This window comes from Natrix helvetica, assembly GCF_964273705.1.
Source record: "Natrix helvetica genome assembly, chromosome: 2".
NCBI lineage: Eukaryota > Metazoa > Chordata > Lepidosauria > Squamata > Natricidae > Natrix > Natrix helvetica.
In genome coordinates this window covers 4,744,567-4,816,655 of record NC_138552.1, presented here as the reverse complement: position 1 = coordinate 4,816,655, position 72,089 = coordinate 4,744,567, and positions in this window count along the sequence as shown.

Sequence of the window (72,089 nt, the reverse complement as noted above, 5' to 3'; positions counted from 1 at the left end):
CAGTGAGAACAATTAATCAGTGGAACAGCTTGCCTCCAGAAGTTGTGAATGCCCCAACACTGGAAGTCTTTAAGAAGATGTTGGATAGCTATTTGTCTGAAACGGTATAGGGTTTCCTGCCTAGGCAGGGGGTTGGACTAGAAGACCTCCAAGGTCCCTTCCAACTCTACTATTGTATTATTGTATTTTCTTCGAATTTCTAGACCGCCCCCTCTCCCAAAAAGGACTCGGGGCAGAATCATCATGATCTTCCAGTCATGATGATTCTGCCTGACCAGTTTTCCCAATATTCAGGAATACATTTATATTTTACAGTGCCCTGCAGATTCGCTGCTCCCATGCCACCATGGGATCCACTCTGGGGATCATGAGATTCTAGTCCCACTCTGCCACTACGAGATCCAGAAATGAAAACTCCTTAAGCAGTTTCTAAGAAATGCATTCAGTGGTTAGGTAAAGGTAAAATTCCCCTCGCATATCTGTGCTAGTTGTTCCCGACTCTAGGGGGCGTGTGCTCATCTCCGTTTCTAAGCCGAAGAGCCAGCGCTATCCAAAGATGTCTCCATGGTCATATGGCTGGCATGACTAAATGCCGAAGGTGCACGGAACGCTGTTACCTTACCACCAAAGGTGGTTCCTATTTTTCTACTTGCATTTTTACATGCTTTCGAACTACTAAGTTGGCAGAAGCTGGGACAAGTAACAGCAGCTCACTCTATTATGCGACGTTAGGGATTCGAACTGCCGAACTGCCAACCTTTCTGATTGACAAGCTCAGCATATTAGCGACTGAGCCACTGCATTCCCTGGTTAGTTCAGAGGCTAGTTCATCCAAATTCAATTCCAGGTTCTTTTTTTCCCCTTCAAATCAAAGAGGGATAATGTCAAACCACCATATGCCAGACTAAATCATCCAGAATACTGTAATCTCTTCCCCGGAGTAGCCAAACAAACTGAAATAAAAGGAGGGAGGAGTATCAAGTATGTTCACCAACTTGAGGTATTTATATTAAAAATAATAATATTAAAATGGGATTCGAAAAAAAAAAAATCTAAAATACTCAACTTTCTTTTTTCCTCAAAAATTCCTGATCTCACTCAACCGAGTCTAAAAAAATATTGATTATATGCAGCAGTAAAACATAGTGGGGATTGGAAAAAGCATGGAGACACCTCCTGAAATATTCATGTTTTCCAATTCATACCAACCAAAGCTTTAATTCATCTATACATATCATTTATAGATGAAAGAAACCAGACTATCTCATGCTACAGAGGAAACTTATTTTACTTGGTTTTGCACATAGGAGTAACTATAAAATATGTAATAATAATGATAGGTGATAGATAGATAGATAGATAGATAGATAGATAGATAGATAGATAGATAGATAGATAGATAGATAGATAGATAGATAGATAGAGGCAGGCAGGCAGGCAGGCAGGCAGGCAGGCAGGCAGGCAGGCAGGCAGGCAGGCAGGCAGGCAGGCAGGCAGGCAGGCAGGCAGGATAAACATTAGAAATAAAAGAGAAAGATAGACAATGAGTGAGAGACAGACAGACAGACAGACAGACAGACAGAGGTAAACAGAGATAGAGATAAGAGATAAAGACAATGAGAGAAGACAATGAGACACAGAAATATGTAAAATAGAAATAGGTGATAGATAGATAGACAGACAGACAGGCGAAAGAGAGATGATAGAGAGACATAGAGAGAGATGGGGAGAGAGGAATAGATAGTGATATGGAGAAAAAGAGATGGTAGATGATGGATGGATGGATGGATGGATGGATGGATAGATAGATGGTAGGTGGGTGGGTAGGTAGGTAGATAGATAGATAGATAGATAGATAGATAGATAGATAGATAGATAGATAGAGATAGACAGACAAATAGACAGATAAGTAGAGATGATAGATAGATAGCTGGATGATAGATAGATAGATAGATAGATAGATAGATAGATAGATAGATAGATAGATAGATGATAGACAGATTCAGCCTAAATAAGTTTATTGCAGGATGAAGGGCTCCTCACTATATATTATGGACTACAATCAACTACACTGGTCTACAGCAGGGATGCCAAGCTCATGTCATCACAGAGGCATCACGTGAGACGTATCAGGACTTTTTTTGTGGGTGTGTCCAGGTGTTGATGATGCATCCAGCCAGGGGCCGGGAGTTTGACAGCCATAGAGGGAAAGTGGGTGGCTGAAATCACAGCCTAAGAAAGCATCAGAAGATGGGTTTTCACACACACACACACACACACACACACACACAGCAGTGTTTTCCTTTCTGTTCTGCTTTAAGTCTTCCCTTCCTTAACTAAATAATCAAAGACTAGTTAAATACAACAATGCAAATATTAGAAAACCACTCACTAAGCTCCTACAAATAACAAAGTGTGGGAGAAACTAATGGAACACCTGGCCATGAAAAAAAAAACCTAAACACCTGTGTTCTTTTCCATATTTGAAGTCTGCAAGGTCAAAGCAAAGATCCATGGCTTTAAGGTAAAGGATTTCAATTTTACAAAGGGTGGGAAAAAAGACTCGTATTATTATTTTATTTTGTTAAGAGCAGGAGATAATATTATCCAGAAAAGCACCAAAGTCTCTGATGGCCCCAGAAGGCTGAGTTTCAAAATACCTGTTGTGGATCATCTCCGTAAAGATTTATGTCTTAGGATAAACAGATCTATAGGCTATCAAAAAAGACAGAGGCATAACTGGAACCAAATCCTAGAAAGGGTGAGAAATGCCAAAGTCCAGGAGAAACATTATTAAAGAAACAGAGTGATGAAAATCTACAGTATATATATATAAAAGAAAACTGAGCAGAGTGTTGCAGCTAAGAGGATGAAAGTTAATTCCCAGGACAGAATATCTTTGCGATAGTGGAAAATATCTGTAGCTGGAGTGTAGGATGAGAGTGGCGGTTCTTAATTCAAGCTTTTTTAACGTTTCATTACCTAGTTAGCTAACCATTGTTGGTATTCAGCCGGTTCGGATCGGATAAGACGAACTGGTACTGGCGAGTTGCAGGTGAGTCCCCTCACCTTCTTACCCTCCCTGGCTCTATGCAGTCCTATTTAGCCATGTTTTCTAAGCCGCATACATGTGTGCAAGCCATGTGTGTGTGCAAAGCGCATGCGTGGAAGATGGGCATGCTCATGAAGCGAGAATGCACATGTGCACGCTCACAGTTTCGGCTTTTCGGAGAACCGCTCGTAAAATTATGCAAAGCCCACCTCTGTAGGTAATGTCTTCAGCAAAATTTAGGGAAGGTCAGTTTTGGTGTTCTTCCACTTATAAGGGCTTTGTGTGGTCAGTAATGATGAGGAAGTCATGTCAGGTGAGGGTCGCATCAGGTGAGGGTCTTACCAGGGACCTTGAAATCCTAGTAGATGAGAATTTCAATATGAGCCAACAGCCAAAAAAAAACCTAATAAAATGCTTAGTTGTTTAAAGAGAGGCATAGAATCAAAATCACGTGAAGTATTAGTGCTGCGTGATAAAGCCTTAGTAAGAGCACATCTGGAACACTGCATCCCGTTTTGGTCATCACATTACAAAAAAGATATTGAGAGCTTGGGGGGGGGGAGTGCAAAGAAGAGCAACTAAGATGATTAAAGGCCTGGAGACTAAAATATACAAAGAACGGTTGCAGGAACTGGGTATGACTGGTATAGAGAAAAGAAGGACTCAAGGGGGGGGGGAACACAAAAACAATATTTCAATATTTGAGAGATTGCCACAAAGTAGAAGGGGGTCAACCTATTCTTCAAAGTGTCTGAAGGCAGGACAAGAAACAATGGATGGAAACTCACCAAGGAGAGAAGCAACCTGGAATTAAGGAAAAATTACCTAACAGCGAGAACAATCAACCAATAGAATGGCTTGCCTTTAGAAGTGTTGAATCTTCCTCCTCCTCCTCCTCCTCCTCCTCCTCCTCCTCCTCCTCCTCCTCCTCCTCCTCCTCTTCTTCTTTTTCTTCTTTTTCTTCTCCTTCTCCTTCTCCTTCTCCTTCTCCTTCTCCTTCTTCTTCTTCTTCTTCTCCCCCTCCTCTTCCTCTCCTCCTCCTCCTTTGAGAACGGCCAAATGTCAATATTGTGCCGCTCTCATTGCATCCGCAGAGAACCGCCCTGCCGCCCTGTTTCGGGTGTCCCGCTCCCTTCTGTTTCAGAGGCCGCGGGAGGCCCCTTTACAGGGTAGGGCAGAGGAGTTTGGGAAATATCTGCAGGATAAAGTTGCTCAAATCCGGAAGGATTGGGTCCCCTTCAGTGGCCCAGTCGAGACGCCAGTGGCGAGTCTTGAGAAACCTTTTTGGGAGGAGTTTGACTTGGTTGTCATCGAGGATTTGGACAGATTGCGTGGACGACTGCGACCTACCACATGTTTGCTGGACCCGTGTCCCTCCTGGCTTGTACTGGCATCCTGGGAGGTTACACGCGACTGGCTCCTGGGCCTAGTGAACGCTTCGTTGGGGGAGGGGTCTCTCCCGGCTGCCTTGAAAGAGGCGGTGGTGAGACCCTTGCTCAAGAAGCCTTCCCTGGACCCTACGGAGCTGGCCAATTATCGTCCTGTCTCCAACCTTCCCTTTTTGGCGAAGGTTGTAGAGAGTGTGGTGGCTTCTCAGTTTCCACGACATCTGGAGGAGAATGATTATCTAGACCCACGCCAGTCCGGCTTTCGCCCTGGGCACAGCACAGAGACGGCCTTGGTCGCGTTGGTAGATGATCTCTGGAGGGCCAGAGATAGGGGCTGTTCCTCTATCCTGGTCCTATTAGACCTCTCGGCGGCTTTTGATACCATCGACCATGGTATCCTGTTGCACCGACTGGAGGGGTTGGGGGTCCGGGGCACCGTTTTGCGGTGGTTCGGCTCCTACCTCTCCAGCCGAACGCAACGTGTGTTGGCAGGGGAGCAGAGGTCGACCCTAAGCCCCCTTACTTGTGGGGTGCCGTAGGGGTCGGTCCTCTCGCCACTCCTGTTCAACACATACATGAAGCCGCTGGGTGAGATCATCCGTGGTTTCGGGGTGGGATATCATCTGTACGCTGATGATACTCAGCTGTACATTTCCACCCCGAACCACCCCAACGAGGCCGTCGAGGTGATGTCCCGGTGTGTGGAAGCCGTACGGGTCTGGATGGATGACAACCGACTCAGGCTCAACCCTTCCAAGACGGAGTGACTGTGGGTTCCGGCTCCCCAGTTCAACCAGATAATTCCATCTCTGGCCATTGGGGGCATTCAACTCGGCCCCGTGGAGCGGGCGCGCAATTTGGGTGTCCTCCTGGATGCCAGGCTGTCCATGGATGAACATGTGACAGCCGTGGCCAGGGGGGCGTTCCACCAGGTTCGCCTGGTGCGCCAATTGCGCCCCCTATTGGACCGGGACGCCCTACGCACAGTCACCCATGCGCTGGTGATGTCTCGCCTGGACTACTGTAACGCTCTCTACATGGGGCTTCCCTTGAAATGCACTCGGAGACTGCAGTTGGTCCAGAATGCGGCCGCGCGGGTGATTATGGGGAGTACTAAGTACTCCCATGTGACACCTCTCCTGTGCGAGCTGCACTGGCTTCCTGTGGTCTATCGAGTGCGTTTCAAGGTCTTGATTACGATCTTTAAAGTGCTCCATGGCTCAGGACCTAGTTACCTGCGGGATCGTATTCTGCCCCATACATCCCTACGACCCATCCGCTCGCACAGAGAGGGACTTCTCCAGGTGCTGTCCACCAGACAGTGCCATGGGGCGGCGCCTAGGAGCAGAGCCTTCTCTGTGGCGGGCCCAGCCCTGTGGAATGACCTCCCCCCGGATATTAGGACCACTACTGACCTCCACTCCTTCCGTGTCAAGCTCAAGACCCACCTTTTCCAAATAGCTGGCCTGGCTCAACCATAACTTCGTAACACTCCTGATGGGTTTTTTAATTTAGTAATTTTATTTAAGGGGATTTTAAATTGTGTTTTTAATTGTCTTTCACTTATAAGTCAACTCTCCTCCATGCACATATGTATATGTCTCTGTTCTTTTTGTATATATGTTTGTCTTATGTGTATTTTTACCCGTTTTTGATTGTACGCCGCCCCGAGTCCTTCGGGAGAGGGTTGCAGCTAATCAAATAAAATTATTATTATTATTATTATTATTATTATTATTATTATTATTATTATTATTATTATTATCATCCTCCTCCTCCTCCTCCTCTTCTTCTCCTTCTCCTTCTCCTTCTCCTTCTTCTTCTTCTTCTTCTTCTCCCCCTCCTCTCCTCTCCTCCTTCTTCTCCTCCTCCTCCATCTCATTTCCCGTCCTCTTCTTCCTCGTCCCCCCTCCATTCCAGCCCTGAGAATGTTACCTAGTTTGGGTCATGAAACATCTGCAAGAAAACAGCCAAGCTCAGAGAGCACCCAAGACCGCACAGTAAAAGGGAAAAGTGTAGCAGGGATCTATTATATGATCATCCTGAACATGTGGATCACTTCCCACAGTAGAGTGGAGAGGAATCACCCAGCTCTGGTTGGGAGGTTTCTTTGTTTTATCTGATGGGTTGCCAGTCAGAGAAAACAGATCCTTGCTGTGAATATGGTAGCTCTTCCATGTTCTTCTGCTCGTAATCTGATCATTGATTGAAACTGAGGAGAAACTTCCTGACAGTGAGAACAATTAATCAGTGGAACAGAAGTTGTGAATGCCCCAATACTGGAAGTCTTTAAGAAGATGTTGGATAGCCATTTGTCTGAAACGGTATAGGGTTTCCTGCCTTGGACAGGGGTTGGACTAGAAGACCTCCAAGGTCCCTTCCAACTCTGCTATTGTATTGTATTGTATCTTTATCGCTGTCTGCCAACAGTTCTTTTCTCTTCCTTTGGTGTTGAGGTGAAAAACAGAGAAAATAAAACAGCAAGTAGAATGCTAGAATTGTCTCCTTCCACAAAGCAAATGCATTTCAAATGTCGTTTAGAGTTTGGGGCAAGTTTCAACCAACCCATAAATAATACAAATAAAATATGCGAAGGAATTGGGGGGGGGAGTTCCTAAATAAGTTAAACCACATTTCTCACGTTATACAGGGGCCAATTCTTTTTTTTTTTGACATTTTTTAATGTTTTAATTGGTTGAATTTTATAGTTTTAACATGATTTTATATCTCTTTTAATTACTCTAAAAAGGGTCCTTGAAGGTCTTTTAGTTCAAACCCTGCATCAGGCAGGAAACCCCTTACCACTTCAGACAAAGGGTTATCCAACATTTTCTTAAAAGCTTCCACTGTTGGAGCACCCATAACTTCTTGAGGCAAGTCGTTCCCCTGGTTAATTGTTCTCACTGTTAGAAAAAAATATCCTCAGTTCCAGGTTGCTTCTCTTCTTGATGAGTTCCATCCGTTGCTTCTTGTCCTGCCTTCAGGTGGTTGAAAGATGGGTGGCTGTATAAATGTTTTAAATAAAATAAATACCAACAAAAGGATAAAGCTAAGGTAAATTCTCTTTCAAGGCAAACTTGATTCTTGACTGTATTGAGTTTTTATGAGGTTGTGTGTGTGTTCGTGTGGACTTTAGTCTAAAGTTCTAGATTCCTTCCTAGCAACTTCTCCTTCTAGTGCTAACTAGGACCATCTCACTTTAGCTTGCCAACATATAGTCAAATCTGGGGGTTTTCCCAGAAGTAATGTGTCAGAGTTTGCAGCAGCAATCACTTCCAGAAAGCACACACAGATAACTGATTCAAGTAAAGTTCAGCTATAATTAAAAAAGGCTAGGATCTGATTGCAAAAAGATTTTGCCCCAAATAAACGCTCCTAATAAACGACTAATTTTCTTTTGAAGTTTGGACCAAGGCTCATGAATCAATTAGGGCATATTTTTGGGGGGGGAAACCTGACAAACTTCTCACTATGTATATTTATAACACATGAAGTAAATTAAGGTGACCAACTTTTTTACAATGAAAAGGAGGACAAAACACGTTCTATTGTCCAAAATGCTAAGGTGACCAACTTTTTTACAATGAAAAGGAGGACAAATAAATTGGAAAAAATATATCATAAATAAAAGAAATATTGTATTCATTGCAACAATAATACACTAAAATATGATATATGCATAATAAAAAACATTTGTAACATTTTATATTGTAATTATGCTTACATGCCTGTTAATTATTATTTAAATGAGTACTTTTCCATTGAATTAATATTTTTGGTCAATGTATCATCTTCTAACAATATATTGGAAATATCTGAACAAGAAATATCCTTCATATTGAATTTTACGGCAAGTGCTGCAGCTAGAGTATCAACATTCAATCTCGATTTCTCACTTGTCCAAAAATCATTGGCAATTGAAAAAAAAACTCTTTCAACTGTTGCATTAGTTCCAAGGCAGCACAACGTAAATTGAACAAGTATAAATAAATGTTCACATGGAATATGTTCATTTTTGAAATGGCTGAAAATATCCAGCCATCTTTTATCAATTTCAACATGTTGATTTTCCCATTGAATTAATTTTTCAGAATTTAAATATACATTCAGTCTTCTAATTTCTTCAAAGACACTATTGCTGTCTATTTTAATGTCTAGCATTTCTTTAGATAAAAATTCAACACAAGATTCAATATCTGTTCAATATACTTGCGATGAAGTAAAAAAAACACAGTTAAAAACTGTTTAATAAAATATGTCACATAACGCGCAACAGATTAGCCTTCAAATATCAAAAAGGAGGACATGTAGGAGGACACTTTTCAAGGGAAGGACAAAAGAAGGACTGTCCTCCCTAAAGGAGGACGGTTGGTCACCTTAAGTAAATATACAACACCAAAAGCAGGTTTTCCAATGTGGTAGCAAATACAAGCAAAACACAAGCAGAGGAGAGGAGTTTCAGTTTCAGTTCAGAGCAGCAGACTAGTTTAGAGCTCAGCACAGACACAGAGCTTTAGTACAAAACAGCTGAGCTAAGCCACGCCCAGGCTCCTTGCTGTCTCCAGCAAATACTGTTTCAGTTTCCAAACAGCCCTCATTGGCTGGCTTTGTTGTCATGCCTCTTCCAGTCGTGAATATGTCTACACTCATATAATGTATGGCTGTGAGGCCATAAGGAAAGCTGAGTGTCGAAGAATTGATGCTTTCGAACTGTGGTGCTAGAGAAGACTCTTGAAGGAGATGCTTGGACTGCAAGGAGATCAGATCAGTCAATCCTGAAGGACATCAATCCTGACCGTCCTTTGGAAGGACAGTTACTGAAGCTGAAACGCAAATACTTTGAGAAGAAACAGATGAACAGTGTTGGAAGGGACCTTGTACAATGCACATGCAGTCCCTGCACATGGACCCTGCCCCATGCACGTGTGTGTACACCCCACATGCAACCTCACCTTCACCCCTGCACATGCACGGCAGAGACCCAATGACCAGCTGGCTGGCGGGAGGTGCACATGCATGTGGAGCGAAACTGAACTGGGGTGACAGCTCACATGTCCACAGAGCGGGCGCTGCATCCCACCTATGTCATGCTTGCCATATGTTCGCCATCGTGGCCCTACACCATTTCTGACAAATGGCAGCCCAGTCTCTTCTCGAAAGCCTCCAGTGATGAAGCTCCCACCACTTCCGAAGGCAACTTCTGTTCCATTGGTTGATTGTTCTCACTGTCAGGAAATTTCTCCTTATTTCCAGGTTGAATCTCTCCTTGGTCAGCTTCCATTCAAGAGAGGACTGCTTGGAGAAGACCCTGATGTTGGGGAAGATGGCAGGCAAAAGAAGAGCGTCATGGTGCAGCATATAACTTTATATACTGTTGTTGCCTTCTAGATCCATCTAGTGGCTGGAGGAACAAATACAATACAATACAATAGCAGAGTTGGAAGAGACCTTGGAGGTCTTCTAGTCCAACCTCCTGCCTAGGCAGAAAACCTTATACTGTTTCAGACAAATGGCTATCCAACATCTTCTTAAAGACTTCCAGTGTTGGGGCATTCATAACTTCTGGAGGCAAGTTGTTCCACTGATTAATTGTTCTAACCGTCAGGAAATTTCTCCTCAGTTCTAAGTTGCTTCTCTCCTTGATTAGTTTCCACCCATTACTTCTTGTTCTACCCTCAGGTGCCTTGGAGAATAGCTTGACTCCCTCTTCTTTGTGGCAACCCCTGAGATATTGGAAGACTGCTATCATATCTCCCCTAGTCTATATGCCCCAACATACAATCTTTATATACTGTTGTTACCCTCTTGCCCCATCTAGTGGCCAGAGAGACAAATATGCCCCAAGTATATTGTTTGACGCCGATCCAACCCATTTTACCCATCAGCCCACACTCTTAAACCAAGTGCATGTTGGGAAGCCAGACTCAATTTCCTTTAGCATTTGGAGAAGGAAGAAGCACATGGGCATCCAAGGACAAACCCACATCCTACACATCCCACCGCATCGCTGGTGAGATTTAAATCGCTTGCATTTAGTCCCTCTTATGTTCAGCGATAACCTGATGCGGCTTATCTTGTATTTGGTTCTCATTGCGTGCATCCCTATTTTCCCCAGTTTCGCCATATCCTGTTCTTCCAATAAAGCATTCAGAGCACACAGTCTGTTTTATTGGAGGATAGGTGGGTTTAGCTGTAGGTAGAGCTGCACACAGACTAACGTACAGTGGGGACAGAACCAGTGGTCACATAATTTGACCACTGGTTCGCCGCACACCAATACTGTGAGTATACGCTCCTTCAGTGTAGGTGTACCACCTTCTGGCATTCACTTTGCTCGCATGTGTGGCTAGGAAAACATGGCTAAATAGGACATCATAGAGCCAGGGTGGGTAGGCAGGCTCACCCATTGGTTGTCACTACGGGTTCACCTGAACCTGTCCAAACTGGCTGAATACCACCACTGGACAGAACAGAGAGGACAAGATGGTTAGATGAGGTCAATGAACGTGAATTTGAGCAAACTTTGATAGTCAGTGGAGGACAGGAGAGCCTGGTGTGTTGAGGTCCATGACATCATGAAGAGCTGGACACAACTAACAACTGAACAACAACAGTTTAGCCCAGTGATGGCAAACCTCTTAGGCACAGAGTGCCCAAACTGGAAAGTACTTGCATGTGCATGCAAATACACACACCAGAATGCCGGAAAGCTGACGACCAGTTGGCTGGTACACATAAGCACTTGGAAACCTGACCATCAGCTGATCGGCATTCATGCGCGCCTCAGAAACCCAACAACCAGCTAGCCCATGTGTACGCGCTACTTGGAAACCCAACAACCAGCTGGCTGAGCTGGGGCGATGGCGCACGTGCCCACAGAAAGGACTCTGCGTGCCACCTCTGGCACCTGTGCCATAGGTTCGCCATCACAGGTCTATCCTTTGAGACCAGAAGAGGTCATTTTGGTAGCACCCCCCCTGCCTTAACCTCTGTCCTTTGGGGAAGTCCTGCTTAGTGAATGCAACCAGTGAAATCCTGACGTTGCAATTCCAATCCCATCTGAATCTAAATCATCTCCTGCTAAATAAGCAACCCTTTGAAGTTCGGCTCGTCAGCCAGAAAAAAGAAAAAAAAAACCAATGAGAGTGTGGAAGTGATTATAATGCATGTGTGCATTTAAATTATACAAGAGAAAAATACCAAGGGGAGGGTGTAAATGAGGAAGCTGTCCAGAGAGACTAGAGAACTGATTACATGCCTAACAAGTGGAATATTTATAGGGCATTATTCATAGTAATAACTTTGCTTTCCATTGTGGTCCTTCCATGGGGGAAGGCAAAAGGAACCTACGCATTGCCAACCGCTTACTTTTGTAAAAAGTAAAAATGAAAAGGACAGAAAGACATTCTTCATGTCTAAAGGGATGTCCTATTAATCCACGATTCCCAGTTTACGAAAGATAGCGGCCACTCTATGAAGATAAACTAAAGGTGTAAAAATCTCACTGGAGCTTCTTTGGAGAGTTCACTACTATAGATTAGGAGAATTTCAGTGTAGATCACGCGTTTCAAACTCTATTTCATTGAGGGCTGTACAAGGGTTGTGTTTGACCTCAGGTGGCTGGGGGAGAGGGGTATGGCCAGGATGGTCATGGCCAGTTTGATGTCACTCATTCATGGCACCTGGGGTGGCCAGAGCACTCTGCCACCGAAAACGAGCTCCCAAGCTCCATCTTCAGCTGTGATGGCCTTCTGCAACCCTCTACCAGCAGAAATGGAGTGGAGCAGTGCCACCCTTGCCCACGGTGGATTTAACATTTTGTTACCACCGGTTCGCCTTGCACGCAACACTTTGCAGGCACAGGCCCTCCTTCCAAACATACGTCTGGCCTTCCGTGCATGCGCTTGTTCACGCGTGCACCTCCCACACATGCGCACAGCTTCAAAAGTGTCCCTAAATAGGACGGCATAGAGCTGGGACAGGTGGGTGGGCCCGCCGTGGGCCCACCCGCGATTTCTGTTACAGGTTTGGGTGAACCGGTCCGAACCGGCTGAATACCACCTCTGCCTGCAGTCCTCATGAGCTCCGTTTTCGGCTGTGATGGCCTCCTGCAACCCTCTGCCAGAGAAAACAGAGCTTGGGAGAACTGCATGCGGCCCTCATGAGCTCCACTTTTGGCGTTGACTGTCTTCTGCAACCCTCTGCCAGCAAAAATGGAGCTCGGGAAAGCCACATGCTGCCTTCCAGAGCTCTGTTTTTGCTGGCAGGGGAACTGTTAGGGATGTCACCCTAGGCTTGGCTTGGCAATGTAGATAAGCTATGATTATTTTACTGTTACTTTAAATGATTCAGAGATGTAATCAAGCAGCTATAAGAGGGAGCCAGAATGGCTGTTAGCTCTCTGTTTGGTTAGAAGCTGGTTGGTGTATACTGAGGTATTGTGGTTTGCTACTGTTAGCTATATTTTGTGTGCTAGACTGACTATTTTGATTTCTGAATTACTGAACCGTGTATGACTTGGATTGTTAACTGGACTCTGAATACTTCTAAATTTCTACATAGTAAACTACTATATTTTTATACTATTCAGTGTCTCTGTATGCTGGTTTGTGCATGTTATTCCATATCACTCTCATTACGCTTCTCTGCATACTCAGTCTCCTAACGGGGAGCTTAATTACTTAACAGGAGCCATGGGCCAGGCCTTTGCTGTTTCCAGGGTGGCCCCACAGTTCAGATCTAAGCACCGTGCAGGCTGGAACTGCCCCCCCCCCCCGGGACTTGAGTTTGCCACCCTTGTGTAGATGACAGGTGATCACACAGGTGATGCCTGGACCAAAAATTCAACTTAAGAAAGCAACTCAGTGAAAACCATCCCTCATTCTCAAGAAAATACAGAGAGAGTGAATGAGCGAAAAGTGCATTCCGACTTGTAGGATTCTTTGATAATAGCATATGAGAATAGTATGAGCAGGCATGGTTTTGATTCCGTAGTCTGGTCTTCCTTGAAAAACTGACAATATTATGCTAAACTAAAAAATGACAGTTTGACCTAGTGGTTAAAGTAGCAGGAGGGATGTGAGTTCTAGTCCTTCCTTGGGAGAGAAAAAGAAAGCTGGGTGACCTTGGGTCAATCATCAGGAGACAGTGAGTTCTAGTCCTGTAGGAGATGACCAGGCTAAGCCCAAGGAGAGGTCAACCATCTCGAGTTCCCTTCATGCCCACAAGAGATCAAGGCCTAGCCCATCGTGAATTCCATTGGCTCTCAACTACCGCCAATTTGCTCTGACTGTTAGTAGTTCAGATTCTTCTTTAGAGGTATAGCATGGAACGAACTTGCACTCATTTGAATAACTTGGGTTCCTGATTTCTTGCACCTGACAAGTTCTGCCTTAGGGACAAAAGCTGGTTGGGTGACTTTGGGCCAATCACCAGGAGATGGTGAAGTCTAGTCCCACCTCGAATTGAATGAAAGTTGCCATTTAGGATCATCATCATCATCATCATCATCATCATCATCATCATCATCATCATCATCATCGTCATTGTCTTCACCACCACCACCTCCTCGTCCTCCTCATCCTCCTTATTGAGGTCACTTGAGGGTTTATCTGTGACCTGAATGATAAACCTCCAAGTGGCCTCAAACACTCTCAGAGGGAGTACTATATGACCAGATGACTGCAGGAACATTAATCCTTCCACCCTCCATCATTCAGTCAGAACTGAAGAAGCTTCTTAGAGATGAAGTGAAAGTGATGACTTTTGAAAAAGAAATACCTTTGGGACAGGAGAAGGTGATGGAGAATCTCCATAACCATTGTTTTCTATACCTTTGATTTTAGATGGATTGGCATGCATCAAACATAGAACACACGAGTTAAGGATTGATTAAGGAAAAAGAGAGAGAGAGAGAGGAGAAGAAGGAGAAGGAGAAGAAGAGGAAGGAAAAGAGGGAGGAGGAGGGGAATGGGAAGAATAAGAAAGGAGAGAGGGAGGAGGAAGAAGAATAAAGTGGAGAGGGAGGAGGAGGAGGGGAATGGGAAGAAGAAGGAGGAGGAGAAGAAGGAGAAGGGGGAGAAGGAGGAGGAGAAGAAGGAGGAGAAGGAAATGGAGAAGGAGGAGGAGATGAAGAAGATGAAGAAGGAGAAGAGGGAGAAGGAGGAGGAGAAGGAAATGGAGAAGGAGGGGGAGAAGAAGATGAAGAAGATGAAGAAGAAGCAGAAGCAGAAGAAGCAGAAGCAGAAGAAGCAGAAGCAGAAGCAGAAGCAGAAGCAGAAGCAGAAGCAGAAGAAGAAGAAGAAGAAGAAGAAGAAGAAGAAGAAGAAGAAGAAGAAGAAGAAGAAGAAGAAGAAGAAGAAGAAGAAGAAAGTATCACCTTGTTAATTGAATCAGAATGCCTTCTAATCGCTGCTGGTCCTAATTTGATACGAAAGTTACTAATACGATACGACTGCGAGATTGTATTAGGGAACAATATGTCTTGATATGATAAGAATGCTAATATAATATAACAAAGGGATGGTGCTAATGTGTTAACAGGATAAGATATTGCTAATGAGATATGAGAGGCTACACAGTGGGGGGGGGGGGAGAAACACATTAATATCTCTTCCATGAACTTTCTCAGCGTAGCATTAACCTCCCTGGCAAAAGACATGGCCAGATGGCCTTTTGATCCCATTTTGAGAGTTTAGGCTTTATTTATCTGGAGGTTCCACCAACATATAATGTGCTCAGGGCAATAGAGCATGTTGCCGAAGGAACAAAAGAGGCAAGCTAACAGGTTTCAAGGAGCTTAGGAATGGCTAAATGATGGGTTACATGTAGTTCTGCATTAAGGGGTCATCTAACGTTCACCTTCTCTTTGATCATCCCAGATCCAGAGAAACGATGTTGGAAAAGTGCATCCGTCCAAACAGGTTGTCAAAGTTCAACGTTAGGTAGATTGTGTTCTGACCGAGGCTTCCCAAGAGCATGAAACAAACTCCTTGTCCTGACAAAAAGAAAACCTTTTATTAATTGACTGTGAATTCTGCTCATTCCCATCCAGCAAAGTCTTTCCAGGGAGGATTTACAGCCACAGACCTTCTCTGGCTTGGAGAGCTGCCAGGACGATCTCTGCAGAACTTGGCAAGGAGTCTTGGAGAGTCACGAACCAATTAAGTGAACTAATTGTCTCCTGCAAACTCCACTCCCCTTTCGCTCCTCCTTCATTTCCTCTGGGAGGGGCCATTCATCGTCCACCTGTGGCCTTACTCCCAAGTTGATCCCTATTCTTTAGCTGTTTCTTTGTCTGGCAACTCTATGCATGCACACACTGGGAACAGGCTCCAGCTGTTGGTCTGCCTCACTGATGTCTGACTCTGAAGGAAGCTGATAACTGCCATACAGCTCTGGCCCTCTGTCTGCCTCCGACACAGAGCCCTCATCAGAGCCTTCCCCAGACTCCAGCACAGGCCCATCTTCCTCCCCAACTTCTTCAGTGTCTGAATCTACTGCCAGTTCTGCTGGTGGGCCACAACAAATTGGGACCTTGAGAACTCTATGTGGCATGGGTAGGCATCTCCACCCTGTGGCCCCTGGGCAACCTGTAGCCCTGGACAGCTAGCAATGCAGCTCCACGAGATTGTAAAACTTTAACATTATGTGATTTGTGAGAGGTCCTTGATGTTCTCTGGGACGGAAGCTCAGAGAACACCCAAGACCCCCTCATTTCAACCCTGTGGTACAAATATTTCCTCTGTCGGTATGTGGTGGTGGTGGTGGTGATGATGATGATGATGATGATAGTGGTGGTGGTGGTGGTATCTCTTCAGTTGTGTCTGACTTGGTGGTTCTAAGGGACAGATGTTTCCACACCTGCTGATCTTTCACTGCTTCATGTTTGATGTCTGGAGATTCTCAGTCATCCAGGTCAAAGGTACTTTTTCAAGAGGGAACTGGATTTTGTTTCTTCTCTTTCTCTTTCTCCTCCTCTTCCTCCTCCTCCTCCTTGTCTTGTCCTTCCTTCTCTGTGACCCATCCTTCTTCTTCTCCTTCTCCTTCTCCTTTTCCTCCTTCTCCTTCTCCTCCTCCTTCTCGTCCTCCTCCTCCTCCTCCTTGTCTTGTCCTTCCTTCTCTGTGACCCATCCTTCTCCTTCTTCTCCTTCTCCTTTTCCTCTTCTCCTTTTCCTCCTCCTTCTCTTCCTCTTCCTCCTTCTTCTCCTTTTCTTGTCCTTCCTTCTCTGTGACCCATCCTTCTCCTCCTTCTCCTTCTCCTTTTCCTTTTCCTCCTTCTCCTCCTCCTCCTCCTCATCTCCCAAAGCAAAACACAACATAACCTCACATGTTCAATATATGAATTTCTGTTCTTCCTCCTCTCTACAGATAATCACACCTGGTTCACCTTAGCTTATTCCAGAATCTACGGACAGTATGGTTAATAATTGCACAGGATATAGCTCTGGGATACATTGAAAAGTAAAGAAAAATAAATTTAGGAGAAAGTGGTGAAAAACAACTTCCACAGCTTTGCTAAGAAAATTGCAGGAATGCAGATATTAACATTTGAGTTCGAAGTGAGGCAGTAATTCGTATTCACATGTAGATGTCAGGAAAAGGCTTCATTCAAGCTGCAGCTAAACAGAAGAATGCTCATGCATTTTCTCCCAACCTGTCTTTATTCAACGTAATCAACAAGAATTGTCTTATCAAATTATTTCGGGGAATGTGGGTGAATTTCTCCTGATTAGCATTTCCTGTGATGTTACTGCCCTTGTTAATTATGAGGTGACTGGCTTTCATTATAAAGTCATTTTGTTGGGGTCCTTGTTTCTTTCTGAGCTTTGTGGTTTTCATGCAGATGCTTTATGATCCAATAAGGTGGCTCAGGGGCTAAGACGCTGTGCTTGTTGATCAGAAAGATCGGCAGTTTGGCGGTTCGAATTCTTAGCGCCATGTAACAGAGTGAGCTCCCGTGACTTGTCCCAGCTTCTGCCAACCTAACAGTTCAAAAGCACGTAAAAATGCAAGTAGAAAAATAGGAACCACCTTTGGTGGGAAGGGAACAGCGTTCCGTGTGCATTTGGCATTGAGTCATGCCGGCCACATGACCACGAAGACGTCCTCTGACAGTGTTGACTCTTCGGCTTTGAAACGGAGATGAACATCGCCCCCTAGAGTCGGGAATGACTAGCACATATGTGTGAGGGGAACCTTTACCTTTACATAGATAGATAGAAAGATGGATGGATGGATGGAGAGAAAGGGAGAGAGAGATAAAGAGAGAGAGAGAGAGAGAGAGAGATGATAGCTATAGAGAGATATAGAATCAAGATCATATGATGTGTTAATACCACTTCACTATCAATACCAAAGCACTATCCTGCCTTGTCTTGTTGTTTTGTATACTGTTGGCTTGGCTTCTCCATGTTGGTGGCAGTGTTCTTGGTGGTTCCTTAAATACTTTTATTTACTGTTGTATTGTTTGTCTGAGTTAGTATTTCCTTGATTGGGGGTTGTTGACACCTAGGTTGTTGGTCTAGTGTTAATCTTGGTTTTAATTTCTGCTCGTCTAGGTGCTCATGGCTGCCAAGGAATTGTTTTGGTTAGTTGTTCTATGATTATTACCTATGAGTATGAATATCTAACTAGGTGTTTATGTTGTCCAATACCATTATATCTCTAAATCTAGGGGTTATGCCACTTAGAGGACACAAGACCACATCAACATAGAATTGGGAGGTTTTCAATCTTAAGTTGCATTAACAGAGGGATACAATCAAGATCAAGGGAGGTGCTAATGCCACTCTATAAAGCCCCACTAAGATCACACCTGGAGTACTACCTCCAGTTTTGGCCACCACACTATAAAAAAATGTTGAGACTCTAGAAAAAGTGCAGAGAAGAGCAAGCAAGATGATGAGGGGACTGGAGACTAAAACATATGATGAATGGTTGCAGGAACTGGGCATGACTAGTCTAGTGAGGAGAAGGACCAGGGGATATAGGATAGCAGTCTTCCAATATCTGAGGGGCTGCCACAGAGAGGAGGGGGTCAAGCTATTTTCCAAGGCACCCGAAGGCCAGACAAGGAATAATGGATGGAAACTGACCAAGGAGAGATTCAACCTAGAAATAAGGAGAAACTTTCTGACAATGAGAACAATCAACCAGGGGAACAGAAGTTGCCTTCGAAAGTTGTGGGAGCTTCATCACTTGAGACTTTCAAGAAGAGACTGGACTGCCATTGGTAAGAAATGATGTAGGGTCTCCTGCTTGAGCAGGGGGTTTGACTAGGTGACCTATAAGGTGCAATAAATCATCTAACCTTTATGATGTTACCTACTTTTGTAATGAAATTTCAGTGAGAAAACCACCACGCTCAAAGAGATTCAAGGACCCCACAGTCCTCCTCCTTCCCTCTCCTCTTCTCTTCTTCTTCCTCTCCTCTTCCTCTTTGTCTCCTTCCCCCAATTTTATCTCCTCCTCCCTTCCTCTTCTTCTCTCTTCCTCTTTATCTTCTTCTCCCATTTTTTCTTCTTCTTCTCCCATTCTTCTTCTTCTTCTTCTTCTTCTTCTTCTTCTTCTTCTTCTTCTTCTTCTTCTTCTTCTTCTTCTTCTTCTTCTTCTTCTTCCTCCTCCTCCTCCTCCTCCTCCTCCTCCTCTTCCTCCTCCTCCTCCTCCTCTTCCTTCACCACCACCACCGCCTCCTCCTCCTCCACACTCCCTTGTTGCACTAATGATGTTACCTCCTTAGGTAACAAAATATTTCTGAGAAAACCACCAAGTTCAGAGAGCATCACAGACTCCTACAGTTCAGCCCTCACATATTAACTTCTATGGGAATAATATGTTCTTTCAGATCTCTGAATGCTAGCTAGTACATAGTTTTCCCCTCTTGCTTTTACAGCATTATTTTATAATAATAAAAATGGAAGATTTGATAGAAGAAATATTTATCTTAGGCCACCGTGTGCAGCTATTGACTGCCATTTATCTTGTGGTAAGTCATGCATATTTTAGGCCTCTCTGTGGAAAAACAGGAACAAGCAAGCAAACACAGGGTGGGGGAATGGAATAGAAAAACCACTTTTTCTTTGGCAAAATATGGAATGTGGAGTCCTGTAATCTTTTTTCTATCTCAAGCAGCTTTTCTTTGGATCCAGAGGGTCAAAAAATGACGCCTCAGCATTTCCTTCCCTCAGCTGTAGTTTTAGTTAACACTTCTAAATTAGCAACTATAAAGAAACGATGATGGCAGAAAGTTCATGTATTTATGCATTTTTTAAAAAAAAAGCCTACTGAATTTTAACTCATACATTCAGAGCTTGTGTTGTTTCAGTCCATCTTTTAGCCCTTGCACACAATAGTGGGTTACTGCAAAATTGCTAAGGCTGTCCTCCTATTTGCATGACAATTGACAATGATTCCCTAACCCAGGCATTCTGAGGAATTAAAAGACCCTGTATAATTTACAGACGTCAGATTAACAGATTTGGACCTTGTAGGTCATCTAGTCCAATCCCCCACTGCCCAAGCAGGAGATCTTACCCTATTTCTGACAGATGGCAGTCCAGTCTCTTCTTGAAAGCCTCCAGTGATGAAGCTCCCACAACTTCCAAAGGCAACTTCTGTTCCAAAGGCAACTTGATTAACCCTGGCTCACAGGAATAGAAAACTCCAGGTGCAAATTTGCGAGGGAAGTTGTCCAACTTCCAGAGGCGTTCAAAACCTATAGCCATGATGGCGAACCTATGGCACGCGTGCCACAAGTGGCAAGCAGAGCCCTCTCTGTGGGCATGCCAGCTGTTGCCCTAGCCCAGCTCCATCACACGTGTGCGTGCACCTCCTGCCAGCCAGTTGGTTTTCAGGTCTCTACCATGTGTCCTTCGCATGCACCAACCCCCTGTGCATGCAAGGGGGTGGGGAGCATGTGCGGGGAACACTTGTATTGCATTTTGGGGTTCATGCATGCCCCCCCTGCACCTGGGCCTGGAAGGCCTCTTGCAGTAACCTGCAAGCCAAAAATGGGTGAGGTGGCCAGGGCAGATGCTCGGGGGGGGGTGCATGCATGTGTAGGGGCAGGCTCCATGTGTGGGGGGCACTCACATTGCATTTTGGGGTTGTGCGCACACACACACACGCTTTGGGCACTCGACACTAAAAATATCAGCCATCCCTGACCTATAGAAATTCTTATGCAAACGTTGCCAACAATGGAGTTGCCATGCATCTTATGATTAACTTCACATTGGGAGAATTGGTCCCTGCACCAACTGCAAGAAAGTGTTTAGATGAAATTGAAGTTGACCTTTTATGTATTCACTTATTTCCTCACCTGGGTTTCGAGTCTGTCTCGCCAGCTGCATCGAAGGTGTTGTGGATATATGGTTCATAAATGTGATTCAAAGGCAACTGAACCGAGTCCCTGAGCCAAATTGACTTTCGAAATCAAATTGGAAAGTCCGTACGACTCGTCAAATGGGACGTCTCCAAAACCAGGTGGGCAGTTTAGAACCGCGAGGGGGCAAACACAATGCTTCTTTTCTTCTGAATCCCTGAGCGGTTTGCAAAACTTTCATTTGAAGGTTTGAATTGAACCTTACTGATTTTTCTGGATCTGCTTGAATTGTCAGGCAAAGTCCCTTACTCCAATAAGATTTTGTCTACTTGATTTACCAGGCTGATCGACGATGCATCCTCTTGTTTAGATTTTAACTACAGATCAAAAACTTAATACTTCTGCAGCTTCATCTTTGTTGTTGAGTCCTTATGTCATGTCTGACTCTTCGTGACTGTAGACTCCCAGCTCCCTGTGTCCTCCGCTGTCTTCCATAGTTTGCCCAAATTCATGTTCGTTATGTCAGGTTTCCGAAAAATGCCCTAATTAATTCATAAGGCTCAAGCCAAGTTTCAAAAGAAATCCAGTCATTTATTAGGAACACCATTTGGGCAATAGCGAGTCCTGTGTGGAGAGGGAGCGGCTAATAAATTCAATAAATTCAAATTTATTATTATTATTATTAATACCCCATTGCAGTCAGATCTAAACCTCGTTTGAATTGTGGCTAAACTTTACCCCTGTTCCTTCCCTCCCCTCATTCTGTGTCATAAATCACATTCTCCAACAAGGCGTATGCCTCACAAGCCTGCCGTAGTAATCTGAGATCCAACTCTAGCCAAAGGTATGCGTGGATTGCGCTCTCCCTCTTTCCTCACCATGGCAACTTGATAACTGACATGTCAATGCTTTATGAGTTGACACATTACTTCGATGACACCATCTAACCATCTCATCCTCTGCCGTCCCCTTCTCCTTTGGCCTTCCATTTTTTCTTAAGAGTCTTCTCCAAGGAGTCCTTTCTTCTCATTTGGTGACCAAACTAGTTGAGCTTCAGCTTCAGGATGTATCCTTTGAAAGGACAGTCAAGGTTGATTTCCTTGAGGATTGACTGATTGGATCTCCTTGAAGTCCAAAGGACTCTGGAAAGTCTTTCTCCAGCACCACAATTCAAAAGCATCCATTCTTCAGTGCTCAGCCTTCCTTATGGTCCTACCCTCACAGCCATACATCACAACTGGGAAAATCAGAGCTTTAACTGTATGGGTTTTTGTCAACCAGGGAAAGATTGAAGGCAAATGAGGTCCAGGCAGAAGAAGAACATCACAACTTCAAAATCTAAGAGACTGGTTTGGACAAAACTCAGCAGCGCTTTTTCGTGCAGCTTTTGATAAAAATAGAATCGCCAACATGATCGCCAATGTCTGATGACAGATATGGAAGGAGGAGGAAGAGAAGGAGGAGGAGGAGGAAGAAGAAGAGCGAGGCAGAGGAGGAGGAGGAGGAGGAGGAGGAGGAGGAAGAAGAAGAAGAAGAAGAAGAAGAAGAAGAAGAAGAAGAAGAAGAAGAAGAAGAAGAAGAAGAAGAAGAAGAAGAAGAAGAAGAAAAAGAAGAAGAAGAAGAAGCCATACTCTGCGTAAAGCAGTCATTTCTTTGGGGGGGAAGGCAGGGTTCTCTGTTGCCCTTAACTATACTACTACAATTACTAGTAGTAGTAGTACTACTACTACTTTCTTGTTTCTTCTTCTTCTTCTCCTCCTCCACCACCTTCTTCTTCTTTTGCATGTAATGGTGATTGGTTATTAATGTGGTGTGTGACAACAAGGAGATCAGTTGGTGGAACATGGTTATTTCACTCTCAAGTTCCACTCACTTTTATGTTTTGCTACCAACTGATGTAATTTGGGCAGATCTATCTGGCGTTTCAGCTTCACTCTGTTTCCATCCATCACATTATTACAAAATGACTAAACAGTAGGTGGTTATGAAAGATCACTACTGCAACAAGCTTACGGATTGGTTTTATTACCTCACCATTGTGCAAACAAACAGCTTCTCTCTTTGCCATCCATATTTATAGGCCCTCGGTACTTTTATCTTGGGTAATTCTGATGTGACAAGCAGTTTTCAAATAACAACCAGTTTCCGTGCAAGTTCCTCACAGCTAGAGAAGGAGACAGTTGGAAAGATAATGGTAAAATAAAGGAGGTGTTTTACTTTCCCCCCAAAAAATCCCAGTCCCATCTCCATAAAGACTCAGGATGATTTGCATTCCTTGGTTGGACTGAGAAAAATGAGTAATTTTGTGTGGTTTGGGCTGATAAGGAAAACAGTGCCGGAGTTCTTTGGGTACAACAGATAGAGAGACATGGAGAGAGAGAGAGAGAGAGAGAGAGAGAGAGAGAGAGAGAGAGAGATTCAAAGAGAGAGAGAGAAAGAAAGAGAGAAAGAGAGAAAGAGAGAGAGAGACAGACAGAGAGACAGAGAGACAGAGAGACAGAGAGACAGAGGGAAAGAGAGAGAGACAGAAAGAGAGAGAGAGAGAGAAAGAGAGATTCAAAGAGAGTCTCTCTCTCTCTCTCTCACACACACACACACACACACACACACAGAGGGAGAGGGAGGAGGAGGAGGAGGAGGAGGAGGAGGAGGAGGAGGAGGAGGAGGAGGAGGATATGGATGGATGATGAATAGGTATGTAAATGGTTTGAAAAATAGAGGTACTGAGATTTAAAGATCCCCTTTACTTCCCTTTCTTCAACAAAGACCACATTGCAATCAGTACTTGTATTCTTGGACCAGGAAAAGTTCTGATTTTTAAGCTATTGTTTCAGATATTTGATATAAAGGGAGGTATTCTAATGGAAGAGAATATCTGTAACTCAAGATTGACCCGTGGGGTCCTATGTGCTCTCGGAGCTTGGTTGTTTTCTTGCAGACGTTTCATGACCCAACTAGGTGTCTACGTGTCATCCAGCTAAGGAGTTTTCATCCTGTCTTCTGAATATTAGTTGGTGTTCATGGCCAGAATTTGCTACTTCTCTGACTCTCCTTTAAAAATGTGTGTGACCTAACAGTAACACATCTGTAGCAGAGGTGGGTTTCTACAGGGTTGGCCCAGTTCAGCCGAGTAGGTAGTAACTTGGCTGGACATGAGCCCGAACTGGTTCTATCAGTGGCAGTGTAGGCGCCGCCATTGTTTTTTTTTTACTTCTGCGCATGTGCACATAACGCGCGTCAAGCGTGCACAGCGCACATCAAGATTGCATGGGGCGCATCAAGCCTGCATGCGCACGAACCTGAAGTGCGTCCCTGAATGAACCGGCAGTAAAAGAAGCCGGAACCCACACCTGATCTGCAGTGAATCCAGTGAAAGTTAAATATTGTACTTTTCGAAGTATAAGACACACTCCCCCTCTAAAAGAGGGTGGAAATGTTGGTGCATCTTATACACCAAATGCAGCCATTTTTGGCCTCTGGAAATCCCGCCCCACGTGTCCTATTTTCACCCCAAATAGGCTTGTTTTTAGCGAAAATGGGCCATGCAGGGGGTTTGGGAAGCCTGCAGAGTGCTCCCAGGGGCTGGAGAGGGCAAAATGTGATGGGGGGGGGGGAGGCAAAAAACAGGATCGTTTTTGCCTTCCCCAGCCCTCAGGAGCACTCTTCAGCCCTTCCAAACCCTCTGTGTGCCTCATTTTTGTGAAAAACAGGCCCATATTTGGCCTCCCAAACCCCCCAGGAGTGCTGTTTTTCTTCTACCCAGCCTCCAGGAGCACTCTGCAGGCCTCCCAAACCCTCTGTGTGCAACAGTTTTGTGGAAAACGGGACACACAGAGGGTTTGGGAGGCCTGAAGAGTGCTCCTGGGGGCTGGGGAGGGCAAAAACCTTTTTTTTTTCTTTTTACCTCTCCAAAATCTTGGTGTGTCTTATAGTCTGGAAAATACGGTAATGTTCACCGAGGTTACTGACCTAGCTCCAAAATGGGCTTTTGGAGACATTAGCATCTCACCCTTTTTTTCTGGAAAACGTCCTCCTTTGTTAACTTCGGAGTGTCTTCAAAAGATATCATTCAAAGATGAGCTCAGTTCAGTTATGCTGATGTGCAATATTTATTTATCTTATGCCACCTTTGCTTCCTATTCCAGTCAAAAGAAGCAGAATGGTAAAATGCAAAACCACAGGATATAAAATCTGAAACCTTTAACAGGAAGATTTCAAACAAATATCTAAGTTGCAAATATCGAGCATATCTAGTGAAAAGAAGGACTAGGGGAAACACAATAGCATGATAGGGGATGAGACACGAAGAAAAGGAACCTCTTCTCCAACCTCTTCTCCAAAGCACCTGAAGGCAGGGCAAGAAACAATGGGTAGAAACTAACAAAGAAGAGAAGCAACCTAGGACTAAAGAGAAATTTCCTGACAGTGAGAACAATTAACCAGTGGAACAACTTGACCCCAGAAGTTGTGAATGCCCCAAAGCTGGAGGTTTTTAAGAGACTGGACAACCACTTGCCTGGAATTGCATAGTGGCATATAAGCAAGGCTTCGAACACAAAGGTGGTGCAGAGAGTGGTGAGGATGGCAGAAAAAAATCATTGGGTGTTCATTTCCTTCTATGCAGGACATAGCACATAAGTCCATAGGACTGTCTGGGATGCTGCACATCCTCTCCATGATCTGTTTTCTTTGTTACCTTCTGGGAGGGGGCTTATACAACACAATACAATACAATACAATAGCAGAGTTGGAAGGGACTGTCAGGGGAAAAACACCCTGATGAAAAATGAGGTTTATGGACCGGGCTGATTCCCTTCAGCATATCATTGAGATGTTAAGAAAATAAAATAAAAGTCTTTGAGAAGTATATTCTAATTAATAAACAAACTTTAATACTAAAATAATAAAAGTAAATAAAACAGAAAGTTAATTAAATTGTTACATTTTGATAATGAAAGCTCTGTCTGCCAACTTGGCAGCCGGACAAAAGAACAAAGTAATAGTTCTGGAATGTGTGAAGCATGCGCAATAAATCACTTTCAGATAACATTTATGACCTGCGCAATAAAGCTTTCTTAGTTTAACTCTTGAGTGTCAGTTTCCAGTCAGTTCATATCTAGCAAACTTTTTAACATCGTGGCAGGGACCTTGGAGGTCTTCTAGTCCAACCCACTTCCTAGGAAGGAAACCCTATACCATTTCAGACAAATGGCTATCCAGCATCTTCTTAAAGACTTCCAGTGTTGGGGCATTCATAACTTCTCGAGGCAAGCTGTTCCACTGACATTCATGGCCCCCGAAGCAGAACATCTAGATTTGGCTGCACCTTTGCTCCATATAGCATCAACCTTGTGAATTCTCAAGCTTCCTCTTTCCGCTACATATTCAAAATTGACAGTGATTAATACATACATACATTTGTAAATACGTATGTACATATGTATGTATTTATGTATTATGTATGTATGTATCAGGGGTGGGTTCCTGCCAGTTCTAACCTCTTCTATAGAAGAGGTTCCACAAATCTACAGTGCCATTTAGAACCGGTTCCAGCTCTCTCCCCCCGCCCATCCGCACATAATCAAGATGAAGAGCAAGAGGAGGATTTCTGGGAGTTGAAGTCCACAAGTCTTAAAGCTGTCAAGTTTGAACACCCCTGGGGTTATTTTTTTCTAAAGGGTTAGGGGTGCAAGGGTCTTGTAACTTGACAGCTTTAAGACTTGCGTGCTTCAAATGCCAGAGTTTCTGAGCCAACATTTTGGTTGCTAAGCAAGAGCGTTCTTAACTGAGTTTCACCACATTTTACAAGTTGGCCGCGCCCACCCAGTCACATGGCTGCCAAGCCACTCCCACTTGGTCACATGGTCAGCAAGCCACTCCCACCCAGTCACATGGCCGGCAAGCCACTCCCAAAAAGCAGGCCACACCTACAGAAGAGGTTCTAAAAATTTTGAAACCCACCACTGGTATGTATGTATTTATATGTATGGTGCAGATATATAATTATGAATGTATATAAGAAGTGATGGGATTCTGCCAGTTTGCACCAGTTGAGACGAACCGGTTGCTAAATTACCCACCAACAAGGGAAGGAGAAGGCCACTTTCCCTCTTCCTGCTCCTCCTCCCCTCATGCCGGCCACTCCATTGTGTGTTTCTCCATTGCAACGCAGTGCCCAGGATCCACTTTGATAGTGTGTGTATGTGTGTGTGGTGGGGATAATTGAACAACTGTTTTGCACAGGGTCAGGTTTCCCGTTGCAGGAGGATCACCTCACATGTGTGGCAGATTTGGAGGACGGGGATGTACCAGGCCTCCCGCAATGGCCAACTGACCCTGGGTGAAATGGTTGTGAAATTATTTGAATCCCACCACTGTAACATAATATAAGGGATGCGGTAGCTGAGTGGCTAAGACGCTGAGCTTGTCGATCAGAAAGGTCGGCAGTTCGGAGGTTCGAATCCCTAGCGCCGCATAACGGAGTGAGCTCCCATGACTTGTCCCAGCTTCTGCCGACCTAGCAGTTCGAAAGCATGTAAAAAATGCAAGTAGAAAAATAGGAACCACCTTTGGTGGGAAGAGAACAGCGTTCCGTGCGCCTTCGGCGTTTAGTCATGCCGGCCACATGACCACGGAGACGTCTTCGGACAGCGCTGGCTCTTCGGCTTTGAAACAGAGATGAGCACCGCCCCCTAGAGTCAGGAACCTCTAGCACATATGTGCGAAGGGAACCTTTATCTTTACATGAGTGTTATGTATGTGTTTGGCTTGATGTACACTTTCTCTTGGGAGCAGACAACAGAATTCCATTTTTAACATGGACTGCTGTGGTCACAGTAAACAAAAAAACAACAATAAAAGTTATCAGTGCTAGGAAGGCGTACGGTTTATCAAACAGAAATTTTGGGCTCACTTGGTCGTAAGTCAAGGGCTACCTATGTTTGGAGTTTATGGAATTAGACAAAACAAAAACACCCCCAAAGCCACCATTTCTGGCTGGCCCACAAGCAGAGATAAAATGTTATTCGTGAGTTTCTTTAAAAAGCGAAGCCATCCTGCAGCCCCACCATCCATATTCTATCAGAAAATGCTGATGGAACATATATAAGGCATCGTCAAAGCCTTTATTTAAATAGGGGTTACAGTCCTAATAAAACACAAAGGGAAAAGGGGCAGAGGGCTTGGAGACAGGTAATGAAAGAAAAAATTAAACTCATCCAATTACATCTGGGGAAAAAAAAATCCATTACCTATAGCAGTGAAAGGACAGCCCGGAGAAAATTCAGATGCAAAGCTAATAATGAAGGCAGCGTGTCCTTTCAACGGCTTCTAAATGAGGTCTAATTTTCTTACATCCACCATTCCCAAACTATATAAATTTCAACTAAGCAGAAAAAAAGTGACATGCTAGCACAATTGTTATTCCAAACAGGTCCGGCTGCTTGTTCACCTTAATTAGACCTAATCCCAAAACGAAGGCAGGCTTTCCTTCCTTCCTTCCTGCAATGAGATCATCGCATTTGCCTCAACTTTTTCTAATAGGATTTTTGCCCTAACCTTTTGGTGAGTGTCTTTTTTTTCCCCTTTCCCTTTGACATTCTAATGGAAATTGAAGAGACAGACGTCACCTGGACCCCAACCGCTTGTCGGGCTGTTCCTAAAATGTCAAAGGATTAAGGGGAGGTAAAGGAAGGGAGTGGAACAAGCGACTTGCAGGGCGGAAGAGGTTGGCTGGAAAAGCAGAATTCAGCAAAGTTATGGGGTGAGAGTTGGCCCAGCTGGCTAATGAAGCTGAAATAACAAAATAACTGTGGGGGTCTTGGATGCGCTCTGAGCTTGGTTGTTTTCTTGCAGACGTTTCATGACCCAATTAGGTAGCATCATCAGTGCTAGAGGGGAGTGGGGTTTGCTCTCTGTTTATTTACAGTAGTTTGCCCTGTCAGTGATGGTGGGAGTGTTTTTATTGGTTCTTGGATGGAGGTATTCTTTACTGCTGGATTGTTGGTCTAGTGTTAAGAGAGACAGACAGACAGAGAGGGGATAGATAGATAGATGATAGATAGATGATAGATAGATGATAGATAGATAGATAGATAGATAGATAGATAGATAGATAGATAGATAGATAGATAGAGAGGCAGGCAGGCAGGCAGGCAGGCAGGCAAGAGAGAGAGAGAATAGACAATAGATAGATGATAGATAGATAGATAGATAGATAGATAGATAGATAGATAGATAGATAGATAGATAGATAGATAGATAGATATAGATGATACATAGATGATAGATGGATGGATGGGTGAATGGAAGGGTAGATGGATGGATGGGCAGGCGGGCACACGGGCAGGCAGGCAGGCAGGCAGGCAGGCACTAATAGAAGAGAATATTGGAAGCTCAGGGTTGAACTGTGAGGTCCTTGGTGCTCTTGGAAGACTGCTATCATGTCTCCCCTAGTCCTTCTTTTCATTCAACTAGACAGACCCAGTTCCTGCAACCGTTCTTCGTATGTTTTAGCCTCCAGTTCCCTAATCCTCTTGGTTGCTCTTCTCTGCACTCTTTCTAGAGCAGCGATGGCGAAGGTTTTTGGCATTGAGTGCCAAAAAGATTGCACAGAAATGTCACACATGCACACCCTCATCGGAGCCGCACTCCAGAATAGCTGAACTTCTGGGTCCTACTTCGCACGTGTGCCCAATGATTATCTGGCTGATGCACATGCGCAGGCTGGTTTTTGGCACCGCAAAGGATCACGCTCCAGAAAAGCAGAACTTCGAAGTTCTGGCATGCATGCACACCCAACAATCAGCTGGCTGGCACACTGGTTTTTAGCGCTGCTGTGCACATGAAGGACAGCTGATTGCCACATGTGCATACGCGCCAGAAACATGGAAGATAAACAGGCAAGGCTGCGCATGCTGGACGACATGGCTTTGCGTGCCACTGTGGGCACGCATGCCATAGTTTTGCCATCATGGCTTTAAAGTTCTTAACATCTTTTTTTTTTAACATTGTGATGACCAAAGTTCTTTCTAGCACGATAAGATACTTTCTTTGCACGGAAGGAATGGAATATTTAAGACGATATAGTTTGATAAATGGGGCAGATCGTCGAATAGCGAGATGAGCAGACAGATTAAAAATATGCAGACTCTCCCTTAATGATCAGAGACGCATCTGGAATGGGGATCATTTTGTAGCTACCCAATAGATTATTACCGTTATCGTTTTTTATTCTTTAAGAGAGCGATGATTCACCAGCCAAAAAAAAAAAAAAAAAACCCACAAGACTGCACAATGAATTCATTACAATTTTGTGATCCTGTGCATTTCTCTTTGGGGCCTCTAAACTTCATGCGTTACCATCGCTAATAATTAACCTTGCTCAATAATTTACACTTTGAAACATTAATGATGCAGATGCAATGAAGGGAGGGGGCGGGAGAGAAGAAACATATTGATGCAACTAATTAAATAAGAGTAAAATTGTATAAAGTTTCATTATAACTGTAATGGATTTGTCAATGGAGTAATATCACAAGATGCATTACTGTGTTGACAAATTAAGTTCAAATTATGTCAGCCCAGTTTCTCTTTTTATAGCAGTTCCTTCCACATAATTTCTCATTTTTTAGATATAAAAAGTAGGGGGTGGGGGGAGAGAAAGATTAAACTTTTCTTCTTGATTTCTCATAAGTATACAGATGACAAATTGGTGTATTGCAGCCTTTCGCTGCCTCTGTTTGGGCCTAATGTTTAATTGAAGGGGAATAATTTACGGTATTTAATTGGCTTTCACCAAAGTTAATTTGATACTGGAGATAAATGGAATTCTAAAAGAAGTGGCTACCCATTGGTGGAGTTTTACTTAGATAAGCAGGTAATTAAACTTACCTGCAGCTCAGAACTTTTATTATTTCTCATTTTGATAGGTTTTTTTTTTTTGCTGCAGGAAATGTTAGCCTTCTCAGAATGGGGGTGCTTCTACTATTTATTGAAAAAAGTATTATAGCCCCTTTGTTTTTCTCTAAACAAATCATTTTTTTAAAATCTCATCTCTATCAAGACTCTCCAATGCAACTTGGTCACAATTATCTCTGCTTTGATGATCATGCAACTAGATCACTGCCATGTGGCTAAGATGGGGGAGAGAGAAGGAAGGGGGGGAGAGCGGGAGGAGGAGGAGAGGAGGAGGAGAAGCAGAAAGAAGCAGAAAGGAAGCAGAGGAGGAGGAGAAGAAGAGGAGGAGGAGAAAGAGGGGGGAGGAGGAAGGTAAATAGTAACTTTCATTCAACTTGAGGCAGGACTAGAACTCACCATCTCTTAGTGATTGGCCCAAGGTCACCCAATCAGCTTTCGTGCCTAAGGCAGAACATGTCAGGTGCAAGAAATCAGGAACCTGAATTATTCAAATGAGAAGGAGGACGAGGTGAAGCAGCAGAAGCAGAAGGAAGAAGGAAGAAGAAGGAAAAAAGTGTGGTCCAGTGAACAGCACATCAACTTTTATAAACAATGCCCCGGCACGCAAATGCATGCAGTTCAATGTGTATAAGTTGAGCTGTGCATGCGTGTGGCCACACTGGACCACCACACATGGGACCCAGTTCCAAGTAGGCCATGAGCCAGGAGTTGGCCATGTGCTAGGAGTTAAGGACCCCCTGACATAGGGCTTTGAAGGTGACTGCAAGCACCTTAGATCTGACTCAATTTAAGTCAGTGTCTTCTTGACTCTCAATCTGAGACTTTATGTCTTCATATCAGAAATCTGACCACCCATTTTGGCCTTGCCCTGATAGATAGCATTATATCTCTTAGTTTGGAGAAAAGCATCAAGTGATCAGAGATGCCTAATCCAGATCAAAGCAGGCCTGGCAATCTTTGTTTGAACACCCACAAAGAAGGAAAGTTCTCCACCTCAATGAGTAATTGGTGCCATTGTTGAATGGCCTTACTATCGAGATGATGTTTTTAATAGTAATTGGCCTGTATTGTAATTTCAGTCCATTCTCCTCTGTCCTGGATTCTAGGATGAATGAATGAAGGTCTTGACCTTCCTCAAGATGACACCTTTTCTGATATTGGAGGAGTGTAATTATATCCCCCTTAATGTTTTCAAGCTCAACCTTTCCAGACCCTTCCAATACTCTTAGTTGTTCTCAGTTTTTAATACCTTTCTTTGCCCTAAATTTGTCTGCATCTTTAAGAGCAGAAAACCAACATTGGGAAGGTCTAGATTTCACATTTCAAAATGGAAAAGGTATTCTCCAGTCCCCACATAAGCCTAAGATTGAAAATCAGGCTTATCAGATGCTACATCTTTTCTATCCTGCCCTACGGAGTGGAGAGTTGGTCTCTGACAGAAAGGCACTTGAAGAAACTAGAAGCATTTGAAATGTGGATTTAGAATAGAAATGAATAGAATTCTTTATTGGCCAAGTGTGATTGGACACACAAGGAGTTTGTCTTTGGTGCATAAGCTCTCAGTGTACATTAAAAGACAAGATACATTTGACAAGACCAGAAGCATTTGAAATGTGGATTTATAGGCAGGTGTTACATATAAGCTGAGTTGACCAAATCAGAAATGGGGAAGTGATAGGCCACCTGGGAAAGTCAAGAGAAATCATCAAAACCATGAAAAAGCCAAAGTTAGAATATTCTGGACATGTGATGTGGCACCTGGAAAAATATGCCATACTTCACTTAATCCTCCAAGGAAAGATTGAAGGCAAACGAGGTCCAAGCAGAAGAAGAACATTGTGGCTTCAGAATCTAAGAGATTGGTTTGGACAAAACTCAACAGCACTTTTTTGTGTGGCTGTTGATAAAAATAGGATTGCCAACATAATTCCCAATGTCCAGTGATGTATATGGCAGATATGGCAGGAAGAGGAGGGGGGAGGGGGAGCAGGAGGAGGAGGAGAAGAAGAAGAGGAGGAGGAGGAGAAGAAGCAGGAGAAGGAGAAGGAGAAGGAGAAGAAGAAGAAGAAGAAGAAGAAGAAGAAGAAGAAGAGGAAGAGGAAGAGGAAGAGGAAGAGGAAGGGGAGGGGGAGGGGGAGGGGGGAGGAGGGGAGGAGGAGGAAGAGGAGAAGAAGAAGAAGAGGAGGAGGAGGAGGAGGAGGAGAGAAGGAGGAGGAGGAAGCAGGAGGAGCAGGAGGAGGAGGAGGAGGAGGAGGAGGAGGAGGAGGAGGAGGAGGAGGAGGAGGAGGAGGAGGAGGAGAAGAAGAAGAAGAAGAAGAAGAAGAAGAAGAAGAAGAAGAAGAAGAAGAGGAAGAGGAAGAGGAAGAGGAAGAGGAGGAGGAGGAGGAGGAGGAGGAGGAGGAGGAGGAGGAGGAGGAGGAGGAGGAGGAGGAGGAGGAGGAGGAGGAGGAGGAGAAGAAGAAGAAGAGGAGGAGGAGGAGGAGAGGAGGAAGCAGGAGGAGGAGGAGGAAAGGAGGAGGAGGAGGAGGAGGAGGAGGAGGAGGAGGAGGAGGAGGAGGAGGAGAAGAAGAAGAAGAAGAAGAAGGAGAAGGAGAAGGAGAAGGAGAAGGAGAAGGAGAAGGAGAAGGAGAAGGAGAAGGAGAAGGAGAAGGAGAAGGAGAAGGAGAAGGAGAAGGAGAAGGAGAAGGAGAAGGAGAAGGAGAAGGAGAAGGAGAAGGAGAAGGAGAAGGAGAAGGAGAAGGAGAAGGAGAAGAAGAAGAAGAAGAAGAAGAAATAATAATTGTTTTCCCTTGATAAAGATAGGACTAATTCATTAAAATAAAAGCAATCAGTTGATTGATAAGCAAGATGGGCTTAAGATGACGTTTGTTTGGAAACTATTGTAGGGATCTCCAAATTTGGTCCCCAACTTCAAATCTGGCTCATTGGCAATATCTGATCAGGATTTACTGGACTTTCTTCCAAGTTCAGTCAGGATCAGCTGATTACTTTCCTCCCCTACTTTCCTATTATTTTTATTTTTCTCTGTATTGTATATTTTAATCAACTAATAAAAAATTCTATCTCTGAACCAACTGCAGCACTTGCTTTGTGACCATTGCATTCATTTTACAACCTCTGCATTCGCTTAATGACCTAAAAATGATCATAAAATCAGGTTGGACACATGAAGAGTCTGTTATATGATGACTTGAAGTCATAATGCACAAGCTCCTTTGTGGTCATAACCCGAGGACTACCTGTACCAGTATCACCTCTATGATAGGTAATCTCTGTTTCCGAGGAAAAGGGGTTTAATTCCTTAACAGAGTTGGAAAGGACCTTGGAGGTCTTCTAGTCCAACCCCTTGCTCAGGAAGGAAACCCTACACCACTTCAGACAAATGGTTGTCCAGTCTCTTCTTCAAGACCTCCAGTGATGGAGCACCCACAACTTCAGAAGGCAAGTTGTTCCACTGGTTAATTGTTCTCACTGTCAGGAAATTTCTCCTTAGTTCTGTCCCTGAAGGTCTTTAGGATGTTTGCCTTCTCCTCCCTCAACTTCTGATTTTCCTTCCAAAGTTTTTCCACTTCAGCTTTGAGGGCCATGCATTCCTCCACCATGGTCTCAAACATGATGGAATTCCTGTAAATTATGAAGGGAAAGACAGAAATTAGTTATCTCGTGATAGGTTTTTCCTCCAACTCCATTATTCTGTAAAAGAGGAACAGAAGAGTGAAATTAGTCCCCTCCAGTTTTCCCTCGAACCATCCAACCTGTTTAAAATTAAAACTACCTAAAAATACCTGAAATTTCCTTAAATTTTGGACGGCGGGCTTCAATTTACTTGGCGCTTTCAGCAAAATAGTTATGTAGCTTAACTCTGACCTTGATTATTTCCTACCCATTGCTTCATTTCCTGCCTTCTAGTGCTTTGGAGAAGAGATTGACTCCCTGTTCTTTGTGGCAGCCCTTCAAATATTGGAAGATTGCTATCATGTCACACCTAGTCTTTCTTTTCACTGTACTTGACATACCCAATTCCTGTAACCAGGGCTGAGATTCAGCCAGTTCAGACCGGTTTGGGCCAATCAGATGTTAATTTTACATCCAGTTCAGTGAACCGGTAGTTCTAACAATCAGCTGTGCCCAAAACACTCCACCCCTCCCAGAAGTCTCTTCGCAGCCCCTTTTGGATCCTAGGTAAGTGTAGCAGGTTTGTCGAGCCCGGGGAGGTGGAAATTTGGCCTCCCAGAGGCCTGTGGAGGGTGAAAACGGGCCTATTTCCAGCCTCCAGAGAGCCTCTAGAACGCGGGGAGGTTGAAAACAGGGCTTGCACAGCAGGAGTCGGTTCTTGTTGCCGCTACTGCTGGTTCGCTCAAAAATTGCTCTGCGCATGCACAGATATTAGAACTACTACCGACTTCCGCTCCTTCCGACAAAAACATAAGACTCACCTGTTTCAATTAGCCGTCCTGGCCCATTTATAGTTCCACTCTTACCTCCTGGCGGATATTTTATTTGGGATAGTTTTTAGGGTTAATGTTTTTTAAATTTTTAAAATTTTAATCTAACTTAAACTAAATCTGTACAGTGAACTATTGCTACCTCCTCCAGTCCTATATTTATTTTATTTATCTTATATTTATACTATGTATATTTATTGTTCAATTGTTTTAATATGACTGTACACCGCCTCGAGTCTTTTCTGAGAGAGGGGCGGTCTAGAAATTGAATATAGTTAAAGTTAAAGAAGGCAAAAACAAGATGGTGGTGTCCACGCCGCCACTGAGAGAACCGGTTTGGGGCATCTTAGCACCTCCGCGATGTTCCAGCTGCTCAGTGGAGCATCACACAGGCGCTGTATGTGCCGTGCGCCTGCGCGGAAGCACCGAAGATTTAAAAGACAGGTAAGGAGCTCGGACGGGCGGGTGCTCCAGTGCTCCGGGCAGGCTCCGGTATGCTCTTACCGGGGCGTACCGCCTGCAACCCATCACCGCTCTGTATGCCACCTGTGGGATGTGTGCCATCACGGACTTATTCTATAACTGTGGGTTTGACACTTTGTGGTTGTATTGATCTTTAATGTTCCATAGTTTTTCCTCTATCTGTGACTGCGGTGCTATTTTCACTGATCCACATTACTCTTTTTCCTTCTCTTCTCCTTCCTTTCCATTTTCGGTGTCAGGTTTCTTGTGGCTTCTTTCTTCGCTTTAAGTCATATTCTTATGATATTATTTTGTTTTATTTTACATAGCCCCCAGGTGTCTGGCAAGTGGAAGGTACACTTTATAATTTTAATTAAAGACATGAATATAGCTCCCGGTACATAGGTGGGAATGAACAAATTGGGACCCTGCCAATATGCTTGTTAACACACACACACACATACACAAAAGTTAGTTTTAGTCATCAAAGTCTTTGAATGCTTACCTTGGAGGAGAGTTTGCAAATATTAACAGGGAACTATTAGTATGGGCCATAAAGCGCCTCACAATTTGAATGGAAAGGGATGATGGACATAAAACATATGAAGAACGGTTGCAGGAACTGGGTATGTCTAGTTTAATGAAAAGAAGGACTAGGGGGGACATGATAGCAGTCTTCCAATATCTCAAGGGTTGCCACAAAGAAGAGGGAGTCAAACTATTCTCCAAGGCACCTGAGGGTAGAACAAGAAGCAATGGGTGGAAACTAATCAAGGAGAGAAGCAATTTAGAACTGAGGAGAAACTTCCTGACAGTTGAGAACAATTAACCAGTGGAACAGAAGTTGCCTCCAGAAGTTGTGAATATCCCAACACTGGAAGTCTTTAAGAAGATGTTGGATAGCCATTTGTCCGAAATGATGTATAGGCTCTCCTGCTTTGAGCAGAGGGTTGGACTAGAAGACCTCCAAGGTCCCTTCCAACTCTGTTATTCTATTACACCATCCAATTGACCAGTTCTTCACATTACCTGGTTTTTCTCAGAGCTGTGATCAGGTGAACCCCAAAATAAAGGGGTTCATTTAATCTTTTTCCCAATTCTTTGGCATTAGGAATTAAGCATACTAGTGGTGACATCATAGCCGTCTTCCTATATTTGAGGGGCTGCCACAAAGAAGAAGGAGAAAACCTTCTTTTTGTGTTACACTCAAGTTGCAAACACAGATCATTTCATTTTGCACCACCATCTTGTAATCAAACTTGAGCAGTGCTCCACTGAGAAATATTTTAGTTCAGGTGGTGGTGGTGGTAGAGGAGGAGGAGGAGGGGGAGGAGGGGGAGGAGGAGGAGGAGGAGGAGGAGGAGGAGGAGGAGGAGGGGGAGGAGGAGGGGGAGGAGGGGGAGGAGGAGGAGGAGGAGGGGGAGGAGGGGGAGGAGGGGGAGGAGGGGGAGGAGGGGGAAGGGGAAGAAGAAGAAGAAGAAGAAGAAGAAAGTTTTGGTTTTTTGTGTCTAAAAAGATAAGGGTTCTTCTCAAAAGAGGTTCTTACGTAGATATTAAACTCACAGACTGGTTTGAAACAAGATAGATGGTCCTTTGGGGGGAAAAAAACCACTAATCCATTTAGGATTTAGAAGATTAAAACGAGTCTCTTGAATTAATCCTGTCTAGAGCAAGTCTAGAATATCTTTTGGGATTAACAAATTTTATTGAGAGGTGTAGGCTTATCTCTTAATACAACCTGTCAGTCTGTAAATGTACTAATGAACTCTGATTTTTGGCACTGTGTAGACCAATGCAGTTCTCCTATTATAGTGCATCAGCCCTACGAACCAGCTGTAAACAGCTGCAGATCTCCCAAAATCCATGTGATAGGATTCAACTATTAACCACTTAAACAGGGTAACCACCTCATTTGGTACTAACTTCCTCTTCTTCCTCCTCCTCCTCCTCTCCTTCTCCTCCTCACCCCCCTCTTCCTCGTCCCCCCTCCTCCACCTCTCCTCCTCTTCTTCTTCTTCCTCTCCTCCTCTTCTTCTTCCTCCTCCTCCCCCTTATTCTCCCCCTCCTGTTCTTCCTCCTCCCACCACCCTTCCCCCTTCTTCTTCTTCTTCTTCTTCTTCTTCTTCTTCTTCTTCTTCTTCTTCTTCTTCTTCTTCTTCTTCTTCTTCTTCTCCTCCTCCTCCTCCTCCTCCTCCTCCTCCCTCTCCTTTCTCCCTCTCTTTCTTCTTCTTCTCCTTCTCCCCTCCTCCTCTCCTCCTCCTCCTCCTTCTTCTCCTTCTCCGCCTCCTCCTTCTCTTCCTGCTCCTTCTCCTCCTCCTCCTCCTCCTCCTCACTTCCTTCTTTCCTTCCTTCCTTCTTTCTGCTTCTCCTCCTCCCCCTTCTTCTCCCTCTCCCATCTTAAGCACATGACCATAATCTAGTTGCAAGATCATCAAAGCAGAGATGATTGTGCAAACCTGATGATGTTAGCTAGTTTGGGTATTCAAAGTCTCCATGAAAACAACCAAACTCAGAAAGTTTGGTTGGGCAACCATATACATTTTCTTGATAAATACACTGTGATTGCATCTAGCCATCTCTGGCTTCCTTTATTCATCCAATCTTATTTGATGCCTCTAGTGCTTCTTCTTTTTTTTAAAAAAAATCTTATCTTTATAAATGAACAGTGTTCTTTTGGCAATGAAACCAAATGCCATTTGGTTGGCAAAAGGCAGTGGCAGAACTGAAAGCAGGACTCTTGCAACTTGGATCTAAAACCCGATTTATCAGATTTATAACCAACCTTCCAAATCTTCCCAGCAGGACATCTGCTTGTAGAGATCCAAATATGGAATGATGCTTCAGGATTGCATTTTTTTTCCCTGCCAAGCAAGTTCCATTTGGAATCTGAACCGAGGAGAGGTGACGGATCTGAAGAAGGTTGCCATGGTTCTTTTGGATGGATTCATTCTTCACTCACGACAGTTCTGGATGTACAAATTCTTCTTCTTTTTATGATGCTATACGAAGCTGAGTTCACAGTTTAATCTGGAGCAGAGCTCTCTGGAGGAGACATCACTTTGACCTGCATATGGAACCAAAAACAAGGGTGATGGCCCCCCAAATCAAGTGAATCAGGTCAAGAACTGTAAGGATGAAAGGAGAGAGAGAGAGAGAGAGAGAGAGAGAGAGAGAGAGAGAGAGAGAGAGAGAGAGAGAGAGAGAGAGAGAGAGAGAGAGAAAGATAGAGAGAGAGATGGAAAAAGGAGAACTTGTTTATCAGATGAAGGACAGACCATCTGTTGTTGATGGTTAGATCTTCTGCTTCCAATTTTCATTTGAACATTATTGCTCTTTTTCTAGCTGGGTCCTGAAATGTCATTTTCCATTGCATTTAAGAGTTCAAATGAATAAGAAAAAGATGGAGGGGAAGCATGAATGGGAACAATCTGAATTACAAAACTGTTGAAAGGGAAAATTAGCTTCCCAACAAAGCTAAAAACGTGTGTGTGTGTGTCTGTGTCTGTGTGTGTGTGTGTGTGTGTGTGTGTGTGTGTGTGTGTGTGTGTGTACATATATGTGTGCATGTGCTTGTGTTTGTGTGTGTAGAATATAATTCCTTATTGGTCAATATTGATGAATGTATTTTATTTGACACACAAGGAATTTGTCTCTGGTGCTTATGCTCTCGGTGTACATAAGGAGAATAAAATACATTCATCAAGAATAAAAAAGATACAATACTTAGTGATAATCAAGGTTACTAACAAGCTACCAATTTGTACTAGGAAATAAAAACAATATAAATTGAAAGATACAAGCAACATGGTTATAGTCATAAGTGGGGAGAGATAGGTACTAGGAAAGGAGAAAAAAATAATAGTAATATATTTTTGGTAAATTATTGACAGTGTTGTGGGAGTTAGTTGTTAAGCAGAGTGAAGGAGCACTATATGAGAATGACATAATTGAAAGGAGGGAGGGAGGGAGCGAGGGAGGGAGGGAGGAAGAAAGGAAGGAAGGACTGGAGCGTGGGAGGAAGAAAGGATGGAAGGAAGGGTTGGAGCGAGGGAGGAAGAAAGAAAGAAAGAAAGAAAGAAAGAAAGAAAGAAAGAAAGAAAGAAAGAAAGAAAAAGAAAGAAAAAGAAAGAAAGAAAGAAAGAAAGAAAGAAAGAAAGAAAGAAAGAAAGAAAGAAAGAAATATAAGGAAACGCTTGTTCAGCAATATTTCATCAATCCTAGAAGCCAGCCTGAAATGGTCATTATGCTAAAAAATAAATAAAACTCTTTTTTTCCCCAAATTAAATTTTAATGTTGCAGAACTTTACATGATCCTGGAACATAAATAAATATGAGGCGACAACTAAATATTTTCCCCAGCTAATTATGCCATTAATACCAAACAGGATGTAAAGTACATGACAAATAATGCTGCTAAAGACGCAAATGAGGGCAGAAAGGGTAGGTTTTCCATTATTATTTTTCTCTTCTCTTCCATTTCTTTTGTTTCCTCATCTGTTCTCTTCCCTTCCCTTTTTTTGTCCTCTTTTTTCTTCCCTTCCCTTCCCTTTCTTTTGCTTCTTCTCTTCTCTTCCCTTCTCTTCTTTTCCCTTCCCAGGTATCTGAAGAGCATCTTTTCAAAGAGAGGGATAGACCCATTTTTGTTTGATGGTGGTCCTTTTGGGTACTAAAAAAGGAAAAGAAGATTCCTCGTGCCAAGAATCTGCCAAGTCTTACTGTAGCTGTGTCTCCTGGCACTTTCTTTTTAAGCAGAATGAAGAAGTGTGGTGTAAACAACACATTTGTGGCATTGCTGAAGGGATTCCGGATGCCTCAGGCTCTTTCTCACTCTTTTGCCACCTGGGAGTTTACTATGGGGGTGAACTGCTCCTGACATCAACATATTCTCCACATTCTTGAATGCTAGTTTTTGCTAACAGGAAAAACCATCCACTGAGCATCTTTCCACTTCTCCATCCCTTCCATCGTTGTCCCCTTCTGACCTTCTCCTTTTGGGCTTCTGGTCAATTTCCAACCTTGACATTTGTAGAATAACAGAGCTGGAAGGGACCTTGGAGATCTTCTAGTCCAACCCCCCTGCACAAGAAGGAGACCCTTCACGGGTATCATTCAATATTCATATCCAATTATTACTTATCATAACACTACACAAGACTAGAAATCCTTTTGGATTATATATAAAGGTTAACAATAATAATAACAATAAAAAAGAACTGAATTAGACACAGTTAAGTTTGATTATTAGAGGGAAAATGTTATGATATAGGATATAGCCAAATAAAGAAAGGATAATGATTATATATATATATATATATGTATGTATGTATGTATGTATGTATGTATGTATGTATGTATGTCTTTGGTTGTTCGGGTTTTCTCCCGCGTAGAATTGGAAGTATATTCACGACGTTTCGATGAAGTCTCATTCATCATCTTCAGGCTGGTGCTTCCGGCTTGGTGCTTCCAGGAGCAATGTGGGATCTCAGCCGGTTCCTCCTTTTAACTGCCAGTGGGGGTTTGTGCTGATTGGGTGGGAGCTTGACTGCATTCTGATTGGGTGGAGGTGTATTCTGATTGGTAGGGGGCTTGGCTGTGCTCTGATTGGATGGGGGCGTGTTCTGTTTGGGTGGGGGCCTGGTTGTGCTTGTGTTAGTCTGAGTTGCAGAAGGATTTGAGCTAGATAGGTAGGTAGGTAGGTAGGTAGGTAGATAGATAGATAGATAGATAGATAGATAGATAGATAGATAGATAGATAGATAGATATGATAGATAAATAGGTAGGTAGGTAGGTAGGTAGGTAGGCAGGCAGGCAGGCAGGCAGGCAGGCAGGCAGGCAGGCAGACAGACAGATAGAAAGATAGAAAGATAGATGATAGGTAGGTAGGTAGGTAGGTAGATTGATAGATAGATAGATTGATTGATTGATATAGATAGATGATAAATAGGTAGGTAGGTAGGTAGGTAGGTAGGTAGGTAGGTAGGTAGGTCGATGATAGATAGATAGATAGATAGATAGATAGATAGATAGATAGATAGATAGATAGATATCAATAGATGGTAGGTAGGTAGTTAGGTAGGTAGATAGATAGATTGATAGATATAGATAGATGATAGATAGGTAGGTAGGTAGGTAGGTAGGTAGGTAGGTAGGTAGGTAGATAGATAGATAGATAGATAGATAGATAGATAGATAGATAGATAGATAGATAGATATTGATAGATGGTAGGTAGGTAGGTAGTTAGGTAGGTAGATAGATAGATAGATAGATAGATAGATAGATAGATAGATAGATAGATAGATAGATAGATAGATAGATAGAGATAGATGATAAATAGGTAGGTAGGTAGGTAGGTAGGTAGGTCGATAGATAGATAGATAGATAGATAGATAGATAGATAGATAGATAGATAGATAGATAGATAGATGATAGATAGATATAGATAGATGATAGATAGAGATCAAGATTGATAGATCGATAGAATAGATAGATAGATAGATAGATCGATAGAATAGATAGATAGATAGATAGATAGATAGATAGATAGATAGATAGATAGATAGATAGATATCGATAGATGATAGATAGGTAGGTAGGTAGGTAGGTAGGTAGGTAGGTAGGTAGGTAGGTAGGTAGGTAGGTAGATAGATAGATAGATAGATAGATAGATAGATAGATAGATAGATAGATAGATAGATAGATAGATAGACAGATAGATAGATTGATTGATTGATTGATTGATTATATGGTGGCCAAAACTGTATTCTAAGTATGGTCTTGCGAAGGATTCATAAGGCGGTAGTGATACTTCACATGCAAGAAAGAGTTTGGATTTTTTTCGCATTGTCGTGCTCCCCCTTTCTTGCAAAATTCTCTCCTCTCACTTTCCTGAAGTTGTGTTGCTATCCTGTAATCTTAGATCTACCTGGCTGGTTTCTCATACCCCACCAGGCAGAAAGCTCTTGTCTGCCAATGAGACATTCCAAACACGAACAGCCATCAAAGAATAAACAGGCGGACTCTCCACGAAGGAGACGTTTGCATATTGGCCAAGTCACTCACTGTCAGCAGGCTGGCGGGGGGTCCTTTTTCAGACCGCTAGCAAGCAGCGAGGAGGCCTGCTGTTCCAAAAAAAAAAGAAAAAAGAAAAAGGAAAAAAGGGGAAAAAAAGAAAACACACAGATCTGCTCTGTGGTGTTTACCGAAAGTCAGTCTGAAGGCATCCCGGGTGGGGGGAGAAAGCCGTGTCTTAGAGACAGAAGAACATGCAAAAGATACATTTGGGAGAACCAACAACTTATCTGCTCTTCCTGAAGCTGACGGGAGGCAAGTCGGGAGACAGAATTTGCTGCGCTTCCAAAGAGCGTTGTGACTTCATAGGAGGGCATGGATGGATGCCAGTGATGGCTAACCTTTTTGCCGTTGTGTGCCCAAAGTGGGGGGAGCATGGGGGGGCATGAGCACATGTGCCTACACCCATAATGCTATGCGCCCCCCCCCCACGCAAGCAGGTGACACCCACCCCACCACCAGTGGTGAGTTCCTCTCCTTGTCGCTACTGGCACGGTGGCATTAAATATGAAAATGTTTTATTTTTATTAATTTGTATTTCATATTTTCTATTTTTACAAATAACTCAAGTCAGTAAACATATTAAAACACCTTTCTTTCTTTCTTTCTTTCTTTCTTTCTTTCTTTCTTTCTTTCTTTCTTCTTTCCTTCCTTGCTTCCTTTCCTTCCTTTCTTTCCTTCCTTTCTTCTTTTTCCCTCCCAAAATCCCCTACTCCCTCCCTCTCTTCCTCTTTCTTTCTTTCTTCCTTCCTTCCTTTCCTTCCTTTCTTCTTTTTCCCTCCCAAAATCCGCTACTCACTCACTCCCTCTCTTTCTTTCTTTCTTTCTTTCTTTCATTCATTTTTCCAATGTGCTTGTTCATTTCTTTGTCTCTTTAAAATATGATTTCACCAGGTTCTTTTTCTTTAAAAACAATCTGCTGTGATGATTATTCAGGAGAACATAATGCAATTTTATTAATTCTACTGGAAACATGTATAGTTTTAATTTGCGAATTGTTTTAACACTTTTTTTTTCTTTTGGTTTAAAAAAGTCCCTGCAAAAGTCATTCCTTTCTTTCTTTATTGTTGGTGTGTTTGTTTATTACCATTGCATCCTCTTGGAAACCACTATGACTGTTGGCACTTTTCAAGATATAGAGAACATAACTAAAACAAGAAATAGTAAATCCCAATAAAATCTGAAAGCTGTTCACAAAGAGATAGACCAAGTACATAAAATGAGGTTAAGACATATTTTACGAATGTAACAAAGCCCTGAAACTATAGATAAATATGGGCCAAAGATTTTTATTTTATGTCATACTATTTGGCTTTTTGTGAAATGTGTTATCCCTGGAATGTCACTGTTTTGTTCCAGTCCTACTAAATGATGCAAAGCCAATGTCTTCTGAACAATTAATCAGTGGAACAGAAGTTGCCTCCAGAAGTTGTGAATGCCCCAACACTGGAAGTCTTTAAGAAGATGTTGGATAGCCATTTGTCTGAAATGGTATAGGGTTTCCTGCCTAGGCAGGGGGTTGGACTAGAAGGCCTCCAAAGTCCCTTCCAACTCTGCTATTGTATTGTATTATTGTATTGTAAGAGGCTGCCATAAAGAAGAGAGGGTCAACCTATTCTCTGAGGGCAAGGCAAGAAACCATGGATGGAAAATGATCAAGGAGAGAAGCAACTTGGAATTAAGGAGAAAATTCCTAACAATGAGAACAATCCATCAGTGGAACAGTTTGCCTTCGGAAATTGTGGATGCGCCAACACTGCAAGTTTTTTTTTTTTAAAAAAAAGATTGGACAGCCATTTGTCTGGGATAGTAGAGGGTCTTCTACTTGAGCAGGGGGTTGGACTAGAAGATCTCTAAGGATCCTTCTAACTCTGTTATTCTGTTATTCTACATTCACACAGAGAGACACAGGGAGACAGCCACAAACTCCAGCTGCCTGAAGATAGAAGATTTTTCTTACCGCAATGGTTTATTTATGTTAAAGATGGTTATTAAAGCTTCATTAATGTTTTCTGTGCAATTGTAGGATGAAAAAAATCAATAAACAGAAAAGCAGGCAATCAAGAAATTACATTTAATGATGGCAAAGATAAATAAAGGAAGGAAGATTGTGAGAATCTTCTCTTTATATCACTGAGACTCAAACTATGGCCCGCGGGCTGATACTGCCCACCAATGCAAAGTACCTGGCCCATGGAGTGGTGGGATTCACTCCCACCCCTGAATCTGCCCCTCACAGTCAGCCTTATCTTCCAGCAAGCATCCACTCCAGCTGCACTTCTGGTTACTTATTTCACCTGTTGAGTATATTTCTGATCACACCTTTGCTGCTGAAGGTAAGGGTTTGGGGGGCTCCAGCTGACTGTGGGGTGATCTCACCAGTGCAGCCATGTGGTCCAGGGTCAGTAGGTAAGTAGGGGACGGTCTGCTTATGGCTTGAAGAGCAGCTCTGCTGCCAGCTTGTAATGTAGTGCTTTAAAAGTCTTTTAAAATGCTTTAAAAATGCTTTTAAAATGCTTTAAAAACAGCATTTCAGGATGGTTTTCACAGCCTTATGATCCAGGGAGGGTGGGTGAGTAAGGGAGGGGCAAGTACAGCAAGGACAAAGGCAAAATGGACTGCTAAATTAGTCATGCCCACCCAGTCACATGACCTCCTAGCCACGCCCACCCAGTCACATGGCCTCCTAGCCACTCCCAACCAGTTGCATGACCACCTAGCATGCCCACCCAGTCACATGGCCTCCTAGCCACGCCCACCCAGTCACATGACCACCTAGCCATGCTCACACAGTCACATGACCTCCTAGCCATGCCCACCCAGTCACATGGCCTCCTAGCCACGCCCACCCAGTCACATAACCACCTAGCCACACCCACCCAGTCACATGACCACCTAGCCATGCCCACCCAGTCACATGACTACCTAGCTATGCCCCCCAGTCACATGACCACACCTATCTGCCCGGTCCTGACCCCCAACAGTCTAAGGGACCGTGCATTGGCCCTCATGGTCGTCTGTTTAAAAAGTTTGAGGAACCCTGCTTTATATCCTAAATCAAACAGTCCGAAGAAATGGTACAAATACATAAGTATGAATCTCTCTAACAACAATGCTTGCAATTTTGGTGAGAGCTGGCTCCAGTTTTCATCTGTCTGGAGACCATTTTAGAAAAAGAAAACACCTGGAAATGTTGTTACAAGAAGTAAAAAGTGAGACATTCTGAGCTCGGTTGTTTTTCTTGTAGACATTTCATGACCCAACTAGGAAACTTCATCAGTGCTAGAAGGGAGAGGAAAGAATTAGCCAACACTCCAGAAGATAGGCTGAAGATACAGAAGGATCTTGACAAACTTGAACATTGGACACTATCTAATAAAATGAAATTCAATGGTGAAAATAGTAAGGTTCTACAACTTAGGCAAAAAAACCCCAAAATGCACAGGTACAGAATAGGTGGTACCTTGCTCAATCGTAGTAACTGTGAGAGGGATCTTGGAGTCCCAGTGGACAACCACTTAAATAGGAGCCAGCCGTGTGCAGCAGCTGCCAAAAAAGCCTAGGCTGCATCAACAGAGGGATAGAATCAAGATCACGTGATGTGTTAATACCACTTTATAAGGCCTTGGTAAGGCCACACTTGAATACGGCATCCCATTTTGGTCTCCATGATGTAAAAAAGATGTGGAGACTCTAGAAAGAGTGCAGAGAAGAGCAACAATGATGATTAGGGGACTGGAGACTAAAACATATGAAGAATAGTTGCGGGAACAGGGTGTGTCTAGTTTAATGAAAAGAAGGACTAGGGGAGACATGATAGCAGTGTTCCAATATATCAGGGGCTGCCCCAAAGAAGAGGGAGTCAAACTGTTCTCCAAAGCACCCGAGGGTAGAATAAGAAGCAGTGGGTGGAAGCAACTTAGAACTGAGGAGAAATTTCCTGACAGTGAAAACAATTAATCAGTGGAAGAGCTTGCCTCCAGAAGTTGTGAATGCTCCAACACTGGAAGTTTTTAAGAAGATGTTGGATAGCCATTTGTCTGGAACGGTATAGGGTTTCCTGCCTAGGCAGGGGTTTGGACTAGAAGACCTCCAAGGTCCCTTCCAACTCTACTATTGTATTGTATTGTATAATTAAATATGTAGAATTTGACTCTAGAGAAGAAGAATGGGTCCATTTATAGGGGGCATGCAATTTGAATAAGTCAGAAAGTCAACTCTGAAACAGCAAACTGAGTTAAGAAACTTAAGAGCCAAGCAGCTAGTCATGTTTGACCAAGCAATCTAAGAATCTAATGAAAAGATAGCTAAAGTGCCACGTGTTGAAATGAGACTTCCAAGAGAAAGGAAAGAAGAATGGACAGGGAACTAGTTGGAAAACCCCTGTTGTAGGATCCTTGGTGGGCTTTGAGCTTGGTTGTTTTCTCACAGACCTTTCACTTCCCAACTACATAACATCATCAATGCTCAAAGGGAGTGGGATTCTGTCAACTGTCCGACTGGTGAACCCAAAACACTCTCTGGAGCTTTGAATTCCCAAAAGTAAAACTTTATTGGATACATCATTTTGGTAGGGAAGAATCAAAACCAGTTTTCCCACCCTTGGATGATCAAGCTATTCTCCACAGCAGCAGAAGGCAGGACAAGAAGCAATGGGTGGAAACTAATTAAGGAAAGAAGCAACCTAGAACTAAGGAGAAATTTCCTAACAGAACAATTAACCAGTTGGACAATTTGCCTTCAGAAGTTGTGAATGCTCCCACACTGGATGTTTTTAAGAAGATGTTGATATCCATTTGTCTGAAATGGTGTAGGATTTCCTGCCTAAGCAGGGGGGTTGGACTAGAAGACCTTCAAGGTCCCTTCCAACTCTGTTATTCTATTCTATTCTATTCTATTTGTATTTTGTAACATCTTTCTATTCTTCCGAGAAAGTTGTTCAAATGAGCAAATGATTTGGTCAAGTCATCCAACTCCAGGCCATCCCTTGAGGTGATTGCTTTGCCCATCAGATCGCAGAGAGGGTCTATTTCTCTCCCTCCTTCTCTTCCTTTTGTGATTTTCAAGTTGACGGCAGGTTGTTTTTTTTGTTTTTTTTTGCTTTTGAATGTTCCCTATCCTTAGAGGGAAACTGTCAGAAGGGAGAAATATTTCTGCTTAGTAAATTCAGAATTTGCAAAAGAGAAGATCCAGGAATTGCTTTTCATTTTGCTACGAAGCCTTCCCTCGATTCTCCCCAAGTGCTTAAATCATCTCGGCTGCGCCGATCCCTTTGGCAGTAAAATAAAAATCGTATTAAGCATTAAATTTTACACATAACGGGTATTTCTCATTGACAGAGAGTTTATGGAAGTTGTCAACGGCCGAGCTCAACTTCTATGAAGGCAATCATAAGCTGAGGCCCCGCGAATTGATCTAGTCAGAAATGATGTCTGGAAAATTAACAAATTTATCATCTTGGTTTTAGTTGAAACTCCTGTTGCCATTTCCCTTGTTGCTGTTGTGGGATGAATACAAAGAGGAACATTACACAAGAGCTGAGATGGGGCTTCTTGGAAAGCTCTAGTTTTAGATATTGGTTATAAAAGCTAACAGGGGCTGGGACAGGGGGGCATTTATGAATGCAATGCCAATTAATGTGATATATTTAGGCCTCTGCCTGCCTGCCTAGCTATTTATCTCTCTCCATCTAGTAGCTATTATTTATCTATCATCTGTCTATCTGTCTCTATATGTCTTTCTCTCTCCATCTTCCTATCATCTATCTATCCAGCTATCCAGCTATATATACCATGCACCCATGCACCCATTCTCCCATTCTCCCATCCTCCCATCCATCATCCATCCATCCATCCATCCACCCACCCACCCACCCACCCATCTATCTATCTATCCATCCATCCATCTATCTATCCATCCATCCATCTATCTATCTATCTATGCATATATGTATGCATGTATCTATCTATCTAATCCATCCATCCATCCATCCATCCATCTATCTATCTATCCATCCACCCATCCATCCATCCATCCATCCATCCATCCATCCATCCATCCATCCATCTATTTATCGATGCATGTATGTATGCATGTATCTATCTATCTAATCTATCTATCTATCTATCTATCTATCTATCTATCTATCTATCTATCCATCCATCCATCCATCCATCCATCCATCCATCCATCATCTATTTATCTATCTATCTATCTATCTATCTATCTATCTATCTATCTATCTATCTATCTATCTATCACCTATCTATCATCTATATCTATCTATCTAGTTGCATTAACAGAGTGATACAATCAAGGTCAAGTGAGGTACTAATACCACTCTATAATACCGCCCTAGTAAGATCACACCTAGAATACTGGATCCAGTTTTGGTCACCACACTATAAAAAAAGTTGTGGAGACTCTAGAAAGAGTGCAGAGAAGAGCAACCAGGATGATTAGGGGATTGGAGGCTAAAACATAAGATGAACGGTTGCAGGAACGGTTGCATGGCTAGTCTAGTGAAGAGAAGGACCAGGGGAGACAGGAGAGCAGCCTTCCAATATCTGAGGGGCTGCCACAGAGAGGAGGGGGGGTCAAGCTATTTTCTAAAGCCTCTAAAGGCAGACAAGGAATAACGGATGGAAACTGACCAAGGAGAGACTCAACTGAGAATTAAGGAGGAATTTTCTGACAGTGGGAACAATTAACTAATGGAACAGCTTGCCATCAGAAGTTGTGGGAGCTTCATCACTGGTGGCTTTCAAGAAGAGACTGGACTGCCATTTATCAGAAATGGTGTAAGGTCTCCTGCTTGAGCGGGGGGTTGGACCGGGCGATCTATAAAGCCCCTTCCAATTCTGTTAACCTGTTAAATCTGTTAAACCTATCCTCTCTCTTTCTGTCTGTCTCTCTTAACACTAGACCAACAATCAAACAGGAAATAATATCCCCATCATTCAACCACTGAAAACATTCCCATCAACACTGACAGGGCAAGCTACTGTATATTATTTTTTCCAATGATCCATCTCTCTCTCTCTCTCTCTCTCTCTCTCTCTCTCTCTCTCTCTCTCTCTCTCTCTCTCCCTCCCTCCCTCCCTCCCTCCCTCCCTCCCTCCCTCCCTCCCTCCCCCTCTCTCTTCTATCAATCTATCTATTTTTTCTGATATCTTGGAATTAAAACTTTTCAACTTCTTCTATGTCCTCAGGTTTTGAAAATGTTAGGATAAGGGAGGTGCCTCCAGATCTGGATTTAGACATCTGGGAAAACTTCCTGCAAAGTTCTCAAATGCCTACCATGTCCAAATCTCAAGCCCTTCCCCCTTAGAGAAAAACAGCAACTGCTCTAATGCTGCATTGATTGATTGATTGATTTGTTTGATGTGGCTGCCTCACAATTTGCAACTTGGAAGGACTAACATGCTATGCTTGATTAACCTTTACATGGTTAATTTATGTTGGTGTTGGTGTTTATGGACGTCCGTGTGTTAGCAGGTTGAGTGAACTTGTCCTGATGCCTCAGTTGATTTCCAAATGTGCTAAGCCTGGCCAAAATTAAAATAGTGAAGTGGTCAATTATTTTGTTTCCTTTCTAGAGTTCTTGGCATTTTCTTATTATGTGCCATGGCATGTATCTCATATTTCAGCCCGGAGTTACAAATTTGTCTGTAGAACTGAATGCCATGGTCCTTTTTGCTTTTCTGGATTAGGATGCTGTTCACCCCATCCCTTCTTCCCTTTTCACTTTTCTCTCAGCCAAAAAAAAAAAAAACTTCAGTGAAGGAGGAAGAAGAAAAAGAAAGGAAGGAAGGGATTTTAGGAGGATGAAGGAAGGAGAGAGAGAGATAGAAAGTGAAAAAGAAGGGGCAGAGAAAGAAAGAAAGAAAGAAAGAAAGAAAGAAAAGGAAGGAAGGGATTGTAGGAGGGAAAGCAAAAGGAAGAGAGAGAGAAATAAGGAATGAATGAACAAAGGAAGAAGAGAGAGAGGGGGAAAAAGAGAAGGAAGGAAGGGATTGTAGGAGGGAAAAAAGAAAAAGAAGGAGAGAGAGAGAACCAAGGAATGAAGAATGTAAGTAAGGAAAGGGAGAGAGAGAAAGTGAAAGAGAGGGAAAGAAAGAAAGAAAGAGAGACAAGAAAGGAAGGGATTGTAGGAGGAAAAGAAAAAGAAAGAAAGAGAGAAACAAGGCAGGAAGGAAGGAGAGAGACAGAAGGAAACAAAGAAAGAGAAAGAATGAAAAAAGAAGAAAGAAAGAAAAAGAAGAGAAGGAAAGAAGGGAAGAAAGGAAGGAAGGAAGGAAGAGTCACATTTCTGGAGCCTGACAACACCGCCTTTAAAAAAGAAAAAGAAAGAACTGGACTTTCTTTAAATATAGCGTAATAAATCACATTCCGTGCCCCTCTTGAGGTCAACTCCTACCCCTGGAGAAAGTGAGATAAAGTTTAAAAAAAAAAGTTGGAGATAAAACAGTTATTGAAAACTGCTTTTCTCTCCTCGGCTCTCCGGGGAACGTTTGAGCTTGGAGCCTTTTTCAAAGGATTGCTTTGTATGCATTTTAAAAGGTTTTTTTTTTTCTTTTCCTTTCCTTGCCACTGCTCCTTTTCTTTCCCGGAGTCTACCGATTCAGGCATCACATCCTTCCTTCCTTAGTTGTCTTTTCGTATCGACTTGAAAGAAGCCAACGCTCAAATACTCTGGGGCCCATCTCTCTCTTACAGCAACCTTTTTAAAAGACCCATTGCTCTCTGCCTAGAGTCCTGAGAATCTGTAGAAAACATAGAATATCAGAGTTGGAAGGGACCTTGGAGGTCATCTAGTCCAACCCCCTGCTCAAGCACAATTCAGATTCTCTATGGAAATCTTCCCAATGTTCAGCGATTCGGCAACCCGTAGCTCTGGAGCTGCCTACGGCTCTTTCATCCCTCTGCTGCAACTCCCTATTGCTCAAAATATGCACCACAACCGCCAATGTGTGATACCTGCCGGCACATGATTTCTTGAGCTTTTCGACCCCCAGTAGGTCAACCATGGATAAATCCAAGAAAAGGAACATTTCAGAAGAAAACAGAATGTTTAATTCAACTACATAGGCTAGTTCTGTGGCTGGTCAGGAAATAGGGAAGGGTTGTGTGTTTTCTTTTCTGTGGGAAACAGGTCCAAATGGCTCTTTGAGTGTTTGCCAACCCCTGGACTAGAAGACCTCCAAGGTCCCTTTCAACTCTGTTATTCTGTTCTGTTCCATTCCATAGTCTAGTCCAGTCTAGTCTAGTCTAGTCCAGTCTAATTTAGTCTAGTCCTATTCTAGTCTAACTAGTCCAGTCCATTCTAGTCACCTATTCTATTCTATTCTATTCTATTCTATTCTATTCTAGTCGAGTCTAGTCTAGTCCAGTCCAGTCCAGTCCAGTCCAGTCCATTCTAGTCTAATCTAGTCTAATCTAGTCTAGTCTAGTCCTATTCTAATCTAACTAGTCCAGTCCAGTCTAGTCACCTATTCTAGTCTAGTCTAGTCTAGTCCAGTCCAGTCTATTCCAGTCCATTCCATTCCATTCCAGTCCAATCCAGTCCATTCTAGTCTAGTCTAGTCCTAATCTAGTCTAAACTAGTCCTGTCCAGTCCAGTCTAGTCACCTATTCTAGTCTAGTCCAGTCCAGTCCAGTCCAATCCATTCAAGTCTAAACTAGTCCTATTCTAGTCTAAACTAGTCCAGTCCAGTCTATTCCAGTCTATTCCAGTCCATTCCATTCCAGTCCAGTCCAATCCATTCTAGTCTAGTCTAGTCCTATTCTAGTCTAAACTAGTCCAGTCCAGTCCAGTCTAGTCACCTATTCTATTCTATTCCAGTCTAGTCCAGTCCAGTCCATTCCATTCCAATCCATTCTAGTCTAGTCTAGTCCTATTCTAGTCTAAACTAGTCTAGTCCAGTCCAGGCTAGTCACCTATTATAGTCTAGTCTAGTCCAGTCCATTCTATTCCAGTCCATTCTATTCCATTCCATTCCAGTCCAGTCCTGTCCAGTCTAGTCTAGAGACTGGCTATCTTGAAATTCCTGTAGGAGAGGAAACAAAAGAGATCTGATCCTTCCTAAAGTCCCTGAAGCACTTAACTCTATTTATCATCATCAAGTTTATTATTCTTTATCATCTCCTGGGAATTGGCCCAAACTGACTCAGCCAGCTTTCCTGCCTAAGGTGGGACTAGAACTCACAAACTCCTTGTTCTCAACTTGGCACTTTAATCACTAAATTGACTCACATAAATATACAAATCATAGAAGGTAGTAATGACCTGATTTTGGAAAAAGCCATTCTCTGTTCTGTCCTGTTTTGAAATGAATCTAACTCTAACAGATAAGGAACAGGTTTGAATCTATTCCAAGGTTAATGTAGGAAATGACCCCGATGCAGGGGTCAAATGCATCATAAGTCTTCTTTTTTTTAAAAAAAAGAAGGTTTTTTATTAGGTAAACATTAAAAACGTTAGACATAGTGCGACATTTCTGGTGTAGTTATTTCCATAGAGTTTTTTGGATCTTAAAGCAATAACAGTTTATATCCATTACATAAGTATGTGTGGTCAATCAAATTACCTACCCATTAATCCCTTTCATTATATAGTTACTATCAGTACATATACATATCCAATTCCTACCCATCATACAATATCAATACCATATTTTCCACTGCTTAACTTTTCCGTGTTTTTCTGTCCCAACCTTTTCCCCTCAATTCTAACCATCAGAACCATTTGTCCCAGATTCGGTAGTATTCCATCTCACCCTTGTCTCTGAGCTCTAGAGTCAGCCTGTCCATCTCCGCGCACATCAGTATCTTCTTTAATTATTTCTTGTTCCAACAAATCTCTTCAATTTTCTAGTTTTGTGCGAAGACCAGTCTTGCTGCCGTTAAGATAGGCAACATTAAATATAATCTACCTTTGCTATATTTTTCTTTTGTAATCCCTAATAGAAAGAATCTGGCTCAACTCTACCCTTTGATTTAACATCTCTTCCAACCAATTTCTTGTCTGGTGCCAAAAGGCCCTAGCTTCCGAGCACTCCCACCACATATGGTAAAAGGTTCCTAGTGCAACATTGCATTTCCAACATCATGGCAATAAGTTTTTTATTAATTTAGCTAATCTTGTGGGTGGGATGTGCCACCTATAGAACATCTTGTATAAATGCATCATAGGTCTTGAGTCCCTTCATATCCATGTACTTTTTAAAGAGGCAACTGGACTTTGTTTTTCTTTTGAAGACATTTCGCTTCTCATCCCAAAAGCTTTTTCAGCTCTGACTGGATGATGGGGAATGGGAGGATTTATACTCCTTGCAGACAGCTGGTCATTTGCATCCATTTAGAGAGTCATGGAGGCCACTTGGAGGTTTGTCTGTGTCCTCAGGGTCACCTGAGTAGTGAAAATGGGTGTGGAGACCTTCTTTACAGATTGCAGATTAGCAGAGTTGGAAGGCACCTTGCAGGTCTTCTAGTCCAAACTCCCAACCCCCGCCCAAGCAAGCCCTACCCCATTTCTGACAAATGACAGTCCAATCTCTTCTTGAAAGCCTCCAGCGATGAAGCTCCCACAACTTCTGAAGGCAGCTTCTATTCCATGGGTTGATTGTTCCCACCCGCAGGAATTTTCTCCTTATTTCCAGGTTGAATCTCTCCTGGATCAGTTTCCATCCATTATTCCTTGTCTGGCTTTCAGGTGCTCTGGAAAATAGCTTGATCCCCCCTTCCTCTCTGGGGCAGCCCCTCAAATATTGCAAGACTGCTATTGTGTCTCCCCTGGTCCTTCTCTTCACTAGACAAGTCATTCCCAGAATTCTTGACTACAGGATGTTTTCTGCCCTGTGTCCCTTACCTGTTGAAAAGAGGTGCAGACTGTTAGGGATGAGTCTGTGTTGTGTGCATCTCAAACTGAAGTGCAAATAGTTCTTGTAGTCTGCAAGTTTTCTGGAAATCCACGCACACTCCCACACCATTCGAACGGTGTTCACTCCAAAATGCATATGTAAATGTCTATGGAGATTCTCCATTATCAAAGGTCATGGTTGTCCCAAAGGTGCTTTTTCAAGAGGCAAGCAGACTTTCTGCTTTTAAAAAGTCCAGCCCACTTTGAATTCCATCAACTCTTATCTACTGCTAATTTGCTTGAAACGTTGGCAGTTCAGATTCTTGTACAGAACTGAAGCTTGCAGTAAATGTTCATACCCCTTTGAACTGCCTGGATCTTCTGATTTCCCAGGTGCATGGCAGGTGGCGTATTGCAACTGGAAGACTTTTGCACCCTTCTCATAGGTTTCTTGTGATTGAAAAAAAAAATTAACAAGATATACAACCAATCCTTCACAGTGTCTCTACAAGAGGCAGAAAGAGAAAGCCTTGTATACGCGGCTGGGGTGGAATTTAATCTGGATTCCCAGGCTGCATTTGTCAAGGCAAAGAGCCTGGGGAGTTTGGAACATTTCATAGGATGAAAGAGGATAAAATATTGTTAACCTCCCTAGCAGCTCTCATCAAGGTTGTCAGAATACTCATGAAGTGGCAGAGATATGGTAACAAGATCAGCCAATGTATAGGCATGACAACTGGGTCAGCCAATGGGAACTATTTGGTGACTGAGAGCCATGCCAGACAGCTCAGAACCTGGGCGTGGTTTACCTGTGTAGTTCTGAGTTTGTGCAAGAAAACTGTATGTGTTTTGCCTGTAACTCTCTACCATGTTGGAAGAATCTTCTGTTGGTATTGTACATTTATTCATGTGTTGTTATGTACATAAAGAAGTTAATGAATCCTGCTGAATCAGTTATCTGTGTGTGCTTTCTGGATTTGATTTTTGCAACAACCTCTGACAAAGGGTCCAAGTAATTTTTCCTCAGAATAAAAAATCTGAGGTGTCCATTTTTCTTCAAAGTCTCTTTATTAGAAACATATCAAATTGGCACTGACCAAATTCAGGAATTACATCCAGTAAGAAGCAAAAGTTTGAAACTTCTCCCCAGAGTCACATTCCCCAATCAGCTGACAGTCCATATGTGTGAGTCATTCCCGACTCTAGGGGGCGGTGCTCATCTCCATTTGAAAGCCGAAGAGCCAGCGCTGTCCAAAGACGTCTCTGTGGTCATGTGGCTGGCATGACTCAACGCCGAAAGCGCACAGAACGCTGTTCCCTTCCCACCAAAGGTGGTCCCTATTTTTCTACTTGCATTTTTTACATGCTTTTGAACTGCTAGGTTGGCAGAAGCTGGGACAAGTAACGGGAGCTCACTCAGTTACGCGGCGCTAGGGATTCGAACCGCCGAACTGCCAACCTTTCTGATCGACAAGTCTTAGCCACTGAGCCACCACGTCCCTACCTAGCCATAACACACACACACACCCTTATCTCTACAACCCCCCTTCCTACTGCAAGAACTGTGGCGAGCCTGAAGCATTGTTAAATCCCTTTACATAATACTTAGAGAAAGTTTAGAAAAAGAATAGGAAATGACTGCAATAAAACATCGCTACTTAGATGTCACCTTCAGGGTCAACAGTTCCCTTATAATGTTATACCAGAGTTAGAAGAGACATTGGAGGTCTTCCAGACCAACCCCATGTTCAGGGAACAGTTCCTACACCATTTCAGTTCAACCTCTTCTTGAAAACCTCCAGTGATAGTATCCACAGCTTCTGAAGACAAGCCAATCTACTGATTAATTGTTCTAACTCTCAGGAAATTTTACCTGATCTCTAGGTTGGTTCTCTTCTTAATTAGTTTCCACTCATTGCTTCTTCTTCTGCCTTTGGGTGTTTTGGAGAATAGGTTAACCTTCTCTTCTTTGTGACAGCCTCATTGAGATTGAAAGACTGCTATTATGTCAACCCCAGTCCTTCTGTTCGTTAAACTAGTCATACCCACTTTGTGCAACCCATATATTTTTTTTCCTATCTATACCTCTCATTATGGAACCAGTTGCTTTAGTCTGTCAAGATTCTGTCTATATGGAAATAATTTATTTATTACATTTTATGTCACTGTCTTGCTGTCAAGCAACTAAATAATGAAGGAAACTACTCAGAAGCAACATTGCATGTGGTTCTTGGGGCCAGACAGTCCCCCAAATAATTGCCTACATGCATAATTTCAGCCCATTTAATCCAGCATCCTTTTTAGGTTAACAGACTTGGAAGGGACCTTGTAGGTCATCTAATGCAAACACCCCTCACCCAAGCAGGAGACCCTACACCATTTCTGACAAATGGCAGTCCAGTCTCTTCTTAAAAGCTTCCAGTGATGAAGCTCCGACAACTTCTGAAGGCAACTTCTATTCCGTGGGTTGATTATTCTCACTTTCAGAAAGTTCCTCCTTATTTCTAGCTTGTTCAGTTTCCATCCATTATTCCTTCTCTGGCCTTCAGGGGCTCTGGAAAATAGATTGATCCCCTCCTCTCTGTGACAGCCCCTCAAGTATTGGAAGTGATAGGAAGTTATCATGTCTCCCCTGGTCCTTCTCATCACTAGACTAGCCATGCCCAGTTCCTGTAACCATTCTTCATATGTTTTAGCCTTCAGTCCCCTAATCATCCTGGTTGCTCTTCTCTGCACATTTTTTTGGAGTCTCAACATCTTTTTTATAGTGTGGTGACCAAAACTGGATGCAGTACTCTAGGTGTGGTCTTACTAAGGCTTTATAGAGTGGTCTTAGTACCTCACTTGATCTTGATTATATCCCTGTTAATGCAATTTAGGATTGTGTTGACGTTTTTGGCTGCCCCTGCATCTGGCTGGTTCATATTTAGTTAGTTGTCCACTAAGACACTAAGATCCCTCTCACAGTCACTGCTATTAAGCCTGATTTCACCCAGTCTGTATGTGTACGTTTGGTTTTTCCTGCCTAGGGGTAAGACTTGACTTTTCTCTCCATTGAATTTCATTTTGTTAGATAGGGCCCAGGGCTCAAGTCTGTCAAGATCCATCTGGATCTTGAGCCTATCTTCAAGGGTGTTAGCTATTTCTGCCACCTTAGTATCATTTGCAAATTTGGTAAGTTCCCCTTCTATTCCCTTATCTAAGTCATTTATGAAGATATTGAAGAGTACTGGGCCTAAGATGGAACCTTGTGGTACCCCACTGCTTCCTTCCTTCCATGTAGATGCAGTTCCATTGAGGACAACACGTTGAGTGGGTTTGGTCAGCCAGATCAAAACTCCAAGGCAGGGTTCCTCAAAGTACAGATTTATTAGGCATGTCATGTTGCACAGCTAGTGAAAACTTGAATCTGAAGTCCCCCCGGGTTTTTCCCACCCAATCCAACCTTTCTTCCACACTAAGGACCACTCATTGAGTATGGTTTGTCAGCTAGTTACGAATCCATCTGGTGGTGATGCTATCTATCGCACTTTTTTTTTTGAATCATGTGTGTCCAGCCAGATGCATTTAGGAAGCTCATGAGCAAGGACAGGCAGCCGATAGTCCGCTGAATATCTTACTTCTCAGCAGCTGGTAATTAAGGTATGCGGCCCATGATTTAGAAGGTAATGAACATCTATCAAGGAGGACTATGAAGGACAACCAAAGAAAGAAAGCAGAGGAGCATCTGCTGATTGCTACCGCAGCTCCATATACGGGGGCTGCAAAAAAAGCTGACAACTTGTGTTTCATATATAGAGTGCCACTTATTTCAATCTGTCTTCTACCAATCTCATGATGGCAATAACAACTCTCCCTGCATTTTGGCCAGCCTATTGTGAGAAAGATGTCAAGACTCTGGAAAACGGACACAAAACAGCAACCGAGATGATTAGAGGGCTGGAGGCAAAAGCATATGAAGAACAGTTGCAGGAATTGGGTATGTCCAGTCTAGTGAAAAGAGGTGTTGTGGTGTTTTTGTTTCCTTTGTGGCCTTCAACGGTCTCTTTTGAATGGTATGTAGTTGTTGCATATCTCAATGTGCCTGTCGATGGCTGATAGACAAATGAGCGATCCTGAATGCCAGGCCTCCAAGAATTCTGTGGACCTAACTTGGTCTGGGGGTGCTCAGTTTCCCAGTTGAAAACCGGCAAGCTCAGGAAGCAGCAAAGTCCCCACAATTTGTTGATGATCAAAGGAGACAAAACAGTGTGAAGAACAGCTGCAGGTTTTGGGTTTGACTAATCTAAGGAAAAGAAAAATTAGGACTGACATGATAGAAGTCTTCCAATATTTTAGGGGCTGCTACAAAGAAGAGAGGGGAGTCAACCTATTCTCCAAAGCACCTGAAGGCCAGACAAGAAACAATGGATGGAAACTAACCAAGGAGTGGAACATCCTAGAAGTGAGGAGAAATTTCCTAGCAGTGAGAAAAAAATTAACCAGTGGAAAGGCTTTTGCCTTCAAAAGTTGTAAGTGCTTCATCACCAGAGGCTTTTAAGAAGTGACTGGACAGCCAGTTGTCTGTGCCCTGGTAGAGGCTCAATGTCTATAGAGATTCCAAGTCATTCAGGTTATGGTTGTCCCAAAGGTATTTTTCAAAAAGCAACTGGGCTTTGTTTTTCTTTGAAGACATTTCACTTCTCATCCATGAAGCTTTTTCAGTTTTGATTGAATGGTAGAGAATGGAAAGAATGGAATACAATACAGAATAGGAATAGGGAATGTGGAATATGGAATGTGGATTGGAGTAGAATAGAAAAAGTAGAATAGAGTAGAGTAGAGTAGAGAAGATTAGAAGAGAAGAGAATTGGAAGGTACCTTGGAGGTCTTCTAGATGAGCCCCCTGCTTCAGCAAGAGACTCTCTACCATTTCAGATAGGTGGCTCTCCAGTCTTTTCTTAAAAACCTCCAGTGTTGGAGGACCCACAACCTCTGAAGGCAAGTTGCTCCACTGGTTAATTGTTCTCACTGTTAGGAAGCTTCTCCTTAATTCCAGGTTGTTTCTCTCCTTGATTAGTTTCAATAATACAATAATACAATAGTAGAGTTGGAAGGGACCTTGGAGGTGTTCTAGTTTCCATCCATTCCTTTTTGTCCTGCCTCAGATACTTCAGAGAATAGCATGGCTCCCTCTTCTTTCTGGCAGGCCCTAAAATATTGGAAGATTGCTATCATGTCACCCCTAGTCCTTCTTTTCTCTAGACTGGCCATAGCCAAATGATTCACTTGGTGAGATGTCAGATTGATCCCTGGTTAGGACTTTTGCTTCTGGTCCTCTTTTGACTCCACTTATTTATAGCTGAAACCTGAACAAGTAGAAAGAGATTGAAGTTGCTTTGAAAATCAATTTATGTGCTAATCCAGATGGCCAACTTCCTGACTTTGGGTGCTCGGCTAGAGTTTCAATGTACTTTCTCAAGTATGATTTGGCGTTCTGATTTTTCATGTTGTTTGTTACTGAAAAAGAAATCCTGTCTAGTTTGTTTTTTTTTTCCTGCGGAACTGCTTTTGCTATTCTATTATTTATTGTTTTAATGTGAATTATTGTTTATAGAAATGTTTGTCAACTGTTCTGAGAGTCCTTTGGTAGACCACCATGGGATATATAAATTAACTTACAAACAAAATAAATGACTACAATTCTCTTTATTCAGAGGAGAGCTGTCTGTGACTTAAGACATTGTAGTTGATTAATCATCTGCTTTAAGCAATTAGTGGATTAATCCATTTAATTTAAATACATTTGCATGTTATTGACATTTTACTTTGCAATGGTGTTTATATTTCTCTTTTACAGTTATACCCATGCAGCAGAAACAAAACAACATTGGAAGATGCCAAATTTATATTTACTTCACAGTCTCATTTAGAATCAGAATAGAGCTGGAAGGAACCTTGGAGGTCTTCTAGTCCAGCCCCCTGCTCGAGCAGGAGACCCTATACCATTTGAGAGAAGGGGTTTTCCAACCTCTTTTGGAAAACTTCCAGGGATGGAGCACCCACAAGTTCTAGTTCTATTATATAAATTTGCAAACGACACCAAGCTAGCAGGAATCGCCAACAGTCCAGAAGACAGGATCTTGGTGCTCTCTAATAAAATGAAATTCAATGGTGAAAAGAGTAAGGTTCTACATTTAGGCAACAAAAATGGAATGCATAGGTACAGTATAGGTGGTACCTTCCTCAATAATAGTAACCGTGAAAGGGATCTTGGAGTCCTAGTGGACAACCATTTAAATAGGAGCCAGCCATGTGCAGCAGCTGCCAAAAAAGCCAACACAGTTCTAGGCTGCATCAACAGAGGGATAGAATCAAGATCACGTGAAGGGTTAATACCACTTTATAATGCCTTGGTAAGGCCACACTTGGAATACTGCATTCATTTTGCTCCACACGATGTTAAAAAATATGTTGAAACTCTCGAAAGAGTGCAGAGAAGAGCAACAAAGATGATTATTAGGGGACCAGAGGTTAAAACATATGAAGAACGGTTGCTGGAATTGAGTATGTTGAGTTTCGTGAAAAGAAGGACTCGGGGAGACATGATAGTAATGCTCTAATATCTCAGGGGTTGCCACAAAGAAGAGGGAGTCAAGCTATTCTCCAAAGCACCTGAGGGCAGGACAAGAAGCAATGGATGGAAACTAATCAAGGAGAGAAGCAACCTAGAACTAAGGAGAAACTTCCTGACAGTTAGAATGATTAATCAGTGGAACAACTTGCCTCCAGAAGTTGTAGATGCTCCAACACTGGATGTTTTAAAGAAGATGTTGGATAACCATTTGTCTGAAGTGGTGTAGGGTTTCCTAGAGTGGTGTAGGGGGTTGGACTGGAAGACCTCCAAGGTCCCTTCCAATTCTGTTATTCTGTTATTTTATGTTACCTTGTTTGATAAGGTAACATCTGCAAGAAAATAACCAAGCACAATAAACTCGAAGGACTCTACAGTTCAACTCTGTGCTTTGAATATTCTCTTCTATCATCAGATTGTTTTTTTAAATGCAAAGTTTGAAAACTCATCCTTGCCCTCTTCTTCAGGCTATGGAACAATAGCTTTTTCAAGAGTTCAAAGCAGGAATTAAAATTGAACCTAGAATGAATTAAGGATTGAAAGGCAGGGGAAAGACATGTATCAAAGTTGCTCTTCTAAAGGCAATGAAAATTAACCCAGGAAAAAGCCGGTCAGACTATCAACATCTCACGTCCAATAGATGTACTTCAACCGTTCTTTGAATTTTCTTGGCATGGACATTCATCTTATTTCCCTGTTACACTTAAATTCATTGTCTTCTTGGCAGGTGTTCCTTTCAGATCATTTTTCTCCTATTAATGTCCTTCTGTAGCTCAGCCTGCCTTGAAAGCTTCCATTATTGCTTGGCCCAGAGGAAGGCAAAAAAATAAAGAATATAATATACAGATTGCATTTAGATGACATTTCTCATTGGGGATCGTATCTAGAATTATGAAATCAGGTCTGTATTCTCAATGAGGGACACCAGTTATCCAGGTATCCCCCTCCCAGCTTTCCCCCCCCCCCTTTGTGCAAAACTTAAAAATAAAATAAAGGGATTCTGCTAGGAATCAATAGTTTCACTCCGTAGCTTATAACAGGAGGAGGACAACAGGTGCCAGGGAGGCTAAACACACTGGGGGTTTTTCAGAAAAAAAAACCCAGCAAAGGGGCAATAGAGCAATATATTTTGATGACACTTTAAAGGGGGGACTGAAAAGACTTTTGGCTTATCAAGTCCACACCCCAAAATGGCAGGTCAGCAATGGACGCATAGAAATGGGGAACAATCTTCACTCTCTTCCTTTCTTCTTTTGCTTCTCTTTCTTTTTTGAGCTTGTCATTTCTCCTTCCTTCCTTTCTCCCTCCCTCCCTCCCTTCCCTTTCCCCTTTCCCCTTTCCATTCCTTTCTGACTCTCCTTCCTTTCTCCCTTCCTTCCTTCCTTCCTTCCTCCCTCCCTCCCTCACTTCCCTTTCTCCTTTCTCCTTTCCATTCCTTTCTGACTCTCCTTCCTTCCTCCCTCCCTCCCTCCCTCCCTCCCTCCCTCCCTCCCTCCCTCCCTTCCCTTTCCCCATTCTATTCCTTTCTCACTCTCCTTCCTTCCTTCCTCCCTCCCTCCCTCACTTCCCTTTCTCCTTTCCCCATTCCATTCCTTTCTGACTCTCCTTCCTTCCTTCCTTCATTCCTCCCTCCCTTCCTCCCTCCGTCCCTCACTTCCCTTTCCCCTTTCCCCATTCCATTCCTTTCTGACTCTCCTTCCTTCCTTCCTTCCTTCCTTCCTTCCTCCCTCCCTCCCCCCTCCCTCCCTTCCTTCCTTCCTCCCTCACTTCCCTTTCCCCTTTCCCCATTCCATTCCTTTCTCTCCTTCCTTCCTTCCTTCCTCCATTCCTTCCTCCCTCCCTCCCTTCCTTCCTCCCTCCCTCCCTCACTTCCCTTTCCCCTTTCCCCATTCCATTCCTTTCTGACTCTCCTTCCTTCCTTCCTTCCTCCATTCCTTCCTTCCTTCCTTCCTCCCTCCCTCCCTCCCTTCCTTCCTTCCTTCCCCCCCTCCCTCACTTCCCTTTCCCCTTTCCCCATTCCATTCCTTTCTGACTCTCCTTCCTTCCTTGGCTGGGTTGGGGAATGCACCATTCCCAGGCTCCAGCCTTCCCATGGCCTTCTCCTGCATGCCCTTCACCACACATTGCCCCGTTTCTCCTCCTTCAGAGGCCCCAGCCCTTACTTAATCACCCTGAAGTCTTACTATATTCCTACTGTGGCTGGTGGCAGAGGGCAAGGCAAGCCGGGCAGAGGTAGTATTCAGCTGGTACAGACCGGCTCAGGCGAACTGTAGTGGCAAACCGTGGGAATCCCACCCACCAGCCTGCCCCAGTTGTATGTCGTCCTATTTTAGCCATGTTTTCGAAGGGGTGCGCATGGAGCGGACCAGTGGTAGACTTCTGTGAAAATCACCTCTGTGCAGGACTATACCGAAAGGAGAGTTATTTGACTCCATCTCCTGCTTGCAAGCAGAAGGTTTTGGGTAGCTGTTGTGGAAAACAACATGTCAGATAAAGATGAACTTTCTAACACCACTTTTGCAAAGCTGCACAGGTGTTGCTCTCTGATGGAGGCGTGTTGGCCGTGTATACGTAATAGCAGAGTGGTGAGCATGGACCTGGGACATGAGCAATGCCCTTCAGTTGCAAGAGACAAAGGACTGAAAAGCAAACATTGAAAAGGAAGCATATTCCCCCTTTGCTGCTTTTCCTACATAAAAAGTACCACCCACCAGGTTAATTGAGTGACAAGCATGTCCTTTTAATAAGTGTCATAAAATATATCAAGCAGGTGAAACCTGCTTCCTCTTGCTTCTTTCTTTTTCCAAGGAAATTGTTATCATCCAGATGATAATTAATAGGCATCTGGATATTTGCAGTGCAAGTTGTAATGGAAGCCATTAAAGTAATAATAATAATAGTAATAATAATAATAGTAATAATAATAATAATAATAATAATAATAATAATAATAATAATAATAATAATAATAATAATAATAATAATAATAATAATAATCTTCTTCTTCTTCTTCTTCTTCTTCTTCTTCTTCTTCTTCTTCTTCTTCTTCCTCCTCCTCCTCCTCCTCCTCCTCCTCCTCCTCCTCTTCCGCTTCCTCTTCCGCTTCCTCTTCCTCTTCCTCTTCCGCTTCCGCTTCCGCTTCCTCTTCCTCTTCCTCTTCCTCTTCCTCTTCCTCTTCCTCTTCCTCTTCCTCTTCTTCTTCTTCTTCTTCTTCTTCTTCTTCTTCTTCTTCTCTTCATCAATACTGTTTCAGTTTAACCTCTAGAATTCTTTTTTAAAAAATATTTTTAATTTTCAAAACAAACACAACACATAAAATCTTCCTTCTTTACATACTGTAGAAAGTGTATCAGTTGGTTACAAAAGGTTTTCGTGCATCTCTTCCATAGTCATCAAGCATAATTCATATTAACTCAAGTATTTTAACTCAGATATATTAATACATATTACCATCATCATACCTCCATTTTCATTTGACTATAATTGTTTAAACGTCCTTCATCATAAAATATACCAAGATTTAATACATAACCACATACTGGCATTTCATTTACTATTTCTAAAATCCTCCAATGACACTGAATCCTTATGTCCTATTCTAGCTAAACATCCATAATATTCAATAACAAAGTTTTCTAATCCTTTCCAAATCATAATTTACAATTTACATCCCATTTCCTTATGTTGTATCCATACCTATATATATGTTGTTATCATTATCCCTCCTTTATTTAACTATAGCCTGTATCATAACATTTTCACCCTAATAATCAAGACTTAAATGAATCTAACTTAATTCTTTTTAATTAACCTATATATATATATAATCCAAAAGGATTTATAATCTTCCTTTCATAGGTACCATTCAATATTCATATCCAATTATTACTTATCATAACACTACACATTGTATACATTATTATAATTATCAATTATTTATTTAACTATATCTATTGTCACTAAATTTCACTAAGTTTAACTAGTTTTAAATTATACTCTTCCATCTATCAACCTGTATCTTTCCAGTAGCAAAACAGTCTCATATCTTCTGCCATTTGTGGTGTCAGTCCTCTAATCATCTCCTTAATCAATTTTGTATGGACTCCTCTTAGAAACTCCTTGCTTATAAAATCTCTCATGTAATTTCAGTGCCCATCTTCTGTTTCCTTCCTCAGCTTATCTTTGATTGTCGGTAGTGTTATCAATGGTATTGCTAATAAAATTTCTCTCTTTAAATCCATAAATTATTTTATTTTTTCTTCTTCTGTATCTTGCCATCTGGGGTAGATTTCCCCTCCATTTAATTCCTCTTTCCGTATTCCACTCTTTCCATTTTCAGAGACAAACCAATCACCATAAATATCAGCAATTTTAATTTCTTTATAGTCATTTTCCTCTTCGGATTCCCTTTTAGGATTCTAACCACCACTTTTTCCACTTGATAAACTTCTCCAACTTCTTCATCATATTTTACTGTTAGATGCTCTAAGTCTTCCAACTACTTCTCTATCCTCTCAAATGTGTTTGATAATTTCCACATTTCCAAGAATATCTTTTGCAGACTTAAAGTTTCTTTCTGCTGTTGAAATTGTGCCATTATCTCCAGCTAACAAACACTGCTGCTCTAGCTTGGAAGATTTTTACAAGATTAAGCATAGATTCACAATAATGTTTTATTTTCACTTTTCTCTGGTTAAAGATATACTTCAAAGGGACATCTGTATGCTTTTCTTCTTATCACTCTCTATAAACAAGCAGTGAGACTTTGGAGTGCCAAGGCAGGATAATCAATGAGAAAAGTAAGAGTGTTTCATTTCCAATACACAAACCTCCAGCCTCCAAGTAGCAGTGTTATTGTTGCAATTTTCTTTGTTTCTTTTTGTATTTTTTTGTATTTCAAGTTTTAAAAAAGTCTAATTCTTGAATGAGTTAGAACACCCACAGTAATGAAAGAGGCTAATTTTAGTCCACAGGTTACAAAGAGTAATAAAAAAAATAGAAGAAAACTTAATCCATTTGTTTTAAAAGGCTTGCATAAATTCCATCCATGAACATAGCATTTAAAAAGTAAGATAAACCACTGTCCAAAACCATTCCAAACTTAATTCCACCGCTTATTTCTTCTGTTCTCCAATTTAAATTAATTTTAAGTTTTTCATAGGCAGTCTCTTTTAAAACTGTAAAAAATCCTCACCAGCTGGAAACATCATCCATATCCTTCCATTTTGGAGCCGCCCCATCAGCCTAATAGCTGGATTTTTTGTCACCGGCTTGAGAAACTTCTCTTGGATCGATCAGGGACTTTGCGATATCCCTGAGATCAACAAGACATATTCTTCCTGTTCACCATCTCTGCGGGAAGGTTTAGCTCCGATTGGACCACCCAGTGGCAAAACTATTGGCTGCAGTCTCAGAGCATTGAAACCACGTCCATATCGTTGTGATGTTGGCTCCTACTGAGTTTAACCTCTAGAATTCTGTTCTTCTTCCAATCAGTCTCCTCCTCCTCCTTCTTCCGCTCCTCCTCCTCCTTCTCTTCATCAATAATGTTTCAGCTTAATCTCTAGAATTCTGTTCTTCTTCCAATCCTCCTCCTCCTCCTTCTCCTTCTCTTTCTCTTTATCCTTCTCCTTCCTCTTCCTCCTCCTCTCCTCCTCCCCTTCTCTTCTTCTTCTCCTGCCCTCTTCACCTCCTCCTTCTTCTCTTTTCTTTTCCTCCTCTTCTCTTCTTCTTCTTGTCTTCTTATTGTTGTTGCCTTTTTCTTCTTCTTCTTCCTCTTCCTCCTCCTTCCTCCTCCTCCTTCTTCTTCCCCTTCCTCCTGTACCACAGCATTTTAAAAAATATCGCCGAAAATGTATTGTCTTTAATTTTACTTTATTTTCTTTTGGCAAGATTTCTTTTTTAAAAATAATAATAATGCCTTCCTATCTTTTGCAAATCTTCAGGCAACTTGCTGATGAACTTGGAATCTTCTTGGATTTATTTGTTCTTATTCTCCTTAGGCAAAACATCAAAGAAATCTTGTTTCAAGCAAAGTTAGTCTGAATGTTGCCAGATAGGTTTCTCATGCTGATTCTTCATACCCATCCTTTGCCCCACAATTTTGCCTAAAGCAGATTCAAAGTGAATTTGGAGACAGAGGAAATTCAGGAGAAGTCAAAGGAGTTATGAGTTAGCTAACTTTTCACTGGTTCCTAGTCACCCTTCTGTGAACTGTGAGTCTTCCAGCATGGAGAAACGTATCTTTTCTTTTCTTTTTTTACAAGTTTTATTGCATTTTTTTTTCTTTTTTTCCAACAGACATACTTTATGGACAGAGTGTTTACCAGCTCACATCTTATACATCACATTTATAATCATAGTTTCATTGTATTCTAATCTTCCCACTTTTACCAATATTCATCTCCTTTACATAATCCTTTGTCTTTTCCCATCAATTTATTTAGTCTTATATATCATTGCTGAGCACCTTTTTTTTGTCTTCAACTAATTACTGTTAATTCGTCTTAACAAATTAATTGTTTATCGTGATATCTTTGCTATTCCCACTTCAGGAATTTTATTCTCTTTACATAATTCTTTATCATTTCTTATTCAATTTTTACACATAGTTAACACCACTGTATGCCCTTTATTTCTTTTTTTATAGTTTTTCCAGTTGTTTACCCTATTTCTTCTTCCCCCCCAAATATCTCACAAATTCCCCTTCCCCAATCATTAACATATTAAATTCCCATTCAAAATTAATAATATTATTGAATTTACTTTCACATTCCCATCTACTGATCTACCTTATTATATATGTTTACTAATATTTATCCTATTATCATGCCTCTCTTCCATTGACCTTTTCCTGATTATCCATCATCTCTTACTCTTTTAAGGATCCAATTTTTAGGTGATTCACTGAGAAACTGCTCTTTTCAAGAGCTCTTTGCCCAATAAGTTTTGAGAAAAATGATTAGAAATGAGAAAACTGAGGTGATGTTAGAGTTTGCAGCAATCCAACCAGCACACAAGTAAATAATTCAGCAGGATTCATTTATACAAGAAACTTCTTTATATACAATAATATAAACCATGATGCATGTATACAATACCCATGCAGCTTTCACTGTGGTAGCAAGTACAAGGACAATAACCCAGAACCAGAAGTAGAACCAGAACAACTAAGCATAAGCAAACACATTCTTATATACACAGGACAGTTAAGCTAAGCCATGTGCAGGCTCTAAGCTGTCTCACATGGCTCACAACAAATCCTGTGTCTCAGTCACCAAACAGTTCCCACTGGCTGACTTTAGACTCTAGAAAGAGTGCAGAGAAGAGCAACAAAGGTTAAAGGTTAAAGGAAGCTAAAACATATGAAGAACAGTTGCAAGAACTGGGTATGTCTAGTTTAATGAAAAGAATGACTAGGGGAGACATGATAGCAGTGTTCCAATATCTCAGGGGTTGCCACAAAGAAGAGGGAGTCAAACTATTCTCCAAAGCACCTGAGGACAGAACAAGAAGCAATGGGTGGAAACCAATCAAGGAGAGAAGCAACTTAGAACTGAGGAGAAACTTCCTGACAGTAAGAACAATTAATCAGTGGACAGCTTGCCTCCAGAAGTTGTAAATGCTCCAACACCAGAAGTTTTTAAGAAGATGTTGGATAACCATTTGTCTGAAGTGGTGTACGGTTTCCTAAAGTGGTGTAGGGGGTTGGACTAGAAGACCTCCAAGGTCCCTTCCAACTCTGTTATTCTGTTATTTTATGTTACCTTGTTTGATAAGGTAACATCTGCAAGAAAACAACCAAGCACAGTAAACTCGAAGGACTCCACAGTTCAACCCTGTGCTTTGAATATTCTCTTCTATCATCAGATTTTTTTTTTTAAATGCAAAGTTTGAATACTCATCCTCGCACTCTTCTTCAGGCTATGGAACAATAGCTTTTTCAAGAGTTCAAAGCAGGAATTAAAATTGAATCTAGAATGAAGTAAGGATTGAAAGGCAGGGGAAAGACATGTATCAAAGTTGCTCTTCTAAAGGCAATGAAAATTAACCCAGGAAAAAGCCGGTCAGACTATCAACCTCTCACGTCCAATAATCGTACTTCAACCGTTCTTTGAATTTTCTTGGCATGGACACCCATCTTATTGGATCGTAGATGATGTTGGATAACCATTTGTCTGAAGTGGTGTAGGGTTTCGTGCCTAGGCAGGGGATTGGAGTAGAAGACCTCCAAGGTCCCTTCCAACTCTGTTATTCTATTATATTCTATACTTGTTATGGCTATTCCAGTTCATAAATTCTTATACTCTGACAAATGACTCTTCCAATATTGGAGGGACTGTTACAGAGAGGAAGGGGACAACCTATTCTTCCCAAGCACCTGAACACCAGAAAAGAAACAATGGATGGAAACTCAAAGAGAAATTCAGCCTAGAAATAAGGAGAAATTTATTGACAGTGAGAATAATTATTCAGTGGAATGACTTGCCTCCAGAATTTGTAAGTGCTCCATCACTAGAGGCTTTCAAGAAGAGACTAGACAACCATTTGTCTGAAATGGTATAGGGTCTCCTGCTTGAGCCGGGGATTGGACTAGATGACATCCAAGGTCCCTTCCAACTTTGTTATTCTGTTACTCTGTTAAATGGGTTTCTTGTAATGACTTTGTTTTTTCAAGAATCATTGAGGGGTGAAAGTGGCAATAGTTCTACACAACTGGATTGGGGATTTCATCTTCATCACTTCAGAATGAATACAGCACGCTAATTATGGGACTAAGGTACTACCCAGGGAATACTGGCTGACTTTTAGTCAAATCCGATCCTTATCAATAGTAGGAAAGGGTAGACACAACATGATCCATCCTTTTCAAGAAATCTGTCTCTCGCTCTCAAATTGGGTTGGCATTCCTCAGTAGAAGAAAGGCTTCAGCACACAGCGAGAACCAAGATGCTTGCTTTCACATTAAGTGAGAATTAGTTGACATATTAGGGATTGGGGCAAGCAGGAATGGATCCCCAAGGATCCATTCTCCAGGAGTTTTGCAAAGAATTTGACTTTTCGTGCATGGATCATGGGACACAGCTAATGGACTGCAGTCACCTGAGGCTGTTCTAGTAAACAAGAAAATCGTCTCTGGCAGATCGTTCCATTACTAGTGTGAGTCACTTTAATAAGGAGGCTGTGGATATGGTACCCAAAGGGGTAGCTATTTTGGACTCGATTTTCTTCAGGAAAAAAAATTGAACACCTGTGATATGATAGGAATGTAGCAAGCAGCTAAAAAGCCAATAAGCATGCTTCAATCAGACTACAAACCCCAAGGTGCCCAAGAAACCTCTAAAAAGTTTCCCTTCATTTGTTCCTCACCAGTAGAGTGAAATCTTGCCAAACTAAAGTAAGCAACTTGCATCATTGAAGATTGTGATGTAAGCCACCCAGAGTCACTGACTGAGATGGGCGTCCCTACAACTTAAATGAATGAATTAATTAATTCTGAGAACTTTTAGTTCTGAGTTGACTTTCTTCTCCCCCAAACAATCTATTTAAACCTTGTGGTCTCTTCTGCCTCTGGAATGCAGACTCTCCTTCCTGGGAATCCAGAATACATTCCACCCCAGGACATATTAATCGGGTTGTCTTTGGCAAGCTGGGTTGAATACCAATTAGCTAGATAGATGATTGACAGACAGACAGACGATGATAGATGATAGATAGATAGATAGATAGATAGATAGATAGATAGATAGATAGACAGACAGACAGACAGACAGACAGACAGACAGACAGACATAGATGATAGATATATTGAGAGATGAAAGATAGATATACTAAGAGATGATAGATAGATAGATATAGATTAGATAGATAGATAGATAGATAGATAGATAGATAGATAGATAGATAGATAGATAGATAGATTGATGATATCATGATAGGGATGATATATAATAGAAGATAGAAGGTGGATGGATGGGTGGATGGATGGATGGATGGATATACAGAGACAAACAGACAGACAGATGATAAATAATAGATTGAGAGATGATATATTGCCAGCAAGATAGATAGATAGATATATAGATAGATGATAGATAGATAGATAGATAGATAGATAGACAGACAGACAGACAGACAGACAGACAGACAGACAGACAGACAGACAGACACAGAGATAACTTCTTTACTAGGACTAACAACCTATATTTAGTCAGTAAATGCAGCTGATCCAATGCCCAGGTCAGGGTCTTCTCCTTTCAGCCAAAGCAGAGGGGCCTGTTTGATTCCACAGATGCTGAGCGCGCTTTCTGTTCTGTCCCAGCGCACATCTCAGCTGCACTGAGCATTTAATAAGCTTTGTCATCAGTGCCCTTTTGAAAATGATTGAATTATGCCTGTTTTTATGGTTCCATAAAAGTCTTTTTATTAATTTGGGGGATGCTGAAGCAGTTCTTCTCATCTCTGGCCAATCCCCACTGAGCAATTAAATTATTCATGCTGCTTCCAATTGGCTTTGTTTATTGTGTCCGAGATGTACAGTATGCACACACATACGCACACACACACACACACTCATAAAGAGACCAACACACAGACACACACACAGACCACCTATACAATCACGAAAGAAACATGTAATTCAGAGGAGACGGAAAGTGCCATAACCATTACGAAGGTGCCAGATGGTGTGGTCAGTCTTAGAGAAGGTTGGTAGGTCTATTAATTTGTAGTAAGGCGGTAAGATAATGTCTTTTCCTCCTAAGCTCTCAGGTTCTGTCTGAACATAATGTCCCTCCCCACATCGTGGTAGAAATCTGTTCTGCAGCTGGAATTACTCTGAACTACTACGCATATGTTGATTTTTTTAAATGGAAGTTAACTCTTAAACTATGGTAAAGAAGGGTGAACTTCCTCCAGAAAATTTAGAGTTACCAAATACATTAGCAAATACATTAGG